General features: G+C 40.7%; 1 protein-coding gene, 1 long non-coding RNA gene and 1 pseudogene across 4 annotated transcripts; 1 reads left to right on the forward strand and 2 right to left on the reverse strand.

The window, feature by feature from the left end:
• Positions 1 to 1,186: 1,186 nt before the first annotated feature.
• On the reverse strand, positions 1,187 to 31,398 carry LOC309608577 (uncharacterized protein). 2 transcript variants are annotated; one of them, XM_082348842.1, is made up of 5 exons: positions 20,124 to 20,377; positions 17,699 to 18,715; positions 17,485 to 17,547; positions 16,328 to 16,378; positions 1,187 to 15,650 (listed from the first exon to the last, which is right to left on the reverse strand). In XM_082348842.1, the coding sequence occupies exons 1-5, from the start codon at positions 20,275 to 20,277 to the stop codon at positions 15,646 to 15,648; spliced, it is 1,290 nt and encodes a 429-aa protein (XP_082204968.1). In that variant the 5' UTR covers positions 20,278 to 20,377; the 3' UTR covers positions 1,187 to 15,645. The 2 variants fall into 2 exon arrangements, with proteins under 2 accessions (XP_082204968.1, XP_082204969.1); XM_082348843.1 differs by lacking the exon at positions 20,124 to 20,377 and adding an exon at positions 31,328 to 31,398 and having other exon boundaries at positions 1,187 to 16,378.
• Positions 31,399 to 33,200: 1,802 nt separating this feature from the next.
• Positions 33,201 to 49,162, forward strand: LOC309608621. Its single transcript, XR_014233011.1, has 2 exons — positions 33,201 to 33,287; positions 36,476 to 49,162. It is a non-coding gene; the product is annotated as an uncharacterized lncRNA (long non-coding RNA).
• Positions 49,163 to 51,537: 2,375 nt separating this feature from the next.
• Positions 51,538 to 52,928, reverse strand: LOC309608596 (large ribosomal subunit protein uL4 pseudogene; annotated as a pseudogene). The gene has a single exon. The product of its transcript is annotated as a large ribosomal subunit protein uL4 pseudogene (transcript).
• Between the last annotated feature and the right edge of the window lie 19,161 nt (positions 52,929 to 72,089).

The raw sequence follows: 72,089 nt of genomic DNA on the forward strand, positions 1-72,089 counted from the left end.
GTGGATAAAAAAAGATTATATATATTTATATGGACACAAATATTTCCAAGAGGATGTTCAAAAGAGTTAACTGTGGTGGCTTTTGGGGAAGGAAGTGGGGAGGCAGGATATGATATGCCTTTAAAAGTTAGCCTCTTACTTTTTGTTTAGTGTTTTTCTAACTTGAGCATATATAAGCAATATTTTTTAAACTACGAAACATTTAGCAGCATAAAATTACAGTATCATTTAGCAGGGACACGGGCCCTGAGAGGCCTGGTCAGGTGGAAAGTCATTGAGCCTGTGGAGGAAGAGAGGAGAGGACCAAGAGAGAATAATGATCTACTTCCTCATTAGCAGCCCATTTTAAGACAGGTAATCATAGGGAAAAAGGTAATTTATGGGCTGTCTTTCTCATAATCAGAACCACCTTAGATAGCTTGTTAAAAAATAAAGGATCTTGCTGCGCTATTCCAGAATACCTGAATAGAAATCATTAGAACTGGGGTCCAGGACTATGCAATTTCAACATGTTTCCAGTTGATTCAGTGACACAGTAACGTTTGAGATCTGCAGGGGTTAGGGCCCTTGATGGAGAGTGAGCTTGAGTCATACCTGTCATTGAATTCCAGATTACTGGGGTGGTGGGCCTTGGGGAGGTCTTTGTGTTGGTGGTGGGCCTTGGAGAGGTCCACGCTGGGGTGGTGGGCCTTGGGGAGGTCCACACTGGGGTGGTGGGCCCTGGGGAGGTCTTTCTGGTCCACGTCCTGGGGGTGGTGTTCCCTGATTATTCCCAGGAGGAGGTGGGGGAGAATGGCGATGACGATGACCTCTTGGTGGGGGTGGTCTCTGTTGAGGTTGACCCTCTTGTGGGAGTGGTCTCTGCTGAGGTTCATCACCTTGTGGGGGTGGTCTCTGCTGAGGTTGACCATCTTGTGGGGGTGGTCTCTGCTGAGGTTGACCATCTTGTGGGAGTGGTCTCTGCTGAGGTCCATCATCTTGTGGGAGTGGTCTCTGCTGAGGTTCATCATCTTGTGGGGATGGTCTCTGCTGAGGTTGACCATCTTGTGGGGGTGGTCTCTGCTGAGGTTCATCACCTTGTGAGGGTGGTCTCTGATGAGGTTGACCATCTTGTGGGGGTGGTCTCTGCTGAGGTTGACCATCTTGTGGGGGTGGTCTCTGCTGAGGTTCATCATCTTGTGGGGATGATCTCTGCTGAGGTTGACCATCTTGTGGGGGTGGTCTCTGCTGAGGTTGACCATCTTGTGGGGGTGGTCTCTGCTGAGGTTGACCATCTTGTGGGGGTGGTCTCTGCTGAGGTTCATCACCTTGTGAGGGTGGTCTCTGATGAGGTTGACCATCTTGTGGGGGTGGTCTCTGCTGAGGTTGACCATCTTGTGGGGGTGGTCTCTGCTGAGGTTCATCACCTTGTGTGGGTGGTCTCTGCTGAGGTCCATCATCTTGTGGGAGTGGTCTCTGCTGAGGTTCATCATCTTGTGGGGATGGTCTCTGCTGAGGTTCATCATCTTCTGGGGGTGGTCTCTGCTGAGGTCCATCACCTTGGTTTTCACTATTAAGAGGGGGTCTAGGTGGTGGTGCTCCACGTCCTCCAGGAGATGGTCTCAAAAACTCCTCAACTGAGTTTGAGCTTGAGTTGTTTACATCTGTAAGGTATGGCACAAGGACAGAGCGTCGTGGAGATAGAAGGCTCCCCTGTCACTTTGATCTCTGGTCACCTTTCAGACAGTCCCTTTTTCCCAGAACCTGCTTCTCAACTACCAACTTCCCTCCTATCCTTAGCTTCATTTCGCATCACTCCTATTCATCCACATACTAGTCATATGGAGTCTTAGTGCTTTGCTCCTGAGACAAACATGTGTTTGTCTTCATCCATATTTACAGCTGCTCCCCATCACTCACATTACCTCCTGAGCTCCGCCTCTTGTTAGCATTATGGTGAGTTGTATAACTATTTCATTATATATTACAGTGTAATAATAATAGAAATAAAGCGCACAATAAATGTAATGCACTTGAATCATCCAGAAACCATCTCGTCCCCAGTCTGTGGAAAAATTGTCTTCCACAAAACCAGTCCCTGGTGCCAAAAATGTTGGGGACCACTGCTGTATGGAACTGTGGCAGTAGACATACAATTCTACGCATTTGTCAAAAACCATAGAACTGTACACCGTAACGTGAACTTTATTGTATATAAATAAAAGCACAATCAACCAGGGTGTGGGGGGAATCTAAGATGAAATGCAAGTCGAGACAGATGACCATAACTGAGTACAAATGAACCATATAACCATGCTGACAGAACAGAAACAAAGGTTCCGACCTAGGTAACCTTGGCAAAGAGGATTTTGACCAGATAATGTGAAGGCAAAAGACAAAAAGAGCTACACACAAACATTGTTCTGTGATTGTAAATCTGTTTTGACAGGTGAGTCAGGATCTCTGAAACTAATTTATTGGTGTAGTAGAGTTGAACAAATATGTAAACATATTGTAGTTGAGAAGCAGGTTTCTCATTGTAGTTAAAAGAAAAAGAAGGAAATGGAGAAGGCTAGAATAAACTTTGAGTTGCTGGACTGGAATTGAATTATCAGTATGTACTCATGTTCTCACTTATGTGTGTGTATGTGCATATGCATACACAAACAGATACAGAAATAAATGCACATATGTGTGTATGAGTTAGCATACGTACATGTATTTCCTAACTCTGTTCAGTGAGAGGGGCTAGAATCAGTGACAGGTTAGTAGCCATGAACACACCACCTAGCTGTTGGATCTTGGTTTCTAAATGCCATTCTTCAGTAAAGGGAACCAGGGGTCCTTGGGGAAATGGTTGATTCCAGGGCTAGAACATCTTGGGTGTCAGAAAGTAAGGAACTGCTTAAAAGAAAAAGAGATGGGGCATGTCAAAAGGTATCTCAGAGAGCACTCAATGGCCAGTAAGAACTTGAGCTATGCAATAAATAATGATAGTATTGGATTATGACCCAAAGAATAAAATACGTATTCTTAGGTCCCTCCTGAGATTAATGAATGAATGGATGAATGAGTGAATGGAAAAATGGTCACTTTTCCTTGCAGAAAAATTCCACTTATTAGAACACCACACTAATATGTAACCACAGGCAAGATCCATCAGTATATAAATAGGATATCTGCATAGTCTTAAAGTATCTCCCACAAATATTTAATATTTATAACGGGAGCAACAGTAAGTTTACAGTAGAGAGTCCTCGTAGGTATCACCTTAGCCAAGAAGTGAAGGTTAACATGACCAATAATACATACTGACATAATGTGCCCCTGATATGATGCGCTAAGAAAAGCACAGCCGATGACACCTTCCCAATAACGCACAACCTCAATCCAGTCATAAGCATGTATCAGAAAACCCCAAATTGAGAAACATTCTACAAAATAACTGATCAGTACTCTGTCATGTTAAGGTCGTGAGAGACAAGAAAACCTGAGGAATACATTGGAAGAGCCTGACTAAGGAGCTATGATGACTAAGTGCAATGTGGAATCCTGAAGGAGATCCTGGGACAGAAAAAGGACATCACTGGAAAAACCTGGTGAAATCCAGGTAAGTTCTGTACTTTAGTTAGTAACATTGAGCTGAGGTTAATTTCTTAGTGTTGCCAAATGGTCTACGGTTATGTAAGATGCTAACCTAAGGGGAAGCTGGGGGAAGAGTATACAGGAACTCTCTATACTAATTTTGCAACTTTTCTGTAAGATTAAAATAATCTTTTAAAACTGGCATTAAAAAATTAAAACAAAAAAGGAATAGGATAACGTAAAATGCTATTTTGATATACAATTTTCAATGAAATTAACATTATTGTAAGATAATGTTAATTACCAAATTTAACTCAAGAAGCTTAGGAAAAGTTGAATAGAAAATAACCATGAAAGAAATGGAAGTTATAGGAAAACAACTGCAACAACCTATCACTATAACCTCCACCATCAGTGGACATAGCAAATTTTGATATATAAATTTTTATATCATTAAAAAACATAATTCTTACTTAAATTGTTCTAAAATATAGATAAGATTAACAAGTTTCTAAATTCATTCTGTGAGGTTCACAAAACAAAATATGTAGACCTGCAAAGATATTTCATTAGGAAAAATTTTCAGTTAACATCTAACTAGTCAACGCTGTGTTAGAAGAATAATATATCATGTTGAAAGAGGATTGCAAGCACAGTTCAGTATTAGGAGATACTGAACCCTACTTCTACTATTGACCTTCTACCCTTGCTGATGGCCTCAAAATTTTTACTGAGAAGTTCAAGGAAATCAGAAAAGAACTGTCTCACCTTAACAACCACCAAGGTGACTAACCCACAGGAAATTCTAGCCCTATTTTCTGGCTTCTCTCCCATTATAGTTGAAGCCTTCTTCCTCCTTTTACTTCTACTCTGAATTTCAACCCGCATTGGCTAGTCAAGGATTTTGCTAGCTTACTCCCATACCAATTCCACTCTTGCTCCAAAAGTCTATTCTCCACCCCCATTCATTTTAAGATCACATTATTCTTCCATTCCACCATTCCAAAACTTCTTCCATTCCAAAATTCTTCCATTCCACCATTTTATTCCATCAGAACAAAATCCAAATTTGTTACTGTGGCCAACACCCTACATGCTTGGCTGTCTCTGAACTTGCTGACTTCTCTACTTAATTCTATACTCCATTCTAGACCCACTGATCTTCCTGGTATTCCTCCAACATACCAAGCTTGTTCCTACCTTTGTCAATCATTCTTCCTCACTTTATTCAAATCAGCTCAAATTTCACCACTTTGAAGCCTTCTCTGAATACACAAAAACCATCCATCTCGTTAACCTGCTTTTTAAAAAAATTTTTCTTCTGGTAGATTTTTTTTAAAGACCTAATACTTTTTAGAGCAGTTCTAGGTTTATAACAAAATTGAGAGTAGGGTACAGAGATTTCCCATGTACTCATGTCCCCACATATGCATAGCCTTTCCCATTATCAGTATCACTCACAAGAGTGGTATATTTATTTCAGTTGATGAACCACATTGACATATCATAGTCATCTGAAGTCCATACTTCACCTTCAGGTTCACTCTTGGTGTTGTATATTCTGTGGGTTTGAACAAATGGATAATGACATGCATTCATCATTATAACCTCATACAGAGCATTTTCACTGTCCTAAAACTCCTTGTGCTCTACCTGTTCATCTCCCTGCCTACCCCCACAGCCGTGGAAACCACTGATCTTTTTATTGTCTCCATAATTTTGCCTTTTCTAGAATGTCATAAAGTTGGAAGCACACAGTATGTAGCCTTTTCAAATTGACTTCTTTCATTTAGTAATATGCGTTGAAGTGTCCTCAGAGTCTTTTTGTGTCTTAAAAGTTAATTTCTTTTTAGCACTGAATAATATCATATTGTCTGGATGTACCACAGTTTATTTATCCACTCACCTGCTAAAAGACATCTTAGTTGCTTCCAAGTTTGGGCGGTTGCGAATATAGCAGCTATAAATATCCATGTGCAGGTTTTTGTGTGGATACAAGCTTTCAACTCCTTTGGGTGAAGTACCAAGGAGTGTGATTCCTGGATCATAATGTCAGGAGTGTTTAGTTTTATAAGGAACTGCCAAACTGTCATCCAAAGTGGCTGTACCATTTCAAATTCCCATCAGCAATGAATGAGAGTTCCTGTTACTCCACATCCTCACCAGCATTTGGTTTGTCAATGTGCTGGGTTTTGATGATTCTAATAGGTATGTAGTAATATATCATTGCTGTTTTAAATTGCATTTTCCTGGTGATGTGCGATGTGGAGGATCTTTTCATATGCTTGTTGCCATCGGTATGTTTTCTTTGGTGAGTTACACGCTAAGGTCTTTGGCCCATTTTCTAATCAAGTTGTTTGTTTTCTTATTGTTGAGTTTTAAGAATTCTTTGTTATATTTTGGATAACAGTCCTTTATCAGATGTGTCTTTTGCAAATATTTCTCCCAGTCTATGACTCCTCTTCCAACTCTCTTAACTGTCTCTTTTACAGAGCAAAAGTTTTTAATTTTAAAGAATCTGGCTTATTAAGTATTTCTTTCATGTATTGTATTTTTGGTGTGATATCTAAAAAGGCATGCTTTTTTAAAAAAAATTAATAGTCTTCACTGTCAGATAGCCAGCACTCAAGATCCCTACTTCTTGGTAGTCACAGTCTTGTGTAATCCCCTACCAGATTATATCAGGATTGGCCTGTGTGACTGATGGCACACTGATGGCAGAAATGGTGGTATGTCACTTGTAAGATTGAGTTACAGAGGACCTTGTGGCTTCGTCTTGGTCACTCTCTCTTGTTCTTCAATCTCAGTCTCTCTCTCCCTCTCTCTCTCTTTCTCATCACTTGCTTTGGGAGAAGCCAGGTGCCTTAGCCCTATGAAGAGGACCCATCCTTTACAGGTGAGTCTCTTGGAGCCTCCCATTTGGTTTCACAGAGGGGAAAGCACCAAGAGGGGAGGAGAAGAAAAAGTCTTCTACCTCCAGTCCTTCACTTCCCACTTGGCTTCTGATAACAACTTCACTCTCCCCAAATTGTTTCTAACCTGGATGGAGGTGGGCTGAATGACAGGGATGGGTCTGCTTCCTCCTAGTAAGCCCTGCACTGAGGTGTCCAGCTCCAGGTGCTCAAGAGTCTTTGGTAGTGACTAGTTTTAAAATGAGAAAGATTTTGTTTATAGGTGGATCATATAATCACCAAGGTCAACTCTACTCGGTGGAGTTAAATTACACTAACATTTCCTTCCTTGAAAAACTTTTTGTTTTCCTGTAGTTAATAATCATCTTTTTCTTCATTTGCTTGGTTTCCTTTCACATCTAAGTCTTCCTGCAACCTCCAACAGACCTGTTAAATCTCTCTCAACACAATCTTTTTCACCCTCAAACTTGTCAGATAATTTGCTTTTGTCCTGGAAATTCCCTTTTCTCCTTCTTAAGTAGGATGATGTACATCCTGGGTTAAAGAAAGCCTTTCTTGGTTTTCTTTGTTTGAAGTACGTCCTACCATATCTTCTTACGAATGAGTGCATGAGAGGCAAAATATTTAGAGATTTTTATGTCTGAGAATGACTTTAGTCTAGGCTTATGCTCAATTCATAATCTGACTGGATATAAGGTTCTAGGTTAAAATTATTTTTACTCAGAAGTTTTACAACATAATTCCTGACTTCCACTATTGTTCCACTATCATTCTGATTCTCAATTCTTTGCATATGACTGCTTTTCTCACTAGAACTTCAGAATCATCTTTTTATCCCTAACATTTAATTAGATATATGTTGATGTGGATCTTTTTTCCATTTCTTGTACTGGGCACTCAGTATTCCCAGAGGGTCTTCTGTCCTGGGGCCTGCACTTTAAAAGAGGCCCCACACAAACACCAAAACAAAGGCATTGTTTTTTTCTTTCACTTTCATTAGAAAATATTTTTAAAGTTCAGCAAGTAAATTAAAAAAACAGGAATTGTGGGAGAGGGGCACAATTGAACATGAGGTCCCCAAGGCCTGAGTATGCAGGATTGAGAATGTGTAAAGGTTCAGAATAAGTTCACAGCTTCTGCCCTGGGGCATCAGACAAAAAAAAAAAAAAAAAAAAAAAAAGGCTACTTTTGCTTACATTTAGTCACCTCAGATCAATCAAAAGCATGAAGGCAGACAGGTTCTCCCACCCCCCCCACCCCCACTGTAACTGCACTCCCAGTCACTCCTATGCTCAGTGGTATAGTTTGCAGAGGTGCTTAAAAATTCCTGGAAATCCTAAATCAGAACTGAGGCAAGAGGGAGGCAAACTTGCCCAGCAGGTTCCCACAGGAGCTTGACCAGGTCAGTCCTGGGCCCAACCAGCTTCCAACCTGCTGTTCCAGCAGACAGCCTGCCCCCTCCCTCCTCCCAGCTTGCAGGGACAGTGTCCATCCAGGGGAACTCATGGCTCCCTTGGTCTCTAGGCTTGGTCTAAAAGGCAGTCTCCAAGGAACGGGCTTCGGGAGCAAGACAGCATGGGAAACATGACCTGAACCTAGGGTCTGTCTTGGTTTGTAACTTGTGAATGTTTAGAGATATGTATGCAGGCCTTCATTTGTATTCCTGCACTGGGCCCTGCAATGTTAAGTGTGAGCCTTTGGATAATAACTGGACACTTGCAACATGGAGGATCATCCTTAAATTCTGGAAAATGTGTTGTAGTGTTTCATTGATAATTTCTTTCCCAGTATATTCTACTTTCTTTGAAATTTGTGTTAGTTGAATTTTTTCTCACCTATTGACCGTCTCTTCGCATTTTTGCTCTATTTTATGGAGGAGTTCTTAACTTCATCTTCTGTTGAACTTATCATCAACTAAATTTGCAAGGACCAATATTTCTTTTTATCTTCTGCTTGATTCTTTATTTAATAGCATCCCATTCTTGTTTGGAGGATGCAATATGTATTCTTGTTCCCTCAGAATATATTAATTACAGTTTCTTAAAGGTTTGTTCTACTCCTCATATTGTCTGTTTCCTCTGAATTCTCCTTTTACTGTTTCTTTACTTGAGTCTTATTTGACAGAGATTTTCTTCAAATGTCTGGTGATTCTTTGCCTTCTGTTCATACATCGGAGTTAGACACCAAGGCGATCAGAAAACTCTATGTGCATTGAAAGAATTTTTGTAGAATCATGTACCTCACAGTAGGATGATTGAGTGGCATGATAGCTATTTTGTTGAAACTTATCTCCAGGTGCTGTCTCTGAGACAGCTCTGAGTCTTCAGAAGAATCTTCCCATCTCCTGCTTGGCAAGCATAATCCTCACTGCTGGCGCTTTGGAGCTGGCCAGGGTAAGAGGTTGGACATTTCTCCATTTATTTTATAGGCTTTCACTTGATTGTCCTGTTTTTTGAATAGCATCTCACTCGTATCTTCTTCCATAACAGTTGTCCCCAACTGCCCAGTGCCTCTCTGGTTCAGTTTTTCTAGACAATAAACCTACTCTCTCCTGCTGCAATAAGGGAGGATATGAACCTGTTTCCAGTCACCTGTCTCCCCACCATCATCACTCCTCCTCCAGGCTAATCTTCGCATGCCTTGTGTCTACAGTCCTTGAGCCTTGCCAGGGTTCTGTAAGACCATTGGCTTACTTCTATTTGGTACCACTATCCCTGCCCCCAGACGTGCACAGCTACTGGAGTAAGTCTCCTTTCTGTTATGTCATTAACCATTCTGCTGGTTTTCAGTCCTTATATATTGTGGCTGTTAATTGTCCTGTAAGTTTTATCAGAGATGATGTTTGCATTTCTGTTTCTTTTCTTGTTGTTCTTGTTTGGACTTCGAGAAGAACGGGATAGGAAATGTTTTTACTGTTAACACATAAGTCGCTCTCAGTTATATTAAGGAAAAAATTGATCAATAGGCTAAAAAATCAAAACAAAGGCTGACAAAGGCTTATAAACCAAGGCTTCTGTTCCCATCCTTCCACTCAAACAGCTCACGCCAGGGTAACCAACGACTTCCAGTTTTCTGAAACATGTCAGTGGATATGTTTCAATCTTCATCTTAACTTGCTTCTCAGAAGCAATGGACATTATTTACAGTTCTGTCCTACTTAAAACACTCTCTTCCTTTGGCTCCATGATACTGTGTGTACCTGTTTCATAGTCTAACTGTCTGGTTGCTCTACTCCTTACTTCTTTCATTTATCAAATATTTATTGAGTCCCTCTTCTACACCAGTTATTTTACTAGGAGTTTAGGATGAATATAAAAATCATGATTCCCACCATCTAGGAGTTAAAGCCTTGCATGTCCTTTGTAGATGCATATGCTTCCATTTAGCCATGAAGTTATGAAATTCCTCTAACTTTGTTTTAGATTCTTTTCTCACTATATACTATCTCCTTAGAAAAGTTCATACTAAAAAAAAAAAAAAGGTAACTATGTGAGGCAGCAGATGTGTTAACTTGATTGTGGTAATCATTTCACAATGTATGTGTATATCAAATCATCACACCGTACATTTTAATTCTATACAATTTTTTTTAATATAGAACACTTCACTAATTTATGCGTCATCCTTGTGCAGGGGCTGTGCTAATCTTCTCTGTATCATTCCAATTTTAGTATATGTGCTGCCAAAGTGAGCACTATATACAATTTTATTCATCAATTATACCTCAATAAAACTGGAAAAAATAAAAATAAAAACTCATCCTTGCCCGCGGCTTCAATTATTACCTATGTGCCATGATATAAAGTTCTGTGTCTTGCCAAAACCTCTACTGAGCTTCACACCTTTACCTATATGACATCTTCATTTAAATATTTTAAAGGCACCACTCAGTACAGTATTTCCAAAACAAAATTAATCTGATAATCCTAACTCTAGAGACCACCATCCAACCACTCATGCAATACAAAATCTATAGCTTTAGCTCTGTGTCATTCCATACAAGATCCACCACCAATTTTTGTCCCCTTTTCTAAATATTTCTCAACTTGTCTCTATCTCTGTCGCCACCTCCATTCACCTATGCTATACAGTATCCTCCCTACTTGGTGACCTGTAACCATTTTCGCTTTTCCTCCAAATTCTTTTCCAAGCTGTAGTCTGCAGCCAGGGTTAGCTTTTCAAACCATATATGTGGTATATGTGATATATATCACATATATGTGATAATGCAATGTGTGTCCCCAACAAAAACCTATTCTGTCCAGCCAGAGGACTAGGAAACAGACAGCCTAGCATGGCAGAAAACATTTAGACAATAATCCCTCTTCTACAGTCAAACACCACAGAAAAAGCTATGGCCCCAAGTGGGGAGCCTAGACTTCCACACATGCCCGGCTGTAACAAGGTGCCCAAACCTGTGCCAGAGTAAAGTCAGAGAAGACCGAGGAGGAACTGGAACTTTCACCCCCACTTAGCAGTTTAAGACCCTCATTTTCCCCCCACTCTACAGAGTTAGTGGCAACCAGATGGGGAGCCTGGACGTCCTCCCTCATCCAACAGTAACGAAGCACTCCCTCCTTTCCATACTGGCGTGGTGTCAGTGGAGACTACACGGAAAGCAGTAACAAGACACCCCTACTCCTCCCAGACAGGGTGATATCAGTGGAGGCCTTGTGGGGAGCCAGAATTCCATCCTTCACCAGGCAATTATGGGGAACCCCTCCCCTGCTTGAGAGTCAACACAAGTTGAGGGGGAGATCTTTACTTCTGCCCCTACCTGGCAGTAATTCAGTACCTCCACCTTTTACCTGCTGGAGTAGTATCACAGAAATCCAGCTAAGACAGAAGATTTAAATAAGATCCAGAGCCTCTAATACCTAAAATATCCTGTTTCAATTGAAAGTCATTCGTCATACTAAGAATCAGGAAAATCTCAACCCGAGTGAAAAAGACAATCAGTAGATGCCAGACGAAAAGGCCAGAGATATTAGAATTATCTGACAAAGAGTTTCAAGCAGTCGTCATAAAAATGCTTCAATGAGCAATTACAGACATGCTTAAAACAACTGAAAAAAAACAAAGAAATAAAAAGTCTCAGCAAAGAATCAAAATGTATAGCAGAACCAAAAGGAAATTTCAGAACTGAAAATTATAATAACCAAAATTTTAAAACTTAATGGAAGGGCTCAACAGCAGAGGAAAACAATCTGTGAACTTGAAGACAGAACAATAGAAATGACTCAATCTGAACAACAGAGAGAAAAGAGACAGAACAACAAACAAACAAAACAAAAAACCTAACAGATTCTTAGGGTCCTGCAGGAGTATAACAGAAGGCCTAATATTCACGTCATCTGAATCCCAGAAAAAGAAGACATATAGGGCAGACCTGAGAAAAAACTCAAAGAAATAATAGCTGAAAAATTCCCAAATTTGGCAGAAGACATAAGCCTAAAGATTCAAAAAGGCAAGCAAATTCCAACCAAGATAAACCCAAAGAAATCCACACCAAGACACATCATAGTCAAATATTTGAAAATAAAGACAAAGAAAAAAATCCTGAAAGTAGCAAGAGAAACAACTTACCTATAGGGGAAAAACAATACAAATAACAGAAAATATGAAAGCCAGAAAGAAGTGGCACAATACTTTTTAAGTACTGAAAGAAAAGAACTGTCAATACTGATTTCGTATAGTAAATTTATCTCTCAGGAATGAAAGGGAAATAAAGACATTGGATGAAGGAAAACGAGAGAGTTTGTCACCAGCAGATCTACCTGAAAAGAATGGCTAAAGGAGGTTCTCTAAACAGAAAGAAAATGATGAAAGAAGGAACTTTGGAACATCAAGAAGAAGAAAACAATGGAAAGGGGGAAATATGGACTGATAAAATACATCTTCCTTTTTCTTTTGAACTTTTTAAATATGTTTGACAGTTAAAGCAAAAATTATCTAATAGTCTCGGATATGGCTCTAAATGTGTGTAGAGAAGTATTTAAAACAATTATAAGCAGAGAAGGGTAAAGGAAGACATACAGGGAGGCAAGATTTCTACAGTTCAGTCAAAGTGGTAAAATATTGACCCTCTTAGACTATTAAAATGTATGGGTATATAATGTAATACCTACAACAACCACTAAAAAAAAAAAGCTGTACAAAGAGATATACTCAAAATACTATAGATAAACCAAAATGGAATTTTAAAAAAATATTCAAGTAGCCCACAGGAAGGCAAAACATAGGAAATAGAGAAATAACAAGATAAACAGAAAACAAAAAGTAAAATGGTGCACTTAAGCCCCAAACATATCAATAATTACATTAAGTGTAAATGGGCTAAAGTAAACAAAATGCTTGAAAATTGGGGTGGTTCTGGACTAGAGAAACAGAATAGCCTACACTAGTATAAAAATTTGCCCAATATTTGTATTTATATATAAATCGCATACACTTTATGTAAACCCATCTAACGTTGTTCAAAATAGTATAACACCTGTCAAGGGCCACCATCAAGTCTCTTTCAGACATCCAAGGACTAGAAAATTACTGAAAACAAAAGGTTACAGATTCTCAGAAAACCCACATCCTGTAGAAGCACAGCCAGCCCAGATACAACCATGGACCAAAACAGATGTGAACCCCCCCCTCTTTCCTGCACCTTGCCCTTTAAAGCACAGTAAAAGACTCATCCCCCCCACCCTTCAGGGCCAACACCACTCTATGCGTTTGGCCCCTCTCCTCCCTTGGAAAGTGAATAAAAACTTTCTTTTCTACCCTTGTTAATACTTCTGTGAATTCTTTCACAACCCACATCAGCTCACCTAACATTTTAGGTTAAATATTATTTAATATTTTGTATAATTAATTTTTGGTACAAATCAATTAATTTTGTACAATTAGTAATAGCATACAGAACTTGTACACAGTGTAAATAACACACACAGAGCTTTCAGCTCAGTCCAGGCCTTCAGTGGTAGGTATTATTACGAGGACAGAAACTGGGTAGGGTTTCTCATCATTTGCAGTATGATACTCTCTCCAGCCCTGAGTCAGCCACATGATCACGAGGGTAAACAACTGATAGACTTTACAACCATTCCGTATGCATACAGCCATTCTGTTTTTCACTTTTGGAACAGTATTCAGTAAATTACATGAGGTATTCAACACTTTATTATAAAACTGGCTTTGCCCAATCAGATGATTTTGCACAACAGTGGCTGACGTAAGTGTTCTGAGCACGTTTAAGTAGGCTAGGCTAAGCTATGGCATTCGGTAGGTTAGATGTATTAAATGTATTTTCGACTTAGAATATTTTCAACTTACAGTGGGTATTGGGTGCATAACCCCATTGTAGGTTGAGGAAGATCTTTATACACTCTTCCTAAGTGACCTCTCTAAACCCACAGCTTCAACTGCCACTTACACCAGGATCAGTAAATACTAAGCAGACATGCTACAAATTCCCCCTTCAACCAATCCCCCAGTTTGCCTGGACTCACCTCTATTCTCTAGGTAACCGCTTAAACTGTGCAGCTGGAATTTGAAATGAAATCTTTTTTCCATTCTGAATAGATACTAATGAGTGCCTATTTTGAGTCCACTAACACTTTTTCTTGGCTAAATTTCACAAACCATTCCAATAATCCATCATAAAATTCCATGCTGAAATCCACTTGAAATTAAAAAGAAAATGGGAAGAGAAATTGGAAAAATAGTCATTGACAGAACAGAAATAGTTCTATATCCTTAAAAGAGATCAGTGGAGGCCTTGGAACTACTTTCCTATTTAGATGAAAAGCCCTGAGACAAGCGGCTTGATGGAGCCAGGCTAAGGAACCCTCAAATCTGATGTGCTCTGGTGCAAGCCCATGTGACAGATCACTGATGACATGGAATACTTCTCCCTGAGGCAAACTAATAAATTAATAATTCTTTACATTAATGATCCCTAAAATCAGTGTGTTATTTGTTGAAATATATTAAGGAGCAAAAAGGAAATTTCAATTGATTTGATATAACTGACTCATAAGAGGAAGCTGGGGTTCACAAGAGGCAGAGATACAACTGGTAGAATCTACATCTCTTCACTCCCAAGTCTGCCCATCACTCTAAACTTGTGCCATTTTAGTTTGTCATTTATACTGTGGCATATACATACTGTGAAGTATAAATATGTCAAACCAACTAGTTTTACATAAACTCACCCACACTCCTTTGTAAAAAATATAGTGTAAACATAAAGAAAAACATGGGTGATTGTTTCCATCCCCCACTGAACCAAACCAGTTCTAGAGTAAGATGTTCTCTGCTGTCTGTGGCATGGCTTCCCAAAGATGCTCACCTATTAATTCCCAGAACCAGTGAATATGTTCAATTACATGGTAGAGGGGGGAATTAAGGTCATTAATCAATTGACCTTGAAATAGAGATTATCCTAGGTTATCCAGGTGGGTCTCAATGTGTCCTCAAATGTGGAACAGGGAGGCAGTAGAGTCGGTGTTGGTGACTCTGTGATGTACTGTCAGAATCAACCGACCTTTGCTGGCTTCAAAGATGCAAGAGGGCCAAGGAAAATGGGCAAGAAAATGGATTTTTCCAGAAAGGCTTCAGACAGGAACTCAGCCCTGCCAACACATCGTTTTCAATCCAGTGAGATGCCTTTCAGACTTCTGAGCTACAAAACTGTAAAATAATAGGTTTATATTATTTTAATTTACTAAGTTTGTGGTAACTTGTTATACCAGGAATAGGAAAACCAATATACTTTCCATAGGCTCATTTCATACTTTCCTGTGGTCATAAGGAGTTGGCGCGTGATTATAAAGTATTTATGAGAGGAATAAAATGGTTATTGGTTCTAAAACAAGGCAACTAAGCAATATGTTGCCTCATAAAATAAAAACCCCCTCTCAAAATTTAGTACAAATGAACATTTATTGAGCCCATATTAAATGGGACATGGTTAAGAGATGCCCCTCTTCTGTCTGTGTATAATTCCTGCCACTCTGTTTATCCTCAAGTAGGTACCTCCTGTGTCTCACTAGTCTTTTACAATTATTCAAGCTCCTATAATGGAATGGAAGGCTTGTTCAGAGGCCCAGAATCTTCTTAGAAAGTTGTGGTTAGTAGAGTGGTGGTCACAGGTAATGAGAATCTGCTTCGTTTTCTAAACTAAAAAGCAAAACAAAAACAAAAATGAAAACATGAGTTGCCAAGAGAAACAAGAAAACCTAGTGCTCAAAAGATCAGGCTCATCTTTCTCATTTCCCACTGTGACAGTGGGTGCGTGATTTAATTTCTTTAAGGTGTAAATTCCTTATTCTCCTGCCCTCTCTTTGAGCCTTAAGCAAGATACCTGCCCACTGTCCAGGTATCCATTTTAATGCCTGAAGAAATTACTTCAGAAATTTCCCAAAAAGCCAGAAGTGAGGCAAAGTATTAAAACCGGGACCTCCTGATTCAGAGCTCCTAGGCTTTACAGCTTTTAATTGAATTATATATTTTATGAATCAGAAAATCTGATGCCTTTTCCTCAGGCTCTCCCTTAAAAGGATTCCATGCACTGGACTGGAATCCACATCCTAGTGAGACAGGAAATCTTGGAAAACTCAAGGGAGAAAACTTGTTTATCCTATGCCTATTTGGTGACTGAAAATCCAGACAATTAGACTTGGACGGTAAACCTCAGAGAGGAAAGAGGCTGTCTTTTTCACCTCCGTATTAGAATTATAGCTGATCTCAGCATCTGCAGAGTTTTAAATTGGAATCCTTTCCCAGTGGACTAACACCAGCATTGAAAATGGTGTCAAGTCCCTGATAAGACATCAGAGACAAGAGGAGAAACTTACCAAAAAACACTGTGTTGGACTCGTTGCTTCCCGTGGAGGCGCTGGGCTCCTCTATAATTAAGTAAAGAAATGGTGTTTATTCCCTTCCAGTAAGGATCATTCACAGTGTGCCTGTCATTCAGCTCACAGCCTCAAGTCGCCCCCTAGTAAACGTAGGACCCCATTGAGTCTATGACGCAAAAACCTCCCTTCTAACCGCCAAGGCACTCTGCCATGCCTGAAATCCTACCAGTGGAAGTGAAACACAAGTGCACTTCATGAGAAGGATTTAGTTAAAGGGCTGGTCTCCACTCACACTTAGAAGTCCCTGAGAGACCCAACCTTTTTTTTAACAGGCCCTTCAGCTTCCGCTAAAATACAATTTCTAGATTTCTCCAACTACTATCTGCAGTCCCCTATACACTTTAAGCAGTGCTGGAATACAGTAGATCTCAATCAATGTTAGCTATTATTTATAGACATAAGAATCAGAGTGTTTAGAAATGTGCTTTTGTAAGTAAGGCCCAAGGGTCTTTCTTAGCAAAAATCCCAGGCATTCCCCCAGACTACTGGGGTTTGTTGGCGGGGGTAGAAGGCATTGAAATCTTATGACTTCTTGGCTGAGTGGCAGACAGAAAATTGAAAAATGATGGCAGCTTGAGAGAGGGATGGGCAGAGATAGGGACACTGCTTAACTCATGAAGCTTTTAAATCGCTCTATTGTCTGTTCAGTCTATATTCAGATAAGATTTACACTTAGCGTAACCTTTACTCCGAAAGTTCTCTATTTGAAATGAATTGTCATCAACTGGAAAAGAAAAGGAAATTGTTAACCCCTTTTTTGACACCACATCCATCGACCCTACGGAGACATGAAGGAGCTTGTCCTCTTTAGGGAAGCCCAGAAAGCAGGTCCCAGAGATCAGATCAGGTCAGACCTTGGAGCTGGAGCTATGTTGATGTTCAACCAGTTGTAATTCCTGGCGTTCTGGGAAATGCTTCAACTTTCCTCAAGTTTCAGTGAACTTTTGGCTAAGTTTACTCCACCTCAGAGAACAAAGCAGCAAAAGTATCCCCAAATGTGTAAATTACTATAGGACTTTCCTATGTAAAGAACTATAAACAAGGAAGGGGAGGCAGGGAGGAACTTCTGCATTTCTGAAGAGAAGAATCCTCACCTGTGACCTCAGTGGCTTCTTCCTTAGAGCTCAGGGTGTTTAATTCCACATTAGTAGGCAATTCTAGGAAAACAAAATGGAGATCGGGAATTGTCACAGACATATGCTGGGAATCAAGTACACTGGACAAAAGCAGGCTTTCCCTCAGAAATGTAAAAGAGGGAGCCTACCAATTGCTGCCCAGGCCTCCTCTGAGGACAGATCCCTCACTTACCAAAAGTCTGTGTGTTCTCCAGATACATGTCAGTTGTTGTTTCTGCATCTTCAGTGAAGTCATGGTGCGTGGTCAAGTCTGACAGGTCAGTGGTCGACTCTAGGCCAGTGGTCGACTCTGGGTCAGTGGTCAACTCTGGGTCAGTGGTTGACTCTGGGTCAATGGTCGACTCTAGGCCAGTGGTCGACTCTGGGTCAGTGGTTGACTCTATGCCAGTGGCCAACTGTAGGCCAGTGGTCGACTCTGGGTCAGCAGTCGACTCTAAGCCAGTGGTCAGTTCTGGGTCAGTGGTCGACTCTAGGCCAGTGGTTGACTCTGGGTCAGCGGTCGACTCTAGGCCAGTGGTCGACTCTGGGTCAGTGGTTGACTCTAGGCCAGTGGTCATTTCTGGGTCAGTGGTCGACTCTAGGCCAGTGGTCAACTCTGGGTCAGCAGTCGACTCTAAGCTAGTGGTCATTTCTGGGTCAGTGGTCGACTCTAGGCTAGTGGTCAACTCTGGGTCAGTGGTTGACTCTGGGTCAGTGGTTGACTCTGAGCCAGTGGTCAATTCTGGGTCAGTGGTCGACTCTAGGCCAGTGGTCGACTCTGGGTCAATGGTCGACTCTGGGTCAGTGGTTGACTCTATGCCAGTGGCCAACTGTAGGCCAGTGGTCGACTCTGGGTCAGCAGTCAACTCTAAGCCAGTGGTCAGTTCTGGGTCAGTGGTCGACTCTAAGCCAGTGGTCGACTCTGGGTCAGCAGTCGACTCTAAGCCAGTGGTCAATTCTGGGTCAGTGGTCGACTCTAGGCCAGTGGTCGACTCTGGGTCAGCGGTCGACTCTAAGCCAGTGGTCAGTTCTGGGTCAGTGGTCGACTCTAGGCTAGTGGTCAACTCTGGGTCAGTGGTTGACTCTGGGTCAGTGGTTGACTCTGAGCCAGTAGTCGACTCTAGGCCAGTGGTCGACTCTAGGCCAGTGATCGACTCTAGGCCAGTGGTTGACTCTAGGTCAATGGTTGACTGTAAGTCAGTGATGAATTCTAGAGGAACCAAAAAGAAAAAAAATAGCTCAAGTACTTTCTTGTGAGAATGTTTTCACCATCTCCACACCCTTCCATTCCCAGCTAGATCTTTTTCCAGGGAAAACATGGAACAGCAAAGGGTATATTGAATCAAACTGGTCTCCCCACAAGTTTCTCTTCTACCAAGTGCTAGAATGTCCAGAAGACCAACTGCCACCTAGGAATGTGCTCACTGTCCCCTACTCCACCCTCCTTTGAGGGGTCGGTTTAGGAAGGAGCATTTGATGTTGTGCCTCTAAATGTGAATCAGTCAGACTGCAATGGAATGAAATTTCAAAAACTCCCCTATGTAATTCTTTCAGTTTCCTGAAAACTAAAAATATAAGTGGGGGAAAGGAGCAAGGAAAACAGCTATTTCCACGGTGCATAAGCAAGAATGAAATGGACTCTAAAATGGGGACTCCTACCATTTTCATTTAATGGGCTACAGCTCTTCAATTTCCAGTCTGTCCCAGAGAATGCACAATCCAGACATTTTGGGTCTTGTGAACCATAAAAGCATCATAACCATGAAGGCCTGATGAGCCTACAGCCTGGGTCTGCTTGGGCCGCAGTGGAAGACCTGCAGTCCTCGTGGCTGCCTGGTCCAGCAGGTCGTGGGCACCTTCCCAACCAGGTCAGAATCATTAGCTCTCTAATTTAGTCACTTGCTTTATCATTCATTCATATGCAGTAGAGAACCCAAACCCAGCAGCGGATAACTTGAGAGCTACCAGAGGGAGAGCTGGGAGGAAGTGGAGGGTAAGGTCACCATTTTAATGCAAGTGAATGAATACCCCTCCTCTTGAGAAACTGATCTGAGTTCAGGAAGGACTAGAAGAGAAAGAGCCTTGCGGGGAAAGCAGCCGCCTTCTGGTTCAGGAGACACGGATTCCTTCCTCTCTCAATATGACTCACAAGTTTCTGCTCCAGACCCACTGATTCCCACTGCATGTGACCCAGCCAGCGGCTAAAGCACTTTGAATCTTACTCTCCAGTAAAGTGAGAGTACACCCAAGGACTTTTTAACCTGAATCAAATAGAGTAAAGCCTCTTTAGCACCTGATAGTTAAGGGGACCGCAGGGAAACCTCAGGAGCCCTCTCATCGCCAACCCTAATTCCATTTGACCCAGCCTGACTACCTATATGAGGTGGATTCAAAACACAGCCTTAATCTTAGCCAAGCCACTCAACTTGCCCAAGGCCTCAGAGCTCAACTGCCCAGCCCCACCTCACTTTACACGGCCTCAGTCTCTGTCCCTCTGTGTGCCCACACACACACACGCCCACACACACACGCACACGCACACACACACACACACACACACACACACGGTGAATGGAGTTTAGCCCTCTTCTCCAGAAGACCTCCCGACGTGCACTCACCCTTAAGCAGTGTGGGGTAAGTCACCGCCAGGGCGAAACAGGCGGAGAGGAGCAGGGCCTTCTCGAGCATGACGCCGATGCCGGGGCGGGGAGCGCGGGAGGCTAGCGGAGGTGGGGAGGCCCCAGGGTGCTGGACCGCAGCTCTGCTGGGCATTTATCACAACCTCAGGCCCAGGTCCCTGAAGGAGGCATTCCCAGGGGGTTGGGAAGAAAAGAGCCTCGCCCACAAGCGATGAGACTGCCCTGAAGCAAAGGAGGGGAAAGGGGAGTGGGGCGAGGGGGTGGGCGGCGGGAGGGAGAAGAAGTAAGGAAGACTTCCGAGGAAACCATCAGTGAGGTCCTGGGCGACCTTAGGGTCCTTTGCCCCATTACCACTAGGGGCAGGGCTTCTAGTTCCACCGGATCGCAGCACTGCCCTCCTGACCCAAGGCTGCAAGTTTGTCCTCTAGGCTGGAGCCAAAGAATGCTTTCCTGAGCCCCCGAAATGCCACTGTGTGTCAGGTGCGGGACTAGGAATAGTAGTGGGGTCTGCTGGTGACGTTGACGCTGAGGGAGAGCCCTAATGCGAACAGTCTTCTAACTCTAGCGGGTCCCTGGAAGAGAATCGTCGATCAAAATGATAATAACTGGTGCAACTATTATAATAACAGAAATACCTAAAATTGTAAGATTTCACATGTGCCACTATCTCATTGGATTCTCACCACGGTCCTGTGCGGGAGTCGTTATTGTCCTCATTTTTCTGGTGAGGAGCCTAGAGGCTGAGAGACTCAGTGACTCAGATTCACCTGAAGAGACTCACGCTCCGCGGCGATGCCTTGAACGTGCAGGACCTCTTGGCTGTGAGGACGTGGCTCCTGCAGATGACCTTCCCAGTCCGCTAGGGGGCGGTATGAAGCTGCGATGCGTCCTTGGCTGAGCACTGACTAACCCTCCCCGTAGACGCAAAGCAGGCCGAGAAGACCCAAGGTTGTGGGGCTGGCTCACCTAAGTAGGCCTCAGAGCCCAGGGAAGTCACCACCGTTACCTGGAGAGGAGGCCTTTACACATACGCACAACTCCCATCACAGGGTCAAACCCCATGGGGCCTTTTGGTTTCAGTTTTCTTTACTTAAAAGGTCACAGCTGATTCCTGCTCCTCAGAAACCACAGGGCTGACAATACCACTGAGGGAAACGTCTCAGTAATAGTAATAATAACAGCTAATATTTATCGGGTGCTTAACTATTGCCATAGGCATGTGTTACTTTAGCCTAACACCAAACCTCAGGCAATCTTATTATTCGCCTTTTCCAGATTAAGTAACCGTGCACAAAGAGGTTAAGGAACTTATGAAAGGTCACACAGTAAATGTTATAGAATCAGGAAGCAAACCTGTGGGCACTCTGATGCTGGGGCCTCTGCTCTCAACCAGCTCTACCGTTTGTGCCCCTGGCCCCGTTATCTCCCTGAGCTCATAGTTTTGTCCTGGGAAGTGTGACAACTTTACAGTCTTCTCCTTAAAGGCAGAGGGAACACACACACACACACACGAACACACACACATTTTGTTTTTCTGGAAACTAAATTTCCTTGGCAAGGCCTGTGCAATGAAGTGTAACCAAATACGATAGGAGCTTGGGAAGCAAGAAGCTCACGAAAAACTTGCAGGCAAATAACACCAGCAAACAATGAACTCAAATCAGACAATAATGCAGCAGGTCGCCAGCCCGTGGATGAAGGGGAGATTTTATCTGCATCAGCCACAATATGAGAATATTTCCTACCCTAGAAAACTGGAAGAATCGATTTTCCTATGTGCAAAGTAGAATCTCTGGTCACTTTGAGGAGAGCTGGACTTAGACCTTAGTACTGAGGGGACAGAAATGACCAACTTCCTCTAGAAGGTTTGTTTCACAACTCAACTACCTAAAAATATAGACACTGCTTTAGATGTTCTTCCAAAGATACTGGTACCATTTTTGTGTGCCTCAGTTTCCCCCAGAGTCAGTGGAAGAGCAGCTTCTTGGTGACTACCACATTGAAATATGGGAGCAATTTGGTCTCCCTTCATGAAGATGTGTTATTATTTCTCATCACTTGAATATAGTTAGGTCATTAACACAGTGGGTCCCAGAGAGGTCTCTGCTAAGGTGAGGTCCAATAAAATTGTCAAGTTATAATTATAAGGTCTTTTTTATTAATATGGGATTGTAGTTCTGTTTTACAGTATTAAAATATTTTGGCTTTCTTAACTTTTTCCATTGCTATCAAATTTTATAGAATTATATAACATCAAGGCTTGAAGGTATATTAAATTGTACCCAGCTCAATCAGATATCCAATGTCTTTTTTTAAAACATAAGAGTAATTTTTCCTTAAATAACATCCCTGGTAATGGGGAACTCACTACATTGAGGAGAATAGTTCATCTTTGGACAATTATTCCTTCCAATAGAGAAAATATGTCTTCCTGTAATTTCAACTTATTTGCCCCAGTTTTGTCCTCTGGGGCCATATATATAAAATTAGGTCCTTTTTCCTCTCTTCAGATGTCAAAAGTGGCTATCATTTTACTTTCAAATTTCTTCACCATTCTAAAAAAAGTATAAGTTTTTTCCTGTCTTATTCCCTCAGATTTCTCCAAAAGCTAGCAAAGTGTCTGGCACATCAGAGGTGATAAAAATATTTATTGATAAATTAATGATAGATGACTCCTGATCCTTAGACTCTAATCACATTAGTCTATGGTCTTTTGAAAAGGAAACACTATAATTGAAACAAATTATCACAGATTTGATCTAATTAGAGAAGGAAAAAAAACTATCACCATCCTTCCTTCTGGAAAATATGATTATATTAAATTGATTTGTACATTAAATGCCAAATTAAGTGCTAAAAGGTAAGTCTGGCAGAAAGTGTGGAAAGTTTCCTGAAAGCATTAAAGAAATCCAAAAGCCTTTGCATCTACTTTCTCTAGAATGAGATAAGTTTCTGGCAAGTGGGTTGAGCTGGGAGTGAGTGACATCCTGCAGATGTGTCTCTGTCCCTTCCTAATTCCCACCCTCAACAGACAGAAGCCCTGAAGCACCTGGGAGCATGGAGCCAGGAATTTGACCCAGAGCAAGTGCTTCTTCCATTCTCCATTCCAAACCCCCACAGTCATGCTTCCCTTAGGGGGAAATTTCCAGAGAGCAAGACAAGTTTCTCCCTTGAGGAACAGGGCGCTTCTTCCATTCTCCATTCCAAACCCCCACAGTCATGCTTCCCTTAGGGGGAAATTTCCAGAGAGCAAGACAAGTTTCTCCCTTGAGGAACAGGGCGCCCAGGGCGCCACCTGACCTTGCAGATTAGATACTGATAAGGGCTAGCCTAGTATTTTAGGGCCTAGTCAAGCATTTTTCTGGCATCTGGTCAGAGACCTAGCAATTACACTAAGTATCTTGAGCAATTCAAAAGAAATCTCAAAATTGATTCCTTCTTAAAAGCTTTAACCATGGAGTAAGTTTATTTATTTATTTATTTATTTATTTATTTATTTTTATATTTATATTACGAAGGCAGCTTATAACAGGATACTAAGAACTCTAATCCAGTGCCAGAGATACAAAAAAGTTATTTACTTAACAAATGTTTACAGAGTGACTGAGAAATGCAATGACTAAAGCAGAAGAGGCACTAGACAAGAGGTCAAAATCGCAGACTCTGGGGTCCAGCATCCTGGACTATATCCAGTATATCCTGGCTCTGCCAGTAATAATTAAGCAACCATGGGCAAGTTACTTAACTCATAGTACCTTAGTTTTTTCTTTACATAACGGACATAAAAATAGTTTTTACTTTGTTGGATTGCTGTAAGGGTTAAATTAATGTATTCGTGTCAAATGCCTCAAATAAGGAAAACCATAATAAAAATTAGCTATTATTATTATTAGGTGCTGAAGATGAAAAAGGCCCAGGTCTCCAAAGAGTTGATAATATTATTTTAGGGTGGGAACATAAAGGAACATCCCCCTGGAAAGTTTCATGGGGAAGATGGGACAGTTAGGGTAAGATTCACCTGAATTTAATAAACATATTTCTGGGTTTATAGAGAGAAAGAAGATAAATGGAGGGACTCTAGGCAAAAGAATAATGTGCATGAATAGTAATGTTCCAGGTGTCCGTCATGTGAGCTATAATCAATTTGGGAACATAGAGGAAAACTATGTTAATTGCTAGATTCTAAACCACTGAAGGCTGGAACCATCTTAATCAACTTAGCATCACCCACTCCTACAGAGTCTGTGATGGTTGCATAGCGATTGCCAAATAAATGATTATTCATCTGTATTGAACTGTAACATAGGGTAGGTGGGAAGGCATCATCAAATCCATCATTTGAGCAATAAAATAGTGGCTAAAAACTTGAGTTCTGGACTGTGAATCCAGGTCTTTGTGAACACTTGGGCTTGCCCAAGTTACTTTATCCTTCAAAATGCAGGTGATGATAGTAATTATTTCACAGGGTCATTATGAAAATTAAATGAACTCATCCATGTAAACTTGTAACTAGCTTATAATAAATGATCGATGATTGGCAGCTATCATTATTATAACTTGAAATGGACCTTGAAGAATAATTAAAACTGTAAGAGTAACTATTCTCATTCAAGAGAAGTTCCTGACTGGAGAACATAAGGGAGAGTGTGAGAGGAAAGAGGGTAGAAGGAAAGAAGTTTGTGAAAAACAGTCTGAAATGACATTTGGGACCAGACCAAGGAACGCTTCAAAAGCTGAAGAGATGAGTCATTATTCTGCCAGCAGAAGTTCTGGTAGAGTCATGCTTTAGGAAGACTAACCAAACCTGCACAAGAAAGTAGGTCGGCTATGACACAGCACAAGCAAGAGTTACTCCAGATTGAGCAGAGTGGTGGCCCTAGGCATGAAAGGAAGGACGCAGATACTAAAGACATTACAAAGGTGAAATTAAAGGGGCTTGGTGGCTGATTGGATTGGCGGGGAGGGGCAAGTCATCCCCACCATAAGTTATGTATATGCTCCCAAGAGTTGGCTTTAATTCCTCTAGGACATGAATTCCCAGAGTCAAAACGCCTATGCTAAAAATAAAAGGAGACAGAAGAGGAGGATGAGGAGAAGGATAAGTCCTGAGATTCAGCTGAGAGTCTTGCCTGGTGGTGAGTGAACAAGTAAGAAAACACACTGTGGTGTAGCAGTAATGGATCTCACTGGGTTAGAATAAAGTTTTAGGGCCCATGTTTTCTCTGGTGCTAGTACACATCCTTATGGGAAATTCTGGGACTGACTACAGTGTCTTTATCTGTTAAATATTTTGCCTCAAGATTGGACCCTTTTAATTCATGGTGGGGGGGGGTGGTCCATAGCTAATTGATAAGAAATAAAATAGTTATAACAATGAGATTTCACCTCAAACACATTAGTATTATCAGAAATACAAACAAACAAAATAATGAGTGTTGGCAAGGACGTGGAGAAATTGGAACTCTTATGCACTGTCGTGGGAATGTAAAAGGGTGCAGCCATAATGGAAACAGTATGGCAGGTCCTCAAAATATTAAAAATGTAATTGCCTTACGAACCAGCAATCCCATTTCTGGGTGTATATCCAAAAGAATTCAAAGCAGGATCTCAAAGAGACATTTGCATACCCATGTTCATAGCAGTATTATTCACAATAGGTAAGAAGTTGAGGCAAACGTCCAGCAATAAATGAATGGATAAAGAAAATGTGGTTTACAAATACAACAGAATATTATTCAGCCTTAAAAAAGGAAGGAAATCCTGTTGCATGCTATGAACAAGGTCACATGGATGAACAAGCAAGGTCGTATGGATGAACCTTGACGATATTTTGCAAAATGAAATAAGCCAGTGACAAAAAAGGCCAATACTGAATGATTCCACTTACATGAGGTATCTAAAGAAGCCAAACTCAGAGAAACAAAGTAAAATGGTAGTTGACAGGGGTTGGGAATAGGGAGAAATGGGAATTGTTGTACAATGGATATAGGGTTTCAGTTTTGCAACATGAAAAACTTCTAGAGATCTGTTGCACAATAATGTGAATATACTTAACACTATTGAACTGTACACTTAAAAACAGTTAAGTGACAAATTGTATGTTATGAGTTTTTTACTGCAATTAAAATTTCTAAAAATAGTTATAAGTTAATAATGGCTAAATGACAATGATCGTGTACCAGACACAATTCAAACTATTTTCCAAATTCTAGGTACTTTACAAATATCATTTTAATCCTCATAACAATCCTAAATTATTATCACTGCATCCAGTTTACAGATGAGGAAACTGTGGCTCAAAGAATTTAAGTAACTTGCCCAAAGTCACAAAGCTAGTAAGAGGTTGAAGCAGTATTCAATCCAAGCAGTGTGGCTCAGAGTCAATTTCCATCTTTTCTCTATACAAGCTCATCTCTATTCATCATCTAAGTGTCAAGGGTAATTACTCATTACTCTGTTAGTTCAGGTTTAATTCCTTCCTTCCATCTCTGCCCCAACTATACTGAAAGGTTCAGACAGCAGGGGCCAGACTTGTACAACTTTATGACATGTTCCCTAATAGTACCTAGCTAGGCGCTTTGCCCATTATTGTTGGACCAAATGAGCTCAGACATTTTAACAGACATTGAAGCTTAGCAGAATCCCATCCATGTAAGATTTGAACCAGGAGATTTCATCCAGGTTCCTCACTGACCCAGTTCTAAATAGATGCTTCTTAGTAGATACATGTATATGTATAACTGAATCACTCTGCTGTACACCTGAAACTAATACAACATTGTTATACAACCATGCGCCAATATAAAATTTTTTAAAAATGTTTCTAAAATAAATACGTAGCTGCTTCTTTCCTGACACCAGATTGAGGTAGGTACCCCTGTGAGAGGCTGGAGAAGGTAAATGAAAGAACTTCAATTTCCCCAATCACATTTTGAGTTACATAGGGAAAAAGCAGGAAAAGGTTTGAGTGTCTTTTGCTGACCTCTCCAAGAGATTTAATAGAAATGCACCATGGAATTTTATTCACCACTCTTTTCCTTACAAATGAACCTCCTCTTAACCACCCCAGCACTCATTTAGGTAAAGCAGAATGAAGGGTAAAGGGTGGATAAAGAATGAAAGCGCCCGTTATTAGATTTGATAAATGCTGAAGGCAATCTGAAACAAAGTCACCTCATCTTCTATATACAAATTTTCTTTTCTCTTTTGATCCCTGCAATTTCCTCCAAGCAGTATTGCCTCCTACCCTTTCCCTTTGAAAAGCACTTTAAGAGACTCTCTCTTAAGAACATGAGGCTCACTGCTCTGTCAGGAAGAGTCTGAACTGATGGCTCCTCTCAGCAGTGCTCCAGTCCCATTGGCCACCTGACCTATCCCCCACTCCTCCCTTAGAGAATCACACCACCACCACTCCACCATCCCTACCTCCACCACTCCACCATCCCTACCATTGCCCAGACAATTCTGTTGAACCAACATTTAATTGAGCAAATATTAAGTGCCAGAAAATGTCCTGGGCACACAGAGTTTAAAGGACCTTGTCTCCAAGAATCACACATCCTAATGGGGGGTGGAAAGGTTATAGAATATAATCTCAAAATAATTAATTCTCAGCACCCATTTTTTTTAAGTCCTTTTAAAATTTTTTATTTTTTGTAATTAACGTATTTATTCAATGAACTTATGGTTACCGGGGGGAGGGAGGAGGGGGATAGATTGGGAGTTTGGGATTGACATGTACACACTGCTATATTTAAAACAGATAACCAACAAGGACCTACTGTAAAAAAAAAAACAAAAAAACTATGAGGGATGTAATGTACATGATAAATATAATTAACACTGCTGTATGTTATATACGAAAATTGTGTAGAGAGTAAATCCTAAGAGTTCTCATCATGAGGAAAAAATATCTCCTTTCTAATTTCTTTAATTTTGTATCTATATAAGATGATAGATGTTCACTAAACTTATTGTGGTCATCATAAGTGAAGTCAGATCATTGTGCTGTACACCTTAATTAAACTTATACAGTGCTATATGTCAATTATATCTCAATAAAGTTAGAAGAAAAAAATAAAAATAAAATAACATATTCAAATAAAAATGAACACAGTACATGATAAAAATTTCAAACAATGCTTAAAAGTATAAAATTGAAAAGGAAAAATACCTCTGCTTCCTAACCCTGAACCCATGATTAACATTTTCTTCTGTATATTTCTTGAAAAAAAAATTTATGCATTATTCTTGCTGCCCAATACTTAAGGAGGATTATAGTCCATTCACTTTATGAGATATTCTAAATTTTATTCTTGGATTCACACATTTAACATGTATTTGATTCTTACTTTATTCCAGACACTGCTTAGTTGCTTTTTTTTTTTAATAGAGTGAAAGATCCTTTAAATTCTATAGTGCTTTACAATTTTCAAAAGTTTCACACTCATGATTTCATATAATCCCATAATAACCCTTTTTCCCCCCCTCTACCCCTATATTGTCCCTCTCCTCTTCCCTCTCCCCACTGGTAACAACTAGTTTGTTCTCTACATCTTCGAGTCTACTTCTTTTCTGTTATATTCACTAGTTTATTGTATTTTTTAGATGCCACATCTAAGTGACATCATACAGTATATGTCTTTCTCTGTCTGACTTATTTCACTTAGCATAATGCTCTCCAAGTCCATCCGTGTTACTGCAAATAGCAAAATTTCATTCTTTTTTATTGCTGAGTAGTATTCCACTTCATATACGTATACCACAACTTCTTTATCCATTTATCTGTTGCTTCTGTATCTTGGCAATTGTAAATAATGCTGCTATGAACATTGGAGTGCATGTATGTTTCTGAATTAGTGTTTTTGTTTCTTTCGGATATATACCCAGGAGTGGAATTGCTGTATCTTATGGTAGTTCTATTTTCAGTTTTTTGAGAAACCTCCATGCTGTTTTCCATAGTGGCTACATCAATTTACATTCCCACCAACAGTGTAGGAGGGTTCCCTTTTCTCCTTAGGGCCAGTTTTAACCATTTGAGCAAATTTTCTGATTAATAACCCAGCACCCTCCCTACTTTAATGCCTCCTAGAGTTCATTCATTTAATTTATACTGATGAATCATCTGTTCTTTGCAAAATTCTTTACTATCCCAAGGGCTCAAAGCTATGGATACAAATAAATGAAGTAAAAGATGTAATATGACAAGAGCCCTAAGAGAAGTACAGGGTATTCTGGTGATCCAGAGGAGATAGAGATTACACTCAACTAATGATGGCTCATTAAGTCAACAGTTGTTGAGCAACTCAGTGAGTCAAGAACTATGCTAGACACTAGTGACATAAAGACATAAAGACCGTCCCTGACTCTGAAGGTATCCGTGGCTATTAGTTCAGAAAGCCTTCATAAAGGATGTTACATTTTAACTGGATCTTAAAAGATGGATAAGATCTCATCAGGGGAAATGATGGGTAAAACAGGAAGGATTATCAGGAAGAAGTAATAATCCAAGTAGATACACGTAGCGGCAGAGATAGGAGAGTAGAGGACCCATTCAAGTAGCAGCAATTAGTCTAATTTGTCTTAAAGGGATGTTGCAGAAAACAGGAATTTGAGACCATGGAGTGGAATGCCTACCTTAGAATAGTAGACCAAAGAGATTTGACTCACTGATAGATAACAGCCTGTTACTGAAGGCTTTTTAGTAGATTAAGCTGATGCAACTCATATTATATGAAGACAGGCAGTGAAAAAAAAAAGGAAAGACGAGAAGAGGGGCATCACAATAGCACAGGCAAGACATTGAGTAGCAAGAGTACTATATGATCAGCAAGTTATGTTTACATGGACGACGTGAGAAGTGAGGGTCCAGGGAGGGGAAAAGACAACTCCCAAGTTGTAAAGGGTGAATTATTCCAGTGACATACACGGGGGGTCAAACCAGGACCCAGTTTCTGAATGGTGTTAGGAGGAAAAGGGGTTGGTGAAGAGAGGATTTTCGGGTGGGGGCAAGATGAGTTTGGCTAGTGGAAATTGTGTTGCTTTAAGAGAATCTTGATGAAAATATCCCATAAGCAGCAGAAAACATGAGGCTGAAGTCCATGAGATTTTGGTTTATGATGGTGATTTTGCTTTATGCATAGAGATGTGTTATTCATCTGCTCTGAAGTGATGACTGTGACCAAACAGTAGACATGATTCCAAGACAGATGGGGAAAGAAAGGACTAGGAAGGAGCTTGGTCTAGGAAGTTCTTTTATTTAGGACAATGGAGGAAAAGCCAGCAAAGGAGACATAGAAGCAGAAAACCAGAGTGTTACACGGACACAGAAGACAAGGAAGGAGAGTATTTCAAGGAGATAGTAAACAGCATCAAATACAGCCAAGACAGGTCAAGAATAAAGGTGTTAAAAAAAAAAAGTTATTATAAAAAAATTAAAATAAAAATAAAATTGCCTTACAGTTTTTAAAAAAAAGAATAAAGAAAATTAAGGAAGAGGAGCAAAAAGATCAAGAGAAAGTGAGGTGGGGTTTTTTTTGGGGGGGGAGCAGTTATTTTGGGGTTTAGGTAAAGAGTGTTAAAAAACAAAACAACAAGCCCCAAAAGAGGTCGTTTATGCTAATCCCCACGTCACCAGACTGAGACTTAATTAGCTTCAGCTCTCCTGGAAATGGAATCTTAAACCAGGCAGTCAGGATTCTCCTGATCAGCACTAGTTAAGAAATGTGCTTTTAAGTCCCTTGCCGTCTCCTGAAGGAAAGCAACCTTGCCATGACCAACCTGCTTTTTTGCCCGGTATAACTCTTTTGTTCCTGCTTCCTCCTGCCTATAAAAAGCCTTTCATTTTGTACAGGTCCTCGGAGCTCTTTTCTATCTGCTAGATTGAATGCTGCCCGATTCATGAATCGTTGAATAAAGCCAATAAGATCTTTGAAATTCACTTGGTTGAATTTTGTTTTTTAACAGTTGACAAGAGCATAGGCAGAGGGAAAGGAGAAAAAAGAAAGTAAGAGAGTGAAAGTGTTAGACTGTAAAAGTGCTGGGGTAAATGATGGCACGGAGTTGCAAAAAATATGTGTAATTACCTATTTTTACTTTGGTTTTCTCCCATTAAAGTAAGCAGCTTTTAGGAAAGGACCAAGAACTGTTCATGTTTGCACCCCCAGACAGAGATTGCTTCTTACCCCTGATACGCATTCTTCTCTTCTCTCACAGAGTAATAAAATCCCTGATGCTTAACGGGGCATATGACAGCCCAACATGAAGACTGCACTTCCCGGAGGATATAAGCAGAAGTAGTATTTGAAACCTCTAGGTTTTGTTCTTAAAGGGAAATGCATATCCTTTACTTCTACTTTTCTCCTTTCTGCTGTATGGGTTGTGGGTGTAGTGATGGTTCATCTTGAACCATCTGGATGAGGGCAACATCGTAGGGATGGCAGAGAAGATATAAAGGAAGGATCCTGCATTCTTCTCAAAGTTGCAGAACACAGCCATCTTACCAGGTCAGAGAAATAAACCTCTGTCCTGTTTAAAGCCTTGATAGTGTAGTGTGAGGTGGGATATACTGTCAGAGTACCCAAAGTATCCCAAACTAATCTGCATCCCAGCACATTGCATAGCTCCTATTAGCTGCTTCATAGAGATGCAAGGAAAGGAGGGAAAAGATGTCTAAGGAGACATTTTAGATGTTGGCAGGACTCTAGGAAGTGAAGGCAATTTTGCTTTAAGTGAGTCATGAACACACAGGTTTGGTTCCTTGTGTTTCCATCTCTTTGTACCAAATCAGGCTACAACAAAAATCTCCAATTTGATCTTGCTTCACTTTGCTATTAATTTAGTGAAAGGCTTTCTTATTATAAGTCTAGTCTTAAATGAGGCAAGGATTTCCTTCTTTGATGTATAGCCTTTTGTTCTGAGATGCGTGAGGTGTATAAATGTTTCAAAGGGCTTTCAAATCCAAATTTACTCTGATACCAATTCTGAGAGATTGGCAGAATGCATATTAATATCTTTCTACAAGTGAACACCCAGCATATTGTTGCCTCCATAAATAGTTAAATATTGAGTGCTAACCAAGGAGATAGCAATCCAAGATGGTAAGTGACTTGTTCAAGGTCACAGCTCTTTAGTGCAATGCCAAGAGGTAGAACCAAGACATCTAGAATTCATCTAATCGTAACAGACTTAGTGGACAGTAGCCTCTGAAGAACGTAAGCCATGTCGTCCAGAATAAGGTTTCTCTTGAAACACCGGGAAGTATCCAATTCCTCACTCTTTCTGTTTGAAACCCAAAATGTCTTGTGATTGGCATTTATTTCACCATCAGTTACGGGGAAATAAATACAAGCACATTTTCCTAATTTATTTTATACCTAAGGTGGGAAATAGTGAAAGGCAAGGAAAATTCTAATTCATTTCCAAGTAACTATGATCAGTACTTTCTCAACTTATTCCAGTCTTTGCTTCCATGAAAAGCAGCCCTTCCCATCAGAGCAAGCACCTTGTTCATCTTCATTCTCTATCTGTAGCTGGAAGCACTACCAAGAGCATGTAAGCTTGCGTGTTCTCTTGCTTAAAGCCAAAACATATTTGACGGTTTAACCAATAAATATATCTTCTGAGAACTACAGCAAGAATCCATGGAATCTTAATCAGGGGGAAAATTCTGAGAGGAGAGCCAGACAGATATTTTGCCTTCCAGGCCCCTGTGACTTATGATTAAGGTGCCTCATCCGGATGGCCTCGTGTGGGCATTACTCAATATCAATGATAAGGAAAACTTGCTGTGTTTCCTCCAACCGCCCTGGCCAGCAAAGAGCCCCACTATGCCCAGAGAAATCAATTCCTTTTTTTTTTTTTTATATCCTCAACCGTGTTCTTCATATGGTGAGAGATCAATAAAATAAATACTCATTGAAAGAATAAGCGAATAAATGAAGAAACTGACCTTTGCAAACCAACTTTTTTTATATTATCTGTTCTCAATTCAGTGGGCCATCCTATGACAGCCATTCTGTGTGATCCAGTGGGTGCTCCAAAACAAGAAGAGTGTGTGTAACACAAGCCCAAAGATCCAGGAAGCCAGAAAAAAGTCCAGGAAATTCTGAAATGTATCCTGCTTTTCGATGCAAGAAAATACAGGTGGGTGATATGGATAGGGATGAGGAGCCTGGGATCAAGCAGAATTCTAAAGTCACGATTCAAGCCGCATTTTCGATGAAATCTGCAGGAATTTTGCCCTGCCTGCACTTTCTGTTTTTAACTAGTTAGGGAAATTTAATGGAAAATGGAGCAGCGTTGTGCCCCTGGGACTCTGGCTAGTGACTAAGCATCCTAGGGGTCTGTTTACAGAGGTTTTGTCTTAACCCTAGAAAAGCAAAAATAAGGCTGGAGTATCTTACCCTTTAATCAGCATGGATACTAATCTGAGCAGGCAGAATGTGTGTTCAAGCTTCCTGAATGCACCATGCATAGAAATCAGATGGGAAAACTACCCAGTTTCTGATCTGTGAATCAGTATTATATGGCAATACCGATAGCTCCTGCGTTTATATAGAATTTGACAAGTTACAGAACAGTTCCCACGCATTATCTTATTTGAGTATCACAACAGCCTTGTGTTGAGTGTTATTCCAATTTTATTGAATATCTTCAGGACTTGATACTGGTTCTTCAGAGGTAAGAAAAATCGGTCAATCCATGCTTCCTTTTAAGGAACAGATATTGGCTCCTTTGTCTCAATTGATGCCAACTTCATGCCCTAAAAAACAGCAACCAAAACCTAAATAACAGGGAGTGAAAAGGAAAGTTCTTGCAATCCTGATAAAGGCAACTATCCAGGCCATCCAGCCTTAATTTTTATAATTACTACATGAAACCAAACCATCCTGCAGTTGTCATAGTGGGCTGCCCATCTGTAAAACTTGACAGACCCGGAGGGTTTTAGAACAGAAATAAACTCAGCGATTTATGGCCCAATACCTTCATTTTAGTGAGGAGGAAGTGGAGGTTCAGAAAGATTAGGTAAGATTGTCTGGCTTCCAGTTGCAACACCGCCTCTTGGCAAATTCCTTAACATATCTATGCCTCAGTTTTCCCATATGTAATATGGGAATAACAATACCTATCTCATGGGGTTGTGTGAGAATTAGGATAGTGCCTATACTTAGTAAGTACTGAATATTTAGTAAGTACTAAAAAAATACTGTAGCCAGTACTACAATCATCATCATCTACCAAGCGCACATAGAAAAGTTGGGACTAAAATCTGATTCTAAATCCAGTGTTCTTTCCACCACAGGACATTATCTAATTCTGTGGGAGGAGCTCTTCTGCCCCCTTTGAGGTGCCAAAGGCATTAAAAGTAAATTCTTGTTTTCCACATCTAAATGCATAGTAGAAACTGGATTCAGAGAAAATGGATTCAGAGGCAATGGGCATCTAAGAAATTTGGTATTAGATAGATATCCACCATCACCTCAAAGAAAGGCACAACTAGTTATCTGGAATCTGTATTTGGATGGAGAGTTTCAGACAAACAAGCTACAGAAAAATAAAACATGGTAACTTCAGTAATAGGGTCAAAGAATATATAATTCTCCCTCCTCATTTCTAGTGGCTGATTTCCCTTGTCCTTTATGTGAAGAGGAAGTGGGAGGGAGTATTTTTTAAAAATTAGAAAGTCTGATATTCAAGAGTTATTGCAGACCAAAAAAATAAATAAATAAACTTACCCATGGGTTAGAGGGAAGGGAGAGAGGCACAGGCAGAGCCCAGAGGGGTTTTAAGGCAAGGAAACCACTCTCTACGACACTATAATGGTGGACATGTGTCATTATAAATTTGTCCAAATCCATAGAATGTACAACACCAAGAGTGAACCCTAATATAGACTGTGGACTTTGGATGATGGTGTGTCAATGTAGGTTCATCAATTGTAACAAATGTACTGCTCTGGTAGGAGGTGTTGATCACAGGGCAGGCTATGCATATGCAGGAGTAGGGGGTTATGGGAAATTCTGTACCTTTTGCTCAGTATTGCTGTGAACCTAAAACTGCTTTAAACAATAAAGTCTATTTACAGAGAAAGACAAATACTGTATGATATCACTCATAGGGGAAATCTAAAAAAACACAACAAACTAGTGCATATAACAGAAAAGATGCAGACTCACAGATGTAGAGGACAAACTAGTGGTTACCAGTGGGGAGAGGGTGTGGGGAGACGCAACACAGGGGTAAGGGGGAAAAAAGGGTTATTATGGCCTTATATGAAATCATGTGTGTGAAACTTTTGAAAATTGTAAAGCACTATAGCATTTAAAGAATCTTTCATTCAATAGAAATTTTTAAAATTTTTTTTGAAATAAAGTCTATTTAAATAAATAAGCAAACTTACTTGTCAAAGTACAGAACGGGCTGATTCCATCCCAAGGTCAAGTGTCCCTGGAATAACACATGTAACAAGATACAGTTGTTTCACTTCAAGGGAGCCGGAGCAGTTAGACCCATTACTAGAGAGAGTCTCATCAGAGGGGAAACCAGTCACGGCACTCCAGAAATAACTCTGCTACAGGCGCATGTGGAATAGAGTCACAGTATGTGAGACTATAAGAACCTAGAGAAGAAGGTCTGTCTAAATCCTCTTTCTGTTCCCCAGAGCCTAGCCATAGGCCTGGAACAGCGTAGGTTTTCAAAGCTTGAGAAAGAACAGGGAGAAACTCTCTGGGACAGAATATTCATGAGATTAATATTGGTGTGATCATAAGACCCCATCTGTCCACTGTGACACCGGGGTCCCCTATGACTAGATGGTCCAAGAGAATGAAATCAGATTCTGGAGCCTGCTAATCACATCTTCGCTTTAACAGATTCCAGTCACCCCCACCTGCCCCGTGAAGTACAGGGCCTTGGTTTCCACAGTGCTGGCAGAGGCGCCCTTCCCCACATCCTGGGACTGCAAGAGGTAGCAGGATAAAGGTCACATTTCCACCTGTCCTCTGATACTCTCCTGAAGAGCAGAGTGTCACCGAGGCCAGAGCCCCGAGGGCACAATGCTGCTGCTGTAATCCTACTAAAGCCCATGAAGGCCATCTTAAAATCTTACTGGAAGTAGAGGAAGAGCCCTAGACTCCTAAAACAGTATTCAAAAGATGAATTTACTTGTAAGTTTTTCTGTCGTTATTTTTTCCACCTCCTTATCCATTGGATCCCCAAGCAGGCTGTTGGTCGTACTCCCAGTTATGCTCAATCAGGATTGCCTTTCCACCTGTATTCCTCACTGGAGTTAACTCGAGGCTGTTCTGACTGCTTCTCTTTGGATTTCTCAGTGGGTTCTTTCCTGGATTCTTCACTAAATGGTTCAAATGACTCTTCAGTGAATTCCTAACTGAAATCCTGTTCCCAAACGTCACTGAATTCTCCACCGGTGTGTCTCAATCTGTGGGCATTGTTTCATGCAGAAGACATTAAATAAAAGGCAGTCGAGCAAATACAAGCAAGAGACCGAACGTTTCAGCAAAGTCTACGGTAAGTCTCTCTCCCACTTCCCTCACTCTGAGACAGGAGCAGAGGGCACGTCCGTGGCTCTCCACCATCTGGAAATGCTCTCTGCGCTGTCCAGTACCTTAGCCATTAGTCACAGGTGGCTATTGAGTGCTTGCATTTTTAATTTTATTTAATTTTAATTATTTTAATTTATATAGTTATCTACTGCTCGCAGCTACCATACAGGACAGTACAGCCTTTGCTGCATTGCTTGTGTGACAGAGAGACTTAATTCTTCTCAGTTAAGGAACTGATGCCTTTTCCCTGCTACTTGTCCAGTCTAATTTCCCTTGTCAAGAATGAGAATTTCCTCAGAAAAAGAATTTGGAAATAACTGAGAGGTTTGGACTTCACTAGCACAAACACACTCTGAATCACTCCCATAAAACCATTCTTATGGTCCTGCTCTATCCAGTGACCAACCTGATTGCCATTGTCCAATTTATCCTTATTATTGTTGATATTAAAAAGAACACTGTGGAAGTGCTCATGCCTAGTACTGGAACAGAACATTTAACTTTGTTCTGTTTCCAGATACTCTCACCTTGCCATCTCATTTAGACGAACTACCATTCATTAAAAACTATTAAGAGTGGCAGAGGAGGGACGCAAGTGAGATGTCCGAGGAAACTCAAGAAGAGTGGGTGAGGCTCGTTAGTAAAATTCCCACAACAGCCTTACCTACATCACAGCTGGCTCCGGCTCGAAGCTCTCCTTCACCGTCCAAGGCCAAAAGCCAGAGACTTTCACACGCAAGAGTCAGGAACTCACCAACAACCAGAATAAATTTAGGACTTGGACTCCAGCCCTGATTTTACCACTTACTATGACCCTGAACTCATTTCTGCAGAGGAGAAGAAGCCTCATGATACTGTCCCCCTTAAGAACTGTTACGCTGATCTCTAGAAAAAAAGATGCAAATGTTACTTTTCATTATTATTATTTTTCAGGGCTCCAAACAGCCTTACTTTGGAAGGCAAAAAAATCCTCACAGCTTCCCCTACTGCAGCTTTGATGACAGATTCAACGGTAATGTTTTTTACCCCACTCTCTTCTTCCAAGACTTTTTCTTTGTAACTCACCCAACGTGGTCCTGGCAGGCTTTGTTTAATGAGTCTGTGTCTAATACATTACAGATGCTCAAAAAACATTTCTTTTAGGAATGAAATAATTAACAGGGTGGGAAACAAATCAAAATTTGAGCCAGACCCAGGTGAGGTGGGATTCATGGAGATTTCCTTAAGGCCAGTGAGAAAGCTAGCAACCAGGAAACTGGGCTGTGCCTGGGATTTCCTGTGAACTTGATTCAAACACTTTGGAAATAAATACCAAGTGTTACTGAAATGTTTAAAGTTGGTAGTAAGCTGACTAGCAGAGGGAACAGTGAGTGGGAAGGCAGAGTTTGCAGGGCCCAGAGGAGCTGAGTTACTTGGGGTTGGCACTGGACTCCCTTGGAGCAGAAGCAGCAGGCGTAAGACGGCCAAGGTCGCCCTCCTCATGGTGGGTCTCGGTGGGGAAAAAAAGTACTGGGAACCAAAGCGGGGAAGTACCCAGACGTCAGCTGTGCTAAGGTAAGGCAAAACCCAGGCCCGGGCCATTCCCCCACTTTCCAGTCTCCTTACGGTAGAAAGAGAATTGATAGACGATCCACTAAAATTCACTGGGCCAGTCACCAGGGGCTGAATGAGTGGGAGTCATTGGATATAAGGGACCAAATCAAAGATTTCAAAGCAAGTCAAGGATAACAAAAAGTGTTGACTGAAAGAAAAACACACAACCTAAAAGTTGCAAGTTGAGTTTTATTTGGGGATCTTCCTGAGGACTATAGCCCAGAAGACAGCCTCTCAGATAGCTCTGAGGAACTGCTCCGAAGAGGAAAGGAAGGAGCCAGGATATATATGAATTTTTCGCTGGGGAAAAAAACCCACAAAACTTGTAATTGAGCATCAGAAGAGTACTGCTGATCACAAAGAACAGACATCTCAAGTTAATGACATTAGTGCTTTTCTCTGTATGAGAAGATGCAAGAATCTTGGGGTCATTGAAATTATTCCGCAGAGATGCATCCTAACTATCACAGGCCAGTATATCCAAAGAAGAGAATGCTTCCTGTTTTTTTCCAACCTGAATTCCCCTCAGGGTGCGTTATCCTGAGCGACTGCAGCGACTGGCTGATGGCTTGATCCTTATAGAACTGGAATGGCGAGCAACATTCCTTTGTTTACAAAAGGCAAAAGGGGAAAGTTATTAGAATCATTAAATGCAGCTGTCACTTTCAAATAAAAATGTATGCAATATGAAGTATCAACACCTACTGGGAATTGAGCAGAGATAACCAGTTTAGTAAATCAATGGGAGGATTTGTAAGAAACGCTAGTATAAAGCATCAGAGATCAATCCAAATCATTATGACGGCGTCCTCTTACTTGAAATAATCAGAATAAATAAAGCTAAAAGAACAAGGGAACTCAGAAAAAACCCACAGATATGGAAAAACATGAAATATATTCTGTAACTGCAAAGTATACTCTGGAAACATATGAGTGTTAGCAAAATCCAACTAGCTGTTTAAGTTATGTTTTGGCTTTAAAATTAGTTTTCCTCCATTGAAGAAATAAATTGAGGGATGGGGAAGGGGGAGATGAGAGGAAGATTGGAATTCAGTAAAATCTATTAGAAGGAAAGGAAGAAGGTAAAAGGGAAAATCAGTGATAAGCTAGATCTCAGGGGCAAGATAAGAGGATGAAAAGAAGTTACCGAGTTTGAAGAAACTCAGAGAAGTAACAGAACAAAGGAAGTCTTCACGTGTCCCTCTGCGACCCAGGCAGGATGCGGGAGCTAAGGCACAGAGAGGTTAAGTAACATCCAGAAACACGGAGCTAGTTAATGGCAATTTCAAGGGCTGGTGAAACATCCAGAACAACTTGGTTGTGTATTGTTTTGATAACGATTTCAATCCAGTTATTTATGACTTAAGTGGTTTCAATCCCCTTGTTTATGGCAAAGACAAAAAAAAAAAAGGAGTTGATTTTAGGAGTAAAGTTGTTTTGCTGTAAGAGTGAAGTAAGCTGTATCAGGATGTCACCATCTCATCTGTTCTTGATAAGCACTCAGGCTCAGCTGCTAAGGGGCTGCCCTGGAGGCTTATCAATAAAAACAGATGAAGCAACTAAGAGGAGGGGACATTTAGGCTATAAATACCCAGAGTTTGTGAGGACTACGTGAGAGTTTCCATCTTGGCAAAGCTACCCTTTGCTGATCTAGTCTCCAAAGACCTTGGTGCTTTAGCTCCTGCCTTGGTGAAGGTGACCCTTTTACTGGCAGTGGCCAAAGCCAAGCAGCAGCCTGAGAAGAAGCTCACCTTGGCCACCAACACCCATGTGCCCTCATTCTCTAGCAACTGCTCTAACAACATGGGACTTTTCACTTGAGTTTCACCACTGCTGGACACCAGCTTGTGGTCGGTTAAGCCAACTCTCCCGAAAACCAACCTCATTAAAAAATGTACACCTCATATGAATGCAGACTTTATTTCTGTCCCCTCCCTTTACCTGGGAACAATAGTGTAATTAATCTATCATTTGTTAGGAGTATGTCATTTCTTTATTGGCTTATTGAGACGTTAGCCTATATGCTATAGGCTTGTGAAATTATTGTAATCCCTGCCGTGAACCTGTGCTCAATTAACTATTGGCAAAGACCATTTCAGTCTGAGCATAATTTACCGCTCTCCAAAACAAAACATATGTCAACAGATGGATTCATCAAAAGCTGATTCACAGCATATAAACAAGACCTGAGCCTAGCTCTCAACCTTCCAACAATTTTTCTTTACCCCAAATTCTTCCAGCCAGTACTAAGGGGTCTTTTTTTGTTTTGAAGTGCTTGTTCTGACCGCAATAAATTTATTTCCATCCAGTTTTCATTTGTTAAAGATGAAGACAACATATTCATTTAAAGGCAGAGCTATGAAATTTAAGCTCATACAGAATCAGTACTAAGGGGTCTTAATGATGAATTTTCAAGAAAGAAAGAAGAAAAGCCTCACATAAACAAGCACACGACGCTGCTGATAAGCAAGTCAGGGTCTTTGATCACTCTCCATTCTGTTTCCACAAATGCAGCAGAGAGCAGGAGCGAGGAAAAGGAAAAGGAAGTGGAAGAAATGTCAGGATTGCGGGCTTGTTCCAGGGTCCTGGGCCAGGAGCCTTCAGGAACATCACCTTCCTAAACTGAGCCAGGCTAGATGCTGCCATCTTCTTACTCACTGGAAGTGAACCAAACAAATGTGTGGAATTAAAAAAAAAAAAAAAGAGGAGAAAGACTCCAGGAGAAGAGAATGTCAGGGTCAAGTGAGAACTAGGTGATTCCCTGAAAAAGCAACCATGACGTAAAATGCATGCGACCTGAAACTGGAAAGCACATTTAAATAACAAGAGCTTCTGGATGTTATCGGCCACATGCACCACACCTGAGTCATTAGGAAAGCAGGCTTGGCATGGATGATGGAAAGCTGGGAAGATCAACCCCTGCTCCCACAGATTATACTGTTCACTGCGCATGCCCCAAGCCTCTTGGGAAAAACTGGTACCTCATCATGGTGTTCACGGCCCAGGTCTCACCTGACAGGCCCTTTGCTCCTGGACCTTGGCTCAGAGGCTCAGAACCCTCCACAAGGGCTCCAGGAGAGACTTGCAATCCTTCCTTTAGGTTTTGCACAGCGACAGAGCACTCCCACCAGTTAAGGGAATCCGGGCAGTCAGCGTGGCCCTGGCCTCCTGTTCCAGCTGCCTCACCGAGCCCCTCAGTCCTCGTCTCCTCCTGTCCCTTCAGCTGTTCCACGCTGAGCTGAAGCACTGCCCAAGGGGTTCCCAAGCCTCTCCTGGTGTAACCTGAGCCTGGGCTGCTCGCTTAGCACCTGCTGGTCACAGAGCCAGCCCCTGAGAGCAGCATGTAGCTCAGCTCTGGGCCCTGGGCCTCACCTCCCCAGGTCCCCTGTGCCCCCTTCCCTTTGTCTAAGGTCTAAATATCAGTCGAGTCTCAAGAAGCTGTTTCCAACCAGTCAAACCCAGAATCTGTTCTTCCTAGAGACCCTGGGGTTGGCATCATGAATTTGGCCCTTAGCTTGTCATGTATCTTTTTTTATTGTTATGTGTTTCTTTCTAAGACTAAATTCATAATCTCTATCAGGGAAGGGCCACACTGTTACCCCTGTTTGTATGTCCAGGGCAATAAAGAATATATTGATGATGATAATGAGAAGGAGGAGAAGGTGGAGGAAGAGGAAGAAGATGTGTTCCTTAGGATTTCTGGATACATTCCCACACCGCCGCCTGAGTCAGGCAGTGTCCTAAGTACCAAAGAGACAAGATTCTCCTCTTTATCCTCAATGAGCTTCTGATCAAAAGGGCAAGACTAATGTGTGGAAGAGGAGGAAAGCACTTTAAGCAAGGACAGGCTAGGATATGAGATCCTGCATGGTCTTCCATTCATTTGTTCAACAGAAAGCACCTGTGCGCCACAGTCCGGGCCCTGTGGTAAGCGTCGAGCATACAGTGGTGCGTAAGACATGATCACTGCCACTAGGGAGTTTACAATCTAGAGGGGAAGAGAGCAAGCAGGCAGCAAATTGCAGTGCCGTTTGTTGAAGGGGGAGTGTGCACAAGGGACACCCTCTCGGATCTTGGAAGGATGCAAGGAAGGCATGAAGTCACGGCAGCCCAAGGATGAGTGTTGCCCTGTGAAGGGGGTGGGTGTTGTAGGGCGAAGTTCCTGGTAGAAGAAAAAGAAGGAAATCCCTCTTTCTCAGTCTTTTTTCTAGAACTGTCATCTCTCCCATGCAGTTCAGGGATAAAATAGAATTTAAGTTCATGAAGGAATGGCAGAGAAGACAGAGAAAATAAAGAATTTTTAAATTGTGCTTTGAGGTTGCATTGTCAATACACCATCCCGATTTTAAAAGCCACATGGGCAACAACTATAATAGAATAATCTGTAATGGGGGCGGGGAGGGGAGGAGGGAAGCAAATGCAAAACTATATATACAATTTGCCTATAACTGAATAAAAAGAAAAAAGCAGGGCATAATAGACACCTATGAAAGGCTGTGAAGGAAATGCTACCAAATTACCTCTTGTGTGATTCTACGTGTATAATAAGATTTTGGATATTTCTCATTTATTTTAATAATAATTTCATTGAGTGAGCATGATTCGCTTTTATTATAAGGGGTAAATTATTTTTTAAAGAAAATATAAATGCTGCCATCCTTTTTACATGTTCTGACATGTATATTAACTCATTTAACAAATACATATTGAGTGTCAGACATTGTTCTGAGTATTAGTAGAACATGAAATAGGCCTAGTTCCTGACATCATGGTGAAGAGAGACATCAATAAATAAGCAAGTAAATATAAATAAGCTGGATGAGATTAATAGTGTGGAAAAAAAAATCATCGAGGAAGGGTTACAGATAGTGCTGGGGTGGCAAAAGTCTGGAGGGAGTTAGTGGCTATGCTATTTTACACAGGGCTCTGAGCAAGTCTCCCTGAGAAAGGCTTTTAACAGAGTGAGGGAGACAGCTATATGCTATCTGGAGAAAGAGTGTTCTCGGCTGCAGGAACATTAAGCGCAAAGGCCCTGAGGTGACATGGGAACGGGCTTGGTTAATTTTCTTCACACACTGTTGCCTGGTCTTCTCCCAATATAGTATGAGTAAAATTAAGAGCCACCAGAGAGAAATTTTCAAAACATAGATATATATACCAGACTTAATTTATTCAACAAATATTCATTGAGTGCCTGTAAGATACCAAGCACTGTTCTAGGTGCGAGGGACCAAGCAAAGTCCAAAACAGAGTTCCTGGCCGTAATGAAGCATGACCTTGTGGAGGAAGCAACTGACAAGTTAAAGAAGTAAAATATATATACACTTCATACACCATACAGTACAAGTGATAAGAAGGAAAGCAAGGCAGAAAATAGAGACAGGGCTCTGTGTGTTGGGGGAAGAGCCACAGACCTAGATGGATTCTGAAAGGGACATAGACAAGTCAAAAAGATGAAGGGACACATAGCTAATTTTCCTATTCAGGAATTGGTGCTTCAATATGGCTTTATAGTGATGAATAAAGATCATATTTTCAAAACAGCAACAACATTCTTCAAATCAATTTAAGACCATGTTCTGTGTTATTCCCTCATTTTTCACAGAGCAACTGGCATGGACTTGAGGAATGTCACTGCTTAAGTTTAGCTTAAGCAAAACAGAATTAAGGAATCAAGTCTGCTAGAATAACAGCTAACATCTATTGAACACTTTACAGTGCCAATCACTGTTCCAAGGGCTAGATATATGTATATTTAATCTATATAAACAAAACATATTTATCTGCACAGCAATTCTGTGAAGTGGTTACTATTATTCCCAATGTATGAGCACAATGAATGAACAAAATGAAAAGTTAAACTACTTGTTTCAGGCCACACAGTTAGTGAGTGGCTGAGCCTGGAACACAAATCCATGGTACCTGCCATCCAGGGGCAAGCTTGAACCACTGTAACATACGTACCGCTTCCATGGCCAGAACAAAGGAAACCCATACATAATGGATCTCCCAGTAAAATAGGGATGACTTAGAATCACACAGTGTTAGGTCTTGAAATTAATTCAGAAATCTTGTCACACACCCTGATCTTAGAGACCCAGAAGGAATGACCCAAACCCAGATGTCAAGTGTTCAAATTCCCAAGCTGTCCTTTCTTCAGTATAATGTGTTTGTGTTAGCTGTTGTTTGTGGCTGTATATCTAGATCTATAAATCACACCTTTGCTTAAAGAGCACTAATAAACAAAATTCCCAGCAGGGTGTGCCTGGCCTTTAGGACTTAGGAAGCCAGATTTCTATAGAATGCATACTCACATAGACCCATACGTGTTAACTGTTCTAATCTGGTGGACTGTTCTGATACCGTGGATGGTGTCATTCCTCACAAAGATCCTGTCGTCCATGCCATTTGTGGCAGGAATCATCCCCATCTGACACTTTTTCAAGTACAGATTTCCACTGGCTCACCACTAGCTCTTGCTGGTAACACATTCCTTGGTTTGGTAAATCTCCATACTGCTTCTAGTCAAGACGGTAATGACGAAACCATTAATATTGATAGTGCTCTACAGTTTGGTTCAGTAGTAACAAGTCCTACTTGACAAAATGATAGTCATTCCTGAGGCTGGAAGCAGGGAAATACAACAGTAAACACTGCTTATCATTTTTTCCCCCCAACAAACATTTATCAGGCACTTACATGCAAAATTAAGAAGAAAGAGTAATCTCTCCTCTTACCCTCTCCCATCCTCATTGGAGAGGAGAACTGGGAAGGGAAGAGCATAGGACCCTAGGCCTCGATTTTGCAATCTAGTTTAGGAGGCAGATACCTTATCGAAGCAAGTAAACAAGGAAAAGAACAATGCTGAGAGTTTAGAAGGACAAGTGATTGAAATCAGGGATTGAGAAATTTGTATCGGAGACCGTAGCATTTGGTATGAATGTTGGCGATTGGGAAATTAGAGTAGGGAAAGGACACTCTGAACCTGAAGCCCTGTTGCACCAGACGTTAATGTCAACCACTAAGAAAAGATAAGCAAGTAGCCTTTGGGTGGGAGGTGGTCCGCTGACGAGAGGTTTTACCCGAAGGGATTCCACTGAAAGGATAAGAAGTCCTTATTCTTCCTTGAGGTCATAAGACAGGACTCCTTTATGTAATTGCTCCCATTTATAGAGAAAGGAAAAGGTCCATTCTGGTTCTCCTGTCCACAGTAATGAAATGAGATTTCTTTTATCACTGCTGACTCCAGGTCCACCCCTCCCCCACCCCAAAATCCTCGCTCATCGATCTTTCACTGAGCACCTAGTAATGCCTCCTAGGATGCTGAACAATGCTCAGAAAAAGATGAAAATTCCACGAGTTCTCCCTGTCAGGATTTCAGAGACTCACGAAAGAGAGAGGCATACAAAGAAATAATGGCACCTAAGATAAGACTAGCGAGAATGCAGGTCTGAATAAAATCCAAGGAGATAAAGTATAAAAGTTCAGGAACTGTGGCGTTGGGGGAAGGAAGATCTTGAGAAGAGCCTGGCCTGAGACACCTTACAGGGCATTTGCCAGTAAGGGGTGGAATAAATGTTGAAGAGTGATGGAGGGAACGCTTGAACCAGATTAAAGGCCAAGTGGGTTTAAAACAAAGTGGTGAGTTTGGTGAGTAGAGCGCATACATTTCAGGACTGGAGACTTGCTCGGAAGCCAGAGATGAAGGGCCCTGAGTGTCATGTTAGGGAGCCTGGGCTCCACCCTGTAACTCAGTGGGCAGATACCCCTCGCTTCCTATCCACAGGGTGACTTGCTGAAAATAGGAATTTCTGCGCCCTACTTCAGAGTGTAGGACCTAGGAATCTACATTTCTAACCGCCTCTCCAGGTGATTCTTAAATAAATTGTGATAACAGTGGCCAGAGTAAGGGGATCTTTGAAAAATTTTAAGCATGGAAGAAAAGTAAACAAATTGACATTTAAAAAATATTACATATGTTCATACTATATATGTGTGTATGTGTGTGTTTCATATCTAACCTCTGTACTAGTTCAAAACTATTTTCCATGTGTGGGCATCTCATTTCCCCCATTAGGAGAGAAAGACCATGCTTACCTCAATGTGCCTCATCAACTAATTACTCCTCCTCTGACCACAGCCAACGGTGCTTCAGGGTCTTCAAACATAGGTGGCAGGAGTCCCCACGCAGGGGAAAGGCCACACCTAAGACCTCCTTCCGAGATCCATACTGGCCCCAGCATCTTCAGCACCTCATCCAATGTTGCAGTGTTGAAGGGCTGCTACCTTATCTGCCATAAGTCTGATATATCTAATCATGGCACTACCCCTCCTTAATGGCTTTGCATTGTCCACAGGAATAAGGCCAAGTGCCAAGGTAAAGCATTAAAAAAAATCTCAATCCAGTCCCTACCTACTTTTCCCAATTTATTTCTTACAGATATCACTGGTGCACTTGAGGGACCAACCACATGGAACCACTTATCATTCCGAGGTATGTGACATACATTTCCATCTCTGTACCTTTGCACATGCTGTGTTTTCTGTGAAATACCGACTGTCCTGACTCCACATTAGTGCCTGCCTGGGAAACTCCTACTCATGCTTCAAGATCCACCTTAGATGTCACCTCCTCTGTGAAGCCTTCCTTGATTCCCTCTGAGAGAAATACTTTAATTACTCCACCTCTTTCAATTATTATCTGGCTGTTTTGATTCTGGCAAAGAAGAGTCGTAACAGCTCCTTTCTCTATCACCTATCCTGTCTTTTGCAGCCCTTCATATATTTAGCATATTTCGTTAATACTAAATTACAAAAATAACAACCACATAAATGACAAATTAATAGAATTTTTCTCCCAACGGATTGAGCGATTTCCAATGGGATATGGTGTTCTTGTTTGCCTTTGTTTTAATATTTGCAGAATAGAAGCTCTACTCAACAAGTTTTAAAATTTCTTTCTTCCTTTCATTCTTTCTTTTTTTCTTTACTACTGTTTATGCTCTTGAACTCATGTTTGCAGAAAAATCATTATATTTCTCTCCAAAAAATACTATGACAAAGTACCACAAACTGGGTGGCTTAGAACAACAGAAGTTTATTCTCTCACAGTTCTGGAAGCCTAGGTCCAAAATAAGTGTCCGTGGGGCTGTGCTCTCTGTGGCGGTTCTAGAGAGAGAATCCTTCCTTGCTTCTTCCTGCTTCTGGGGGCTCCAGGTACCCCTTGGCTTGTGGCAGCATCACTCCAGTCTTTGCCTCATCTTCATATGGTCTTCTCCCTTCGAGATCCTTACCTTAATTACACCTACAATGGCCCTTTTATCAAATAAGTCCACGTTCCAGATTCCAGAGATGAGGACGTCGGCGTATCTTTTGGGGCGCTACCATTCAGCCCACTACAGTGATCTTCTTGCTTGTAAACTATGTGTCGATAGTGTTTTCATTATGTCACAAACGCTAATAAAATGTTTTTGACATTTTGGCGTAATTTAGGAAGTGCCTAGGACACAATCTCACCAAGTGTCATTCTTATAGATGACAGAAGGTGATATAGCAGGAAAATTGGAAAATTGATCATTCATTCAGATTTGCTTTGGATGTTAACATAACTTAAACTCTTGACCTAGGAAACCACTAAAAGAGCAGCTGACTTCAACTATCTTTAAAAATGCTTGGTTGCAACCAATTAGTCTCCTTCCCCTGATAGATTACCTTGTCCTCTTTGGTGAATTTGAACAGTGTAGTAGTTGGGAATCAAGCTCTCATGGAATTAAACTGAGATTTACCCTGTTTTAATTACCAAATCAGAAAACAAAGAAATGTTACTACTCAAGAAATCCTATTAATTCTAAATTAAATTACACAAAAGCACACACCGAACGAAGAGTGTAACATTGAATAACTTATATCTAAAAACTTTGTTTGCAGTTTAAATCAGGGTTTCTCAACCTTGGCATTATTGGCATTTGGGGCTAGATAATTCTTTGCTGTGGGGCTCCTGTGATTAGAGGGTGTAGCCTTCCTGGCCTCTACCAGTTGGATGCCAGCAGCCCCTCCCTAAATTGTGATGACCAAAAATGTTTCCAGACATTGACAGATGTCCCTGTGGGACAAAACTGCCCCTGAATGAGAACCACTAGTTTAAATGGGAAAACTCATATTTTAAAAATTGAAAAGTAAAAATTTCTTTGTTGATTTGTGTAGAAGGGAAAGTGATCCTGATAGTTGTGATATTACAGATTTGCTCCTAAAAACACAGAAGAATTTTTGTGAGGAGCTAAAATAGAAAGCAATTATATGTTTCAAACTTATTGTTACTTATGCTTTCTGAATTTATTTCCCCATATTAAAAAATGGAAATTATAATACCTCTTGGAACACTATGAGATCAAGTAAAATAACAAAATATAATACAAAATAAAATAACAAATACAAAATATAATACAAAATACAAAATATAATACAAAGTAAAATAACAAAATATCAGAGGGCTGAGCACATAGCAGGTGCACAAAAAAGTTAATTTTTTTCTTTCCTCATGGACCTATGGAGGCCTTTCTGTTGTTTCCTTTTGGTTGTCTTATTATGTTTTTTTCTTGTGTGTTTCAGCATAACTTTGGTTCCAGAGGATTGTATTAAGACTTTGTACAGTGATATTCTTGTCTAAAGCAAACCAGAATCTAGATTTGGCTGTTTGTGGAACTTTCTTGCTTTTAATTTTAAGGGAGAGAGAGAAGGGGAAGGGGCGAGGGCACACTAGAAAAAAGGAAAGAATATCTCTCTCCTGCAGCCACCCTAACAGATATTGTTTTAGAGATAGAAAAGAAGTTAGAGGAACCACATTCAGAAGAGACTGTAAAAGACTCAGAGTATAAGCAATGCTAAACTTACCCCATAGGTTGCGTTTTCCAAAAAGATCTTGTGATCCACTCCATTGGTAGAGGGACCTCTCTACATGCAATGTTATTGAGTGTAGATTTCCCACTGGGACACTACTGGCCTTCACTGGTAACCCATTCCTGGGTACAGTAAGTTTTCATAGCTCTCCCACCTAAAATATTAATAACTAAACATTAACGATAAAAGGGCCCCAGTGTATGAGGAAAAGGGTTCCAGTTTGGTTCAGTAACAAGATCGTGCTATAATGGAGCTTTTATATCTTTAGATCAAATCAGTCTTCAAACCCCAGATTTACATATTTAACTAACGGATTTTCTACAAGGGCCTCAAATTAAATAAGTTCAAAACAGGGCTCCTCTTCTCTACCGAGAACCTGTTCCCCTCTTGTGTCACCCATCTCAGTGATGTCACTAACCTCTCCTACTCCCTACTCATCTCTGCTGACCTCTGCTCTGGCCCTAAACTTGTCAGATGTGACCTTCTCCCTTTCTCCCTTATCCCACAGATCTAATAAACTAAATCCTGTCGATTCAGTTTCTTAAGTAGCTTTTAAATCTGTGCCTTCCTTCCATTCCTCTTTGAATGCCATCATGTTTTATTGGCAACAACCTCCTAGCTGCTCTCCCTGACTTCAGTCCTGCCCCCTCCAATTTAGTGAACACAGTATAGATTTTTCTTCTAAAGAGCAAACCTTTTTGCCTCCTTGTCCCACTTAAAACCTTTCACTGGTTCCCTCATTGCTTTCTGGATAAAGTCCAAACTTTTAATACAGAGGCTTTGGCTACTTCCCAAAGTTCATTTCTTGGCACTAACCAGCCCTCTAGCACTGTGGTCACTGCACCACCACCCATAAACACTCAGTGTAAACCGTGGTCTCACCGAAGTACTTTAAGTTTCCCAAAACACACTCTCCTTGCTTCTGCTCCTCCCACCCCTAACCCCTAGCCTTCTTTCAGCTTATTTTATCCTGCTCCATCAGTTTCGGTTTAGACATCATTCCTTCAGGGAGGATTTCCTTGGTCTGCCAAGAGAGGGTCACGTGTCGTCCTCTGGGGTTCAGTTTCATGTTGACTTAACACTCACAAGGCAGGAAGCTGCTTCTTGTTCCACAGTTTCATCCCCAGCTCCTAGTCCATAGTGTGCTGTTAATAATAGTTGTTACATAATTGAAATACCTGGCAAATGATAATAAGATTTCATTTGTCTTGACTGTGATCCTTATATTTATCTCAGTATCTCATATTACATACTTATTTATTTATTGAATAAAGAGGTATGCTTTTTCTATCACACATAGATCTTTCAGTCTGTACCCAAGCCCACTGCCGTTATTATCTATATTCAATACAGAGAACTTTCTCCTAAGCCAGGCCCAAGTTTGGTTTATTAGTTTGTTTTTCTGTTACGTTGTTTTAAAGAATTGCCAAAAGTGTAGTTTGCATTTTAAATGTTCTTTTAAAATATTTGAACAATATTTTTAAGACATCAATGATGTAATCTGATTTTTTCACATATTTCCTTTTTAAAAAAATTACGGTAAAAAAAGTACATAACAAAATTTACCATCTTATCCTTTTTAATTACAAGATAGATAACATGTGCTTATCTAACATGTTTTTTTATTATATCACTGAAACTAAAGCAAAATACCCTGTTCATTGGGTTAAAATAGCCTGCAATATGTGTGTACACTTCAGTACAATTAGTAAAAAAAAAGTCTAGAATTCACTCTGTCTTTCATATTCTAATGACACACTGCACATGAAGATGTATACATCTTCTCCTCTGTTTTTTTCATATCAGGGGGCCACGCCCATGGTCTAAAACAAGACCTCTGATTAAGCTTGTATCATTCTCAGATTAACATTTCATCTCCATGATCTCAACGGTGAAGAGTTTGTTAACTTAAAACAATAAAACAGCCAGTTATTTTACCAGCAAAGTGGGTTTATTCGGGAGCAGCAAAAAATTGCAACTTGGGGACATGCAACCGTGGTGAACCCCATGCAAGTCCAGTAAAACAAAAGAGAAGAAATTATTTTATAGAGAAGGGGAATTTGGGAGCTATAAAAACACAAAGTTCATTGGAGGAAACTGGGAGTTCAAAGTATAGTAGCTTTTCATTAGCTGAGTTTTGAGAGTCTTTCTTTCGTTGGCTGAGCTGTTGCCAGGCGAGAAGAAAATCTTTCTTCCCCCTATTGACAGCAGTAGTGTCACATCCTGCCAGAAATGTGAGGTACACCTCTTTCCATTGGAATCTGTATTGACGTCAAATGGTACGTGCCTGAGAGCTCTCTCTTCTAGCCTCCTGACTTCATCTTTTTTTTTTTTTCATGTTTCTCACTGCCTCTTTGGTCAGGTCTTTATTCAAAATTAGCTGTCCAAAATGATATGACCTTTACTGAATAAATAAATTTAAGTTTATGCAGCAGCCTTCTTTTCCTCTGTGGTGGGTTTCTTTTCTGTGGGCTTCTTTTTAGCAGGCTTCTTTTCAGCTGCCGGTTTCTTGGTCACTGCAGCCTTTTTTCCCACCAAAGGCTTCTTTGGCTTCTTCAGCTTCCTAACGCAAACAGCCTCCTTTCCCTTCTTTCCCACCACAGGCATCTTGCCTGGAATCCCCTTCTCATCTGATTTGGCTTCTAGTGCTGCTGCTGCCCTGTCCATCCGGATTTTGTGGTTCTTGGCCTGGCGAAGAATGGTGTTCCGGCGCATGGTCTTTGCATATGGGTTTAGCTTCAACGTGATTCTCAGGTTTTTCAGTGGATTCTTCTTCAGGACCCTGCGATGAATCTTCTTGCGTGGTGCTCGGAGGGCCCTTTGGATCTCTGGGCTTTTCAGGATTCTGCTAAGGTCTGTATTGAGCATCTTGTGCATGGGGAGGTAGTAGTTACTCGAGGGAGGCAGCTTTACGCCAAGTGCCATACAGCTCCTCTAACTTGCAGAAAGCACTTTCAGTCCAAATGCAGAAACGTCCCACATGCCCACCAGGAGCAAGTTTCAAAATGTTCAGTTTGCTTACGTTAAGCAGGGTAATTCCAGGGATGTTTCTGAAGGCCTTGATGATACCATTGTCCTCATTATAAATGATGCAGGGTCCCCTGCGCTGGATACAGCGACGGTTTCTCATTTTGCCTTTGCCAGCTCTCATTCGCTGCGAAGCGTAGACCTTTTTGATATCATTCCAAGCCTTAAGTTTCTTCAGGAGCAAAACAGCCTCCTTGGTCTTCCTGTAGCCTTCAACTTTATCTTCAACCACCAAAGGAAGTTCAGGAACTTCCTCTATACGATGACCTTTAGATATGACCAGCGCTGGTAAAGCCGAGGCAGCCAACGCAGAGCAGATGGCATGTCGCTTCTGCGTTGTATTCACTCTGCGGTGCTAATGTCGCCAGGTCTTGGTTCTTGCAAACATGCGGCCCCCACGACACATATTTCCAAAAGCACCCTGGCCAGAACGGTGAGTGCCGCCACCTTGAACCCTGGGAATTCGAGCCACAGCTCTGCCAGTACCCCAAGACTCAGCACTGGTTTGATGACCTGCTAATTCACTGACAGCATAGGGCTGTCTGTTGTTTTTGCGTAAGTTGGTGTGAACAAAGTTCACACTATCTGGTCGAATGGGAGCCTTGAACACAGCAGGCAAAGTGACATTTTTGCCAGATGACTCCCCCTTTTCAGAGTACACTGATATCAGTGGACGAGCACATGCCATGGCGGGGAGAGGAGAAGGCCACGCTCCTCTCAACCCGGCGGCTCCCACAGGAAAAAGCCTGACTTCATCTTAATGAGGTTTCCCTTTGTTAGTTTTCACAAGGTCAGTAGGTTCTTCTTACTTTTTAATGGCCTAAAAGGGGTCCACAATAGCCTCTGTTAAGACATCATGAACTTCAGCATGAATTTTAGTATGTACAGGTGTTCTGGCCACATCTACAAGTGTTTCCCTGTCCATCTCTTCGCTACCCTAGTCTTGTTCCAAAAACTGTAGTGCCTTTTCCTCTGCAGCTGTCAATCCTCCTGTTATTCTTCTGGGATGAAGACCCTAATAATAAACACACAAACACAAAACCATCCCAGCACTGGAATTCTTCAATTAGATGCAACTGTAGTTCATGGTTAAGTAAAATATTTTTTTGAAGGGGTATTCTGGATCATTCACACCCTTTAATACAGTTAAGTTAATATAATGTGCTGACTTTCTGAATACATTTAAGAGGCTAAATAGTCCGTTAAATGCATAGGAAAAGAACAGACTGCTTTAGCACAGTGTCAAAGCGAAAGAAACTATAAAGCCACCTTAACCATTTTTAAGCATAGAGTTAAGTAGTGTTAAGTATATTCACATTGTCGTGCTACGGATCTCTAGAACTTTTTCATCCTGCGGCACTGAAACTGTCTATCCACTAAACATTCATCTCTCTCCTCTCTCCAGCCCTTGGCAACCACCTTTCTATTTTCTTTTTCTATGAGTTTGACTACTTTACATACTTCATATGAGTGAAATCATACAGCATTTGTCCTTTTGTGAATGGCTCATTTCACTTAGCATAATATCCTCAAGGTTCATCCATACTGTACCATGTGACAGGATTTTCTTTTTTAAGGTGGCATAATATTCCATTGTATGTTTATACCACATTTTCTTTATCCCTTCATCTGTCAATAGACCTTTGGGTTGCTTCTATGTCTTGGTTATTGTGAATAGTGCAGCAATGAACATGGGTGTGCAAATATCTCTTTGAGATCCAACTTTGGTTTCTTTCAGATAGTGAAGGAGTTCAGAATATGCTGGTTTTCAGCTTCATATATGTATTTGTTGAGCTTGCTCTTTTCGCTTAACATTTTGTTTGTGAGATACAACCATACTGTTTCATGTAGCTTCAGATCATTCAATTTCGTTGCTGTATGCTATATGATATTTTATAATTTTACCGAAATTTATTTTTCTATTCTAGTATTATAGGTATATGATCTTTTTCTGGTTTGGGACTATTACAAACAGTTCAGCTAAGTACCTTCTTATTCAGTTATCTTAGTGAATATGTACTAGAGTTTCTCGAAGATAGATACCCTAAAGTAGAATTGCTAGGCCATCGGTATGCATATATTCAACTGCACTAAATAATTAAAACTTATTTTTCAAAAATATTGTACCAATTTAAAGTCTTATAAGCATATAAGAGTTTTGCAGTGTTCCACATCCTCGCCAGTATTTGGTGTGACCCCATGTTAAATTTTTCGGACCTCATGGGTGTGTGATAGTAACTTATTTTTCATTGTCCATTTTGCCTAGGAATCTCACAGGTCAAGAGAGGCCATCAGTCGCTTCCATCTTTTGAGGTGCCTATGATATTTAAAAAAAATAAGAAATGCCAAAGCACAAAAATATTGTATTATTGTGCTATTTATAAGATAACTACAATTTTAAAAAAATAATTCTTTTTAATTTGTAAATTAATTGTAATTCACATTACAAGCAGTGTGATCCTCCAGGAATGGAATGCAAGTTTAAAGTCTTACAATGAACATCTTCCATCCCATTAATGTATACCTATAACTGTGTGTACAACTCTCATTTAGAGATAACATCAAAAAGTCCTGTTGAAGGAACTTTTCAAATAGAAGTCCTGAGCTAAATGGTCATACTGACTTCATCTATCTACCCCCTGCCTCCCCCTCCATCCTGCCACCCCGCCCCCATCTCCACTGCCAACTCTTGCATTTGAGAAAACCGTCTTTAATGTCTGCTGGACCTATTGGTTCCACCCTAATTTTGTTAATGAAATACTTGAAAATGAACATTGAGGGAAAAACTTCAAAAATAATTCACAAAAGAATAGTCTGGTGGATATGTCAAGAGAAGATGAAGGGATCTTTCCTCCTGCTTTGCTTTGTGAAGGTTCTTTACTCAACAAGCATTGATTAAGTACTATCACATTCAAGGAAGTGTGCTTATTAGCACTTTGAAGGAAATAAGAGTAAAACCAGGTGCCTGCATTCCCTGAAGCTCATCTGCTAGTTGGGGAACTAGGCATGAAAACAACCAATAATCAGAAGGCAGTATGATCAGTGCAATAGAAGCAGAAAGAACAAAGGGATTAATGGAGATGACCTTTGAGCTAGAACTTGAAATATGAGGAGTTTACCTGTTGGTCAAGAAGTAGGTTTCCCAGAAAATTAATAGCATAGATAAGTGGTCACTGCATTGGGGAAGTGCTTGGTAGTGTGGGAGAACACATACCAGTGCAGTGTGGACCGTCTGAAGGTTTGCTTTGGAGATAGAGGTAAGAGCAAGTAGTAAAATGTAACACGGGGGCCAGATCCTGAATGCCTTGAGTGTCACGACAAACACAAACTGTTAATAATAAATTATCAACAGTTCAACACCAAGCAGTGATATGATCTTATTTGCACTGCCACAGAGATAATTCTTGTGGCAGTGCAAAGGATGGCTTGGGAGAGGAGAAAGAGGAGCAGACTCTCTCGTCTAGACAATAAAATGGGGATATTCACAGAGGAACACCGGGATGAGTCGGGGTGGCGGGGCGAAACGGCACAGGCAGACACGTTATGGGCTGTGTCCCTGCAAGACCCAGATCTTTTCTATTACCACCTGCTGCTTTCCTGAGTCACTTGCCCTGTAAATCACTGCCTTGGAACCACCACCCAAATGGGTCTCAGTGCAGTCGTCTGTTTCCGGGGGCAATCAGTGGATCCTTGGGACAACCGTGGGCTATGCCGGTTCCACAGAATGGGAGGACTGTATTGCTAAAAGGCACCCTAGAATCTAATCCAGTACTTACCTGAGGAAATTTAGGTCCAGAGAAGTTAAGTAACTCACCCAAGGCCATAACAGCTAATCACTGGCTGAGTCAGAACTCAAACCTGTCCCGGGATCCTGGGGTTCCAAGTTTGTCACAGAACAGAACCAGAACTCCAGGTCCCTGTTTCCTGCTTCTGTTGTTTCTCTCTGATGAGTCACACTGAAAGTTACTAGCAGCGATGTGTATAAGATCCCTTGTGGACACTGTTGGGTAAGGTGCTAGTACATTTAGTTTTCTCACAGTGGTGAAGGCACAGCACCAAGCTCTGAAACACACAAACTAAATACAGTTATTCCCTGTGGGCGTCTGCTCACCTGGGCAGTTCTGTCTGGGCTCCCCATTATTCTTTTCTGCATAACATGAGAGGAGGTCCAAGAATTTGTAGACAAGCCTTAGTGAATGCACAGCACCAATCATGGTGGGGAAAACAAGGTCATTAAGTAGCAATAGAAGAGGAACAGTAGATTATGTGGTTTTCAGAGCAGCTGACTTGAAGAAAGGAAATTCAGTAGAGGATAGGTGCACTTTCTGATTTAATACTTGAAATGAGATAGTTGTAGCCTGTCTGCTGCAGAATTAGGTAGGTAGCCAGTGTGGGGTGTGAGATGAAATAGCCCTGACCAAAACCACATACTTATCACATTTCCCAAGTTGCCAAAATTTGCCACCATTATAAACAGTTTTTTGAGTGATAAACCATTATCTCTAGAAACTCTGACCTTCCCCTTCTATCCCTATTAAAATATTGGGATGCACTAATTAATTCATTAATATTAATTGCTGTAATGCCTAGTAATATGTGGATGCTGTGTGTTTAAGGTAAATGACCATAAATGCAAAGGTTGGTGTAAGAACTTTTATCATATACTTTATCTCTTTTGATCCCCAAATCAGCCCTTGTACCTAGGTAACATTTTCCTCATTTTAGGATGAGAAAACTGAGGCTCAGAGAGGTTAAGGGGAAAGCCCCAAGTCACACAGCCAGGAAGTGGCAGAACTGTGATTTTACTCCATGTCTTCTGATCTCAAATACCATATTCTTTCCATTACAACTGTTTGGTATATCAGCGGAAACCTCTAAGACAAATGGGGCTCACATCTCAAAAAAGAGACTAATACAAGACATAACAGAGTATGGGGTAAATAGCAAACCCAGATTTAAAATAACTATTTGAAAAAAACTCATATCAACAGCTGACTAAATGTTACTGAGTGCACACTGTGCCTATGGATTAAGCACTGTAGCTAGGAAATACAAACCCATGGCTCCATTTTTTTAATATATTAGTTTCAAGTGTACAACATAGTGATTCAATATTTTATGCATTGTGATATGATCATCACTATGAGTCTAGTTACCATCTATCACCATACAAAGTTATTACAGTATTATTGACTCTTCCTTATGCTGTACATTACATCCCTGTGACTTACTTATTTTATAACGAAGTTTGTACCTCTTAATCCCCTTCACCTATTTCACTCATCCCCCTCACTGCCCTCCCCTCTGGCAACCATCACTTTGTTCTCTGTATCTATGAGTCTTTTTTCTGTTTTGTTACATTTGTTAATTTGTTTTGTTTTTTTAGATTCCACATGTAAGTGAAATCATATTTCTCTGTCTGACTTATTTCACTTAGCATAATATCCCCTAGGTCCATCCACATTTTCACAAAAGGCAAGGTTTTTTTCATGGCTGAGTAATAATATATATATCGCATCTTCTTTATCCATTAATCTATCAGTGGACACCTAGGCTTCTTCCATATCTTGGCTACTGTGAATAATGCTGCAGTGAACATTGGGGTACATATACCTTTCTGAACTAGTGTTTTTGTTCTTTCCTGATAAATACCCAAAAGTAGAATTGCTGGATCATATGGCAATTCTATTTTTAATTTTTTGAGGAACCTCCATACTGTTTTCCATAGTGGCTGCACTGTTTACATTCCCACCAACAAGCGTTCCCTTTTCTCTACATCCTCACCAACACTTGTTATTTCTTGTCTTTTTGATGATAGCCATTCTGACAGATGTGAAGTGACATTGGGGTTTTGATTTGCATTCCCCTGAGGATTAGTGATGGTGAGCATTTTTTCATGTGCCTGTTGACTGTGGCTCCTGATATACCATGCATCCATTGTTTCATAGGTCTCTCCTAGGAAACACTGGCAGGGTTTTTTAAAAAAATATTTAAATGAATTCAACAGGTATGTTTCCTCAAATACTCAAAAACCCCACCCATTATCTGAAGGTAGGTCTGTCTAAAAAAATCTGAAGAATTTCCTCATGAAGCAGAGGCTTGAATCCAAATCTTCCTTCTATTCTGTTGGTTTTCATACGAATTAGATAAACTTCAACTAAAAATAAAAGAAAAAAGAAACTGTTCTTTAAAGTTTAAACTTTGAGTCTGCACTCATTCTTTAGAAGAGAATGAGGTAATGCCCTGAGAACAACACACATCCGACTTCATTGTCTGAAGGAAGCACAGAATCACCAGGACATCGTGTCAAAGTGCAGGTGCTGATTCTATGGGATTAGGATGGAGCCCGAGGTGCTGCATTTTAACAAACTCTACATTTTGAGTAGCAAAACCCTAGACAACACCTGAATGCTCAGGTTTGTATATATTGACAAATGCTGGCTCCCCTCAATTACCAATAAAACAAATTGTTAATGAGGCAAAGTTGAGTTGCTTGCTCACCACCATAAAGGTGCAGCAGCTCAAAGCCGGAGGGCAGGGTTGAGATATTTATGACGTTTTGGGGTTTGGTTTAAGATGAGTCTCTCAATGCGAAGACTTGATTAGGATTTGGTAAAGATTATGATATAATAACAAAGATTGGTGGACAGCAAGGGTTTGGAAGAGTTTCGGGGAGTAAACAGCTGTTTGATGTCACCTACTGGAAAGTTGAAGAGTCTGATTTTGCAACTTTTATCTTCCTGGGCAAGAGTTTCCTAGCATAGCAAAGACTTGGTGAAGACAATAATAAATAGTACACAGTACATAGTACATAGTAAATAATACAAATAGTGGAGTCTTACTAGTAGTAAACTGTGTGGCTGTAGATGGTTTCTGTTTCTAACAGAGGTGCACTTGGTGTATGATGGTAACACCGTATCCAAGGTTTCCTGCAGGGAGCCAGGCTGGGAGTAAAGGGAGCCAGGAGGGGCCCAATGGGCAAGAAGGGCTTTTGCGGCAGAGAGCGCCACCTGCTGGCTCCTGTGAGTTTATGAAAACAATCTAGGAGTGCAGTGGTTGGTTTTAATAGAATGATTAGGCTGCCACCTACTGATTTATTTTTAAACTTTTCAGATGTTTTACAGAAAGTTTACTTTCAGGTAAGACATGTATATCAAGCACCAACTATATAAAAGATGCTAGAAATAGAAAAATAGATAACACAAGATGGGGAAGGCAGTCATGAAGACAGATGAGCACACAGAAGAGATCCTGGTGAGGTTAAGAAGAGTGCAGTGTGCAGCCCGAAGGACAGTTGGCCGTCAAATAGGGGTGACCAGAGTAGGGGGCAGTTAAGAAAACTTTATGGAGGCAAGGAACCCCAAGGCATCTCTCGAATGAAAATTGACAAGCAAGTATGAGGAGGGGCTAGGAGTCCTAAGCAGAAGGATAGGTGAGGTGCAGACACTGCCTGCCAAGTGATTAGTATGGCTGAACTGAGAAGTGTAGAGACAGGACCAAGAGAGAAAGCCGGGGAGGGAGGCTGGGCCAGATCCTGGAAGGCTTCACATGCCACACTTTGGAGGTTGTCCTGCCGGAAATGACTGAAGAACCCCTGACGGGTATTAAGCAGGGAAAATGCAGGATAAGACCACTGTTTACGAATACAACACAGGCAGCAGTGCCTTTTCTTTAGAAGAAAGTGAAATTGGGATTCAGTGCATCAATTTGGAATTTTGATTTTTGTTTCAAGTCACATAAACCTATTCTACTCACTTAAATGAAAAGGGAGAATTTATTGGAAGGCTATCACGAGTTCATCAAATTATCAAGAGGCTGGAAGAGCCGGCTTGGAAACCACAGGAACAAAGGCAGTTTGGAGGAGGCATAGTAGTTGTCTCGGAGTTGGACCAGTTTGACCAAGAAGATTCGGCGGCAGTAGGACATCGCTGTCACTGCCAATCTGAATTAGCCCCCTCCACCCCAGTGGAAACACAGGATGGTCAGCCCTCCACCATCTGCCCACACCTTGGTTGTTAGGTCACTGTGAGGGATAACTGGCCTCTTAGACTGCAACAACAGAGTATTAATTAGGGGATCGGTTTGGCTGAAGTAACAAAGACCAAATCTAACGACTTAAACAAGGCTGACGTTTCTTTTTTTTTTTTAATTATTTATTTTTATTTTATTTTGAAATTTTTATTTATTTATTTATTTATGGCTGTGTTGGGTCTTCGTTTCTGTGCAAGGGCTTTCTCTAGTTGCGGCAAGCGGGGGCCACTCTTCATCGCAGTGAGCGGGCCTCTCACTATGGCGGCCTCTCTGTTGCGGAGCACAGGCTCCAGACGCGCGGGCTCAGCAATTGTGGCTCACGGGCCTAGTCGCTCCGCGGCATGTGGGATCCTCCCAGACGAGGGCTCGAACCCGTGTCCCCTGCATTGGCAGGCAGACTCTCAACCACTGCGCCACCAGGGAAACCCAAGGCTGATGTTTCTTTCTCCTTCATGTAAAGGTCCATGTTGGTTTCTCTGTGAAGCCAGCACTGGCCCAACCTCCCTCTGTGTTTTTACTTTGTAGTCCTTCACACATAGCTTCCGTTTCGTGGTCCGAGATAGCTGCTCCAGTTCCTGCCATCACTTTTCCATTCCAACTGCAGGAGGAAGGGGGAAAAAATGAGATGACATGCTTTTTCTTTTCAGAGCACAACACAGAAGTTGTGTATCTCACTTCTACTTCTAAGCCATTGTCAAGAACTTGATGACATAGCCACATCTAGTTGCAGGAAAAGCTGACAAATGTCATCAGCATTCTGTTTGGCCACATGGTCAGTAATTCCCAAAATAGGAAGAAAGGAGCTAGATTGTGGAAAGGTCAAAATATAAAAGTCAAATGTCCGGTACAGACAGGTAGATTAGGTGGAAGGACATGTATTAATCATCTGTGTAAGATATAATTAGAACCAGGAACAAGGAAATGTAACTGAGGGTGAGAGCAAACGTTTTAACATATGAAGGATTAGATTCTTTAGGGTTTGGAAACTGACTGAATGTAGGGTAAAAAAGAATGGGAGGAGCAACAGATGCATCTCAATTTTCTAACTAACTCTGAGGATGGTGTTGATCTTTGAACCATCACTCAAATAATGACTATAACAGGAAGTATACATATTACATTAGGGTCTGTGTGACATCCCAGCAGAGATGCCATTAGTTGATCAGGTTTATGGTTCTTGACCCAAGAGAGATGAATGTGATAATTATCAGCATATTGGTAGTAGTTGAAGCTGTGGAAGAGAATTACATCACCAGGGGAAATCATGAAGCTTGAGACTAAAAGATGGCTAGGGACTTCCCTAGTGGTCTAGTGGTGAAGAATCCACCTTTCAATGCAGGGGACACGGGTTCAATCCCTGGTTGGGGAATTAATATCTCACGTGCCACAGGGCAACTAAACCCATGCGCCACAACTAGAGAGGCTATGTGCTACAACTACAGAGCCTGCGTGCTCTGGAGCCCATGCACCACAACTAGAGAGAAGCCTGCGTGCCACAACGAAGAGCCCGCACGCTGCAGTGAAAGATCCCGCATGCCACAACTAAAACCCGACGCAGCCAAAAATAAATAATTAATTAATTTTAAAATATTTTTTCAATAAAAAATAAAAGATGGCTAAAGATAAAGCCTTAAATTAACCTATGAGCGCAGATCCAAAATTAACCAAACTTATTAACCAACCCCAGAGCTACAAGGAAAGCTGTCAAATCACAGTGCCCATGACAACAGCTAGATGAGGCACCTTCCAGTACACCCCTGCCTCCTAACCCATCTTTTGTAAGCTGAAACATTTAACAATCACTCACTGGATAGAAATCCAAAACGTTCTCTAACTGATGCCTGGCGTGAGTGCATGAGCAGAGTAGATTATCATGGACATAAAGCAATTCAAGGGGTCACTGGGGAGCCTGCTTCAGGCCATTTTTTTTCCACTGAAGTGACAAACCATTATTAACTAGAAACTTATTGGTGTTAAGTATTTCCTTCTTTGGGGGGCCCAACTTCTTTTTTTATTGAAGTATAGTTGATTTACAATGTGTTAGTTTCAGATGTACAGCAAAGTGATTCAGTTATATATACATATATATTCTTTTTCAGATTCTTTTCCATTATAGGTTACTATAAGATACTGAATATAGTAGGATTATAAGATACTCAATATAGTTGTTTATCTATTTTGTATATAGTAGTGTGTATCTATTAATCCCAAACTCCTAATTTATCCCTCCCCCTATTTCCCTTTGAGAACCGTAAGTTTGTTTTCAGTGTCTGTGAATGTCTGTTTTGTAAATAAGTTCATTTGTATCATTTTTTTTTAAGATTCTACGTATAAGTGATATGACATTTTTCTTTCTCTGTCTCACTTCACTTAGTATGATAATTTCTAAGTCCACCCATGTTGCTGCAAATGGCATTATTTCATTCTTTTTTTATGGCTGAGTAATATTCCACTGTATATATATACCACATCTTCTTTATCCATTCCTCTGTCGATGGACACTTAGGTTTCTTTCATGTCATGGCTATTGTAAACAGCACTGCTATGAAGTGGGGAGCCCACCTTCTTAGAGGAATACCCCATGAAGCTCCAATATTTCAGTGGGTGTGTTCTCCAAATCCTTTTCCTATCTGAGAGGAAAGGAAGAGAGAGCCCTGAAGGAGAGATGAGTGTTATAAAGACTATCTTGTAAGAATTCACTGCCTTACAATTTACAGTTTATTCAGCTACTTATGTCTAATATTCTCTGTGGAATCTGAAAAACTTGTATACAGTGGTCACCACAGCAAACTGGATCAATTTTGCTTCATAAATATACAGTCAGCAACATGTGGGGTCCTCATAAGTTTCACCATCATGAAGGTTGTTCAGGTCAGAGTCCTTTGTGTGAGCAAAATAAACTGTTCTCATTTTTTTTTTAATTAATTTATATTTATATTTGGCTGTGTTGGGTCTTCGTTTCTGCGCGAGGGCTTTCTCCAGTTGCGGCGAGCGGGGGCCACTCTTCATCGCGGTGCGCGGGCCTCTCTCCGTTGCGGCCTCTCCCGTTGCGGAGCACAGGCTCCAGACGCGCAGGCTCAGCAGCTGTGGCTCACGGGCCTAGTTGCTCCGCGGCATGTGGGATCTTCCCAGACCAGGGCTCGAACCCGTGTCCCCTGCATTGGCAGGCAGATTCTCAACCACTGCGCCACCAGGGAAGCCCTCATTTTTTAATCCCAGATATCCAGCCTGGGAGTACTTCTCATCTTTTCTCCCTGCTTCCTTTTCCTCACCATGTAAAATTATAGCTGTGGTCTCAGTGAAATACTATAGGCAGACATGAATAGGTTTTAGCCTATTCATAAAGAATAATTAGCTCATAAATTAACTGTCCCAGTAATGTTTTTGGGAGAATACAGAATTTCTGTGCTCTGATCCACTTTATTCATTAATTTTTAAAGTCAGGTTTATTGAATTATAATTTCTATATAGTGACATTTACCTTTTTAAAGTGTACAGCTTGATGAGTTCTGATACTTGAATACAGTTGTTTAATCACCATCACAATTAAGATATAGAAAAATTTTATCACCCCAAAGAGTTCCCTTGTCTTCAAAGTCAATCCCCACCGCCCGTTCCCAGCTGCTGTCTCCCATTAATCTGATTTCTGTTTTTATGGTTTTGCCTTTTCCAGAATGTCATAGGAATGGAATCACATCATACTTAGTTTCTGTGTCTGACTGTTTTCACTTAACGAAATGCTCTTGAGATTTATTCACGAAATGCTCTCTAGATTTATTCATGTTGTTGCAGGGATCTGTAGATGTTCCTTTTTATTACTGAGTACTGTGCCACTGTATGGATGTACAAGTTGTTTATCCTTTGATCAGTTGATGGACATTTAGATTGTTCTGGGTTTGAGGCTATTATGAATGAATCTGCTGTAAACATTTTCATGGGAGCCTTGAGATACATCTATGTTTTATCTCCCCTGGGAGTAGGATTGATATGAACAGTTTTATGCTTAACTTAAAGTGACGACAAAACTGTTTTCCAAAGTAGCTCTACCATTTTGTATTCTCCCCAGAAATTCATAAGAGCTCCAGTTTCTCCACTTCCTCAACAGCACTTGGTATTGTCCTCTTAATTTTAGATCCTGTAGTGAGTGACTCATTAAGTGAGTATGTAATGGTATCCCCTTGTGGCTTTAACTTTTATTTCCTTGGTGACTAATAATGTTGAATATCTTTTCATGTACTTGTTTATGACCTTTAAGTGTCTGTTCAAATTTTTTCCCCATTTTTTAATTGATTGTCTTATTAAGTTATAAGAGTTCTTCATATATTCTGGATAGTAGCCCTTTTTTTTTCAGATATGGGTTTTACAAATATTTTCCCTTGATCTCTAACTTACCTTTTCATTGTCTCAAAGTTTTTTTATTTTGATAAAGTCTAATTTATCTTACCTTTTTTTCTTTTGTAGTTCATGTTTTTTGTATCCTATTTAAGAATTTAAAGAAAGACTTAAATTCCTTGTGTTTGTTGTTAAATAAAATAAAGCTATAGTAATGAATATAGTATAATATTGACATGAATGTAAAAATATAGATCAATGGAACAAAATAAAGTCCATTTGATTTTTGCTGTTATAACACCTAGACTATTAATACTTGCTTAGTCTCATTAAGTAGTCGGTGTTCACATTTCTCTGATTCTCTTAAAATAGCTTTTCCACTTGTTTGTTTGAATTGTGATCAAAATAAGACCCAAACTTTATGATGAATTGACATATCTCCTAAGTCTCTCTTTATCTATAGCCCCCCTTTCATCTGTTTTTTCTTGCTTTTTTATTTTAATTGAAGAAAGTGATTGTTTGTTCTGTAGAATTCCCCCACAATCTAGATTTTGCTGAGCTGCATACCGGAAAGACCATTTAATGCATTCTTCTGTTCCATTTCCTGTGAATTGGTAGTTATATCCAGGGACTTGATTAGATTCCTGGTCAATTTCTTTTGTTTTGCAAGACTACACCATAGGCAGTGGTGTGTTCTGCTTCAGGAGGCACTTAATGTCTGATTTGCTCTCTGTTTCGGTGTTATCAGTTGTTGAGAACCATGGCCTGGACCCCTAAGGGTACACTTTCATGCCAGTCCCTTCATTGTGCTTGCTCACTAGACCATCACACAGTAATGAGCACCTACCATATAGGTGGGAGTTGGAGATGTGGAAATAAGTAATGTAGGGATTGGCCCAGAAGTAGTTTGCAATCAGCTGGGGAGCAAACTAGGGTGGGAGACACAGGAAAGCTATTATGGTGCCACTTAAGTGTTGAAATTGAAGAATCTCAATGTAATTTGAAACTACGGATGGAGGGGATCACTAGCAGTCTTCACCTGGCCACTCATTAGCACAAGAAAGCCTTTGACATTATTTCATGTTCATGATGTTTTACAATAAGTCAACAGAGCAAACAAACACCAAATGAGCCACTAAAACATCTCAGCTCCATATAGTTTGGTTGCAATATGGCTTAGTAGAAGGATGTGAAGAAAAGATAGGAACATTTTAGCAGCCAACAAATTCGATATTGTCAATAATCAACAACATTTTACCTCCCATACCCTTCTCCTGCCCCAACAGCTAATGTAATCCTAGGCTATCTTAGCAGAATTACCATGTCTAGACTCTAAAAGATAATGATTCTGCTCTATTCTGCACTGGTCAAGCTATTCCATGAGAACTACAAGAGGAAGGTGTACAAAGAATCATACAGGGACTTCCCTGGTGGTGCAGTGGTTAGGAATCTGCCTGCCAATGCAGGAGACACGGGTTCGAGCCCTGGTCTGGGAGGATCCCACATGCTGCGGAGCAACTAAGTCCGTGCGCCACAACTACTGAGCCTGCGCTCTAGAGCCCGTGAGCCACTACTACTGAAGCCTGTGTGCCACAACCACTGAAGCCTGCGTGCTTAGAGCCCATGCTCTGCAACAAGGGAAGCCACTGCAATGAGAAGCCCGCGCACTGCAACAAAGAGTAGCCCCCGCTCGTCGCAACTAGAGGAAGCCCACATGCAGCAACGAAGACCCAAAGCGCCATAAAATATATATAAAAAAAAAAAATTTAAGAATCATACAATCTGAGGAGAGAAACAGGAATAAAGGCTGGACATGAAATAATTGAGGAATCGTCGGAAAGACTAGGGACGCCAACCTCGGAGAAGAGTTGGTGGCAATAGCTCGGCATCATCCAGCATTTCAAGGGCTCCCGTGTTGAAGGTGGACACAGCCTCCCCCAGAGCACAAACAGACAAAGGGGGGAATTGCAGAAAAGAAGAACAGTCTGAGCTGGCCAAAATGTGAAGGGATGGTACAGGGATAACAATTTCCTGTCAATTGGCAGGCACGTCGCAGAGGGGATCAAAGCATCAAATTTAGTGTTTGATCTGTCTCTTCTATTTCTACAGTTTTAAGACTGTGAGTTTGAAGCAGCCAGAGGCTCAATCATTTTTTTGTTTGTTTGCCCCTGACTGATTGACTACTGAAATTCCCACCCCAGTTGTTACAATTTTACTTCAATCTCCTCAATCAGCCAGTCTTATCCCTCCCTGATACTCAACAGATGACAATGCTTGTCTTTTTCTTTTAATCGAGATATAATTGATTTATAACGTTATATTAGTTCTAGGTGTACAACACAGTGATCCGATATATGTGTGTATCATGAAATGATCACCACAATAAGTCTAGTTAACATCCATCACCACACACAGTTACAGATTTTTTTTTCTTGTGATGAGAACTTTTAAGATTTACTCTCTCAGAAACTTTCACATATACAATACACTATTATTAGCTATAGACACCGTGCTGTACATTATATACCCAGGACTTATTTATTTTACAACTGGAAGTTTGTACCTTTTGACCCCCTTCACCTGTTTTACCCACCCCCTACCACCCTCGCCTGGCAAACACCTGTTCTCTGTTTCTATGAGTTGTTTTCTTAGATTCCATATGTAAGTGAGACCATACAGTATTTGTTTCTGTCTGATTTATCTCACTTAGCATAACACCCTCAAGGTCCAGCCATTTTGTTGCAAGTGGCAGGACATCCACCACTACCTTCTTTCTTGACCACGTGCACCTTCCAACTCCAAGTCCCTGGAAGTCCCTCCCTTCCACCTCAAACCTTCCCCATGTGTTTCCCCATATTTTCCTTCCTTTTTATCTTTTTAAGAACAAAATCTTCCTCTGCTTCTGGCTCTTTCCTCTCTTCAGCCCCCTGTAATCTGCTTTTCACATATTCCTACTCTATTAAAAATGCTCTGCAAAAAGTTCACTCTTGACTTTCCTAATCATCTGGAAGTTGTTCAGCTAAAGTAGAACCTTTGTAGCCCTTGAAGCACAGGGAAAGTAAGTGATGAGCACTGAGACAAGAGAAAGAAGAGACAGAGGCCTGGTCCATGGCTTCAAAGTGAAGTCCATTGGCCACTTGAATCAGAAACACCTGGGGGCTTGAGAAAAATGTACAGCCTTAGGCCCCACTCCAGACCAATGTATCTAAAACTTGGGGACTGGGGCTTATAAATCAGTATTTTAAGTATATATTTTTGTTGATAATTACACAGAAAATCTGAGAAGCACTGGGCTACATCATAAAGATTTAGCCAGTGGGTGCGCATTCAAGCTGGCTTCATGTTCTTTTGCCATTTTATCATTGTTTGTTGTTGTTATTGTCTTTTGTTTGAATATTTCCTTGTTTGGGGGCACAACAAGATGTTCTCTGCTCATCTTGTACTTTCTCTACCCAGCCTGACTTGGAATAGGCTTCAAGGAGTCCTGGTGTCTTTTACTGGAAAATGGCCTTTAGAAGTGAAGATCGGGACATGAGATGGGACTCATTGCTACTGGGCTGTTACTGCTCTCAGGCCTTTTCAGTGGACAGAGCTAAGGAACACACACACACACAATACACATATGCACAAAATCATAGACACAATCACATTTACATCTATGTCTATACCTATCTGTCTATCTACCTATCTGTCTGTCTGTTTGTCTACCTATGTATCTACATATGGAAAACCATGAATTGACTGATCCCAACCTAACACTATGGATCACTGGAATCATTCTAGTTCCTTCTTTTTGTGTGTAATTTCCATCTCAGACAGTGAAAAACCTGGCTTCTAGTATATTTACCTATTTAACCAGTGTATGTAACTTTTCTCCCATCTTCACTGCCAATTCCTCCCCGCTCCAGCCCTGAGCCTGCATTCTAGGCCATCCTCCCTTAGGGTGTCTTCCTTAACCTGCCTGGGCTTGGACACCTCACATCAGGCCACACTCCTGCCCCACATGAACAGGCTTCACCTGGTTCAGGCTCAGAAACCCAGCTGGGCCACTGAAGTCCCCACCTCCTCCCACACTGCAGGTGGTTTAGGACTGAATTTTTCAGGAAGAGATAAGAAAGGAAGGTGAGGAGAAGTGAGAAGAAGGATAAAAAGAGAGGAAATGGGAAAAGAAATAGGAAGGAGACATAATACATTGAATAGGGAAGCGAAGTAGATGAGAGTGGGTTAGAAACACCAGTTAGGAATCTTACATTCCAAGTCGGGGATGATGACAGTTTTATAGGAGTGTGACAGTGAGACGGAGAGAAGTAGGTCAATATGAGAGAGATTTAGGAGGTAAAAGGGATAGAATTTGACGATAGATTAAATACAAGAGGAGAGGGCAGACAGCAGAAGCAAGAAGAGCTACAATTCTGCAGGCTGTGGAACGAAAACCACATTCACAGAAAGATAGACAAAATGAAAAGGCAGAGGACTATGTACCAGATGAAGGAACAAGATAAAAACCCAAGAAAAACAACTAAATGAAGTGGAGATAGGCAGCCTTCCAGAAAAGGAATTCAGAATAATGATAGTGAAGATGATCCAGGACCTTGGAAAAAGAATGGAGGCAAAGATAGAGAAGATGCAACAAATGTTTAACAAAGACCTAGAAGAATTAAAGAACAAACACCTAGAAAAATTAAAGAGCAAACAAACAAAGATGAACAATACAATAACTGAAATGAAAACCACACTAGAAGGAATCAATAGCAGAATAACTGAGGCAGAAGAACGGATAAGTGACCTAGAAGACAGAATGGTGGAATTCACTGCCACGGAACACAATAAAGAAAAAAAATGAAAAGAAATGACAGCCTAAGAGACCTCTGGGACAACATTAAAAGCAACAACATTCTCATTATAGGTGTCCCAGAAGGAGAAGAGAGAGAGAAAGGACCCGAGGAAATATTTGAAGAGATTATAGCTGAAAACTTCCCTAACATGGGAAAAGAAATAGCCACCAAATTCCAGGAAGCACAGAGAGTCCCAGGCAGGATAAACCCAAGGAGAAACACACTGAGACACATAGTAATCAAATTGACAAAAATTAAAGACAAAGAAAAATTATTGAAAGCAGCAAGGGAAAAATGACAAATAACATACAAGGGAACTCCCATAAGGTTAACATCTGATTTCTCAGCAGACACTCTACAAGCCAGAAGTGGGTGGCATGATATATTTAAAGTGATGAAAGGGAAGAACCTACAACCAAGATTACTCTACCCAGCAAGAATTGCTTTCAAATTCGACGGAAAAATCAAAAGCTTTACAGACAAGCAAAAGCTAAGAGAATTCAGCACTACCAAACTGGCTCTACAACAAATGCTAAAGGAACTTCTCTAAATGGGAAACACAAGAGAGGAAAAGGACCTGCAAAAACAAACCCAAAACATTAAGAAAATGGTAACAGGAACATACATATTGATAATTACCTTAAATGTGAATGGATTAAATGCTCCAACCAAAAGACACAGGCTCACTGAGTGGATACTAAAGCAAGACCCATATATATGCTGTCTACAAGAGACCCACTTCAGACCTAGGGACTGAAAGTGAGGGGATGGAAAAAGATATTCCATGCAAATGGAAATCAGATGACAGCTGGAGTAGCAATACTCATATCAGATAAAATAGGCTTTAAAATAAAGAATGTTAAAAGAGACAAGGAAAGACACTACATAATGATCAAGGGATCAGTCCAAGAAGAAGATACAACAATTTTAAATATATATGCACCAATATAGGAGCACCTGAATACATAAGGCAAATGCTAACAGCTATAAAAGAGGAAATTGACAGTAACGCAATAATAGTGGGGGACTTTTAACACCTCACTTACACCAATGGACAGATCATCCAGACAAAAAATTAATAAGGAAACACAAGCTTTAAATGACACAATAGACCAGACAGATTTAATTGATATTGATAGGACATTCCATCTGAAAACAGCAGATTACAATTTCTTCTCGAGTGCACATGGAACATTCTCCAGGATAGATCACACCTTGGGTCACAAATCAAGCCTCGGTAAATTTAAGAAAATTGAAATCATATCAAGCATCTTTTCCGACCACAATGCTATGAGATTAGAAATCAATTACAGGGAAAAAAATGTAAAAAACAAAACACATGGAGGCTAAACAGTATGTTACTAAATAACCAAGAGATCACTGAAGGAATCAAAGGGGAAATCAAAAAATACCTAGAGACAAATGACAACGAAAACACAGTGATCCAAAACCAATGGGATGCTGCAAAAGCAGTTCTAAGAGGGAAGTTTATTGCAATACAATCCTACCTCAAGAAACAAGAAAAATCTCAAACAATCTAACCTTAAACCTAAAGGAACTAGAGAAAGAAGAACAAACAAAACCCAAAGTTAGTAGAAGGAAAGAAATCATAAAGATCAGAGCAGAAATAAGTGAAATAGAAACAAAGAAAACAATAGGAAAGATGAATAAAACTAAAAGCTGGTTCATTGAGAAGATAAACAAAATTGATAAATCTTTAGACAGACTCATCAAGAAAAAGAGGGAGAGGACTCAAATCAATCGAATTAGAAATGAAAAAGGAGAAGTTACAATGGACAGCGCAGAAATACAAAGCATCCTAAGAGACTACTACAAGCAACTCTATCCCAATAAAATGGACAACCTGGAAGAAATGGACAAATTCTTAGAAAGGTATAACCTTCCACGTCTGAACCAGGAAGAAATAGAAAATATGAACAGACCAATCACAAATAATGAAATTGAAACTGTGATTAAAAATCTTCCAGATTTTCCAAACAAAAGTCCAGGACCAGATGGCTTCACAGGTGAATTCTATCAAACATTTAGAGAAGAGCTAACACCTAATTCTCAAACTCTTCCAAAAAATTGCAGAGGAAGGAACACTCCCAAACTCATTCTATGAGGCCACCATCATCCTGATACCAAAACCAGACAGAGATACTACAAAAAAAGAAAATTACAGACCAATATCACTGATGAATATAGATGCAGAACTCCTCAACAAAATACTAGCAAACAGAATCCAACAACACATTAAAATGATCATACACCATGATCAAGTGGGATTTATCCCAGTGATACAAGGATTGTTCAATATACGCAAATCAATCAGTATGATACACCATATTAACAAATTGAAGAATAAAAACCATATGATTATCTCAATAGATGCAGAGAAAGCTTTTAACAAAATTCAACACCCATTTATGATAAAAACTCTCCAGAAAGTGGGCATAGAGGGAAACTACCTCAACATAATAAAAGCCATATATGACAAACCCATGGCAAACATCATTCTCAATGGTGAAAAACTGAAAGCATTTCCTCTAAGATCAGGAACAAGACAAGGATGTCCACTCTCGCCACTATTTTTTTTTTTTTATATGAGAACAGTTGTTTATTCATTGAAGGAATAGTGAATGTATAAGGAAGCATGATGACAG

This window comes from Balaenoptera borealis, assembly GCF_965194805.1.
Source record: "Balaenoptera borealis genome assembly, chromosome: 13".
Taxonomy (NCBI): domain Eukaryota; kingdom Metazoa; phylum Chordata; class Mammalia; order Artiodactyla; family Balaenopteridae; genus Balaenoptera; species Balaenoptera borealis.

Bases quoted from the DNA above. Each gene is read 5' to 3' on its own strand.
- LOC309608577 (XM_082348842.1), bottom strand. From the start codon at position 20,277: ATGCCCAGCAGAGCTGCGGTCCAGCACCCTGGGGCCTCCCCACCTCCG. The intron at 17,548-17,698 runs GTAAGTGAGGGA...TTGTTTTCCTAG, and splicing joins GGAGAACACACAGACTTTTG to AATTGCCTACTAATGTGGAA. The intron at 16,379-17,484 runs GTGAGGATTCTT...ACTTAATTATAG, and splicing joins AGAAGCCACTGAGGTCACAG to AGGAGCCCAGCGCCTCCACG.